The 65,663-nt window shown below is 33.7% G+C and overlaps 8 protein-coding genes and 1 pseudogene across 8 annotated transcripts; 1 reads left to right on the top strand and 8 right to left on the bottom strand.

Moving 5' to 3' along the window:
* Window positions 1-7,526: 7,526 nt before the first annotated feature.
* LOC114749745 (polyamine oxidase 1-like) lies at window positions 7,527-15,572 on the top strand. Its single transcript, XM_028938286.1, has 10 exons — window positions 7,527-7,599; window positions 7,718-7,967; window positions 8,540-8,656; window positions 8,771-8,832; window positions 9,231-9,385; window positions 10,914-11,057; window positions 12,563-12,712; window positions 13,892-14,149; window positions 14,907-14,988; window positions 15,072-15,572. The coding sequence occupies exons 1-10, from the start codon at window positions 7,548-7,550 to the stop codon at window positions 15,278-15,280; spliced, it is 1,479 nt and encodes a 492-aa protein (XP_028794119.1). The 5' UTR covers window positions 7,527-7,547; the 3' UTR covers window positions 15,281-15,572.
* A 290-nt stretch (window positions 15,573-15,862) lies between these two features.
* LOC114749732 (alpha-N-acetylglucosaminidase) lies at window positions 15,863-25,716 on the bottom strand. Its single transcript, XM_028938275.1, has 19 exons — window positions 25,382-25,716; window positions 24,989-25,062; window positions 24,407-24,618; window positions 23,438-23,559; window positions 22,607-22,692; window positions 21,919-22,013; window positions 20,870-20,951; window positions 20,595-20,701; window positions 20,403-20,433; window positions 20,017-20,134; window positions 19,617-19,667; window positions 19,405-19,514; window positions 19,180-19,282; window positions 18,793-18,891; window positions 18,199-18,309; window positions 17,601-17,818; window positions 16,713-16,950; window positions 16,412-16,490; window positions 15,863-16,319 (listed from the first exon to the last, which is right to left on the bottom strand). Exons 1-19 carry the CDS (start codon window positions 25,631-25,633, stop codon window positions 16,081-16,083), a joined length of 2,427 nt encoding a protein of 808 aa, XP_028794108.1. The 5' UTR covers window positions 25,634-25,716; the 3' UTR covers window positions 15,863-16,080.
* Window positions 25,717-28,625: 2,909 nt separating this feature from the next.
* Window positions 28,626-30,974, bottom strand: LOC114749733 (aminoacyl tRNA synthase complex-interacting multifunctional protein 1-like). The gene is made up of 3 exons (XM_028938276.1): window positions 30,545-30,974; window positions 29,979-30,185; window positions 28,626-28,932 (listed from the first exon to the last, which is right to left on the bottom strand). The coding sequence occupies exons 1-3, from the start codon at window positions 30,953-30,955 to the stop codon at window positions 28,789-28,791; spliced, it is 762 nt and encodes a 253-aa protein (XP_028794109.1). The 5' UTR covers window positions 30,956-30,974; the 3' UTR covers window positions 28,626-28,788.
* Window positions 30,975-32,476: 1,502 nt separating this feature from the next.
* Window positions 32,477-33,784, bottom strand: LOC114749744 (receptor-like protein EIX2). Its single transcript, XM_028938285.1, has one exon. The coding sequence runs from the start codon at window positions 33,782-33,784 to the stop codon at window positions 32,477-32,479; it is 1,308 nt and encodes a 435-aa protein (XP_028794118.1).
* A 62-nt stretch (window positions 33,785-33,846) lies between these two features.
* On the bottom strand, window positions 33,847-35,472 carry LOC114749743 (receptor-like protein EIX1). Its single transcript, XM_028938284.1, has one exon. The coding sequence runs from the start codon at window positions 35,470-35,472 to the stop codon at window positions 33,847-33,849; it is 1,626 nt and encodes a 541-aa protein (XP_028794117.1).
* A 904-nt stretch (window positions 35,473-36,376) lies between these two features.
* Window positions 36,377-38,586, bottom strand: LOC114749742 (tyrosine--tRNA ligase, cytoplasmic-like; annotated as a pseudogene).
* Window positions 38,587-41,738: 3,152 nt separating this feature from the next.
* Window positions 41,739-44,444, bottom strand: LOC114749741 (receptor-like protein EIX1). The gene has a single exon (XM_028938283.1). The coding sequence runs from the start codon at window positions 44,442-44,444 to the stop codon at window positions 41,739-41,741; it is 2,706 nt and encodes a 901-aa protein (XP_028794116.1).
* Window positions 44,445-48,359: 3,915 nt separating this feature from the next.
* On the bottom strand, window positions 48,360-51,579 carry LOC114749740 (aminoacyl tRNA synthase complex-interacting multifunctional protein 1-like). Its single transcript, XM_028938282.1, is given in 5 exon segments — window positions 48,360-48,606; window positions 49,487-49,693; window positions 50,357-50,478; window positions 50,481-50,635; window positions 51,515-51,579. Coding segments are annotated over 5 exon segments (693 nt in total). The 3' UTR covers window positions 48,360-48,462.
* A 1,470-nt stretch (window positions 51,580-53,049) lies between these two features.
* On the bottom strand, window positions 53,050-55,385 carry LOC114749739 (receptor-like protein EIX1). Its single transcript, XM_028938281.1, has 2 exons — window positions 53,180-55,385; window positions 53,050-53,084 (listed from the first exon to the last, which is right to left on the bottom strand). The coding sequence occupies exons 1-2, from the start codon at window positions 55,383-55,385 to the stop codon at window positions 53,050-53,052; spliced, it is 2,241 nt and encodes a 746-aa protein (XP_028794114.1).
* Window positions 55,386-65,663: the final 10,278 nt, after the last annotated feature.

The raw sequence follows: 65,663 nt of genomic DNA, 5'->3' as shown, positions 1-65,663 counted from the left end.
TATATAGAATCTGAGAGAAAACTATGCAATTATTTATGAATATAAATTTTTATATTGGAAAAAAATGTAGACCATATGAGGCACACAAAATTTAAGATATGCTAATTATAGCTCATAAAAAATATGATTATAGATTTGATGATATTTATAGAGAATGGTTAGGTTTCTTCAAAAGCAGATCACTTAAATTTTTTTTTTTGGCAATTTGAAAACAGTATTGTCACCTATCCATCACTTTTCCAAGCTTCCCTCCTTTCATTTTCCAAACATCAAATCACTTTCCCAACTTGGATTTGGAATTCTAAGCAATGCATGGAATCATCAGGGGCTAGTGGAACTGATTCTAACAAGAAAATATTGTTTATAACTTAATTTATGATATACTCATCACATGTATAATTATTCATCTTCTTAATTATTAGGCAGATGTCTGAATAGAGTGAGTAAATAAGTGGCTTACTTAGATTACGACAGAAAGATATAAAAAAATCATATAAATAATATTTTAAGATTTTCTATCAAGAAATAATATCAAACAAACTTAAACTGAATGAGAAGTTTAATTAGATGGATAACATAAGGTTGGGTTTTTTTTTTAAAAAAAGGACAACATAAGATTTATAGCATCTCATCGTAAGTTTACATGAGTTGAGTTCTTATACTTAATTAAACTAGAGTAGAAATTAATTCAAATTTATTGTCCCACAATTATGAGATATGAGCCGCATTCTTATCAGCTAGATAATCTTTTATTGGCTATATAACTTTATTTTATATATGTTAGACTAAGTGATATGTGAAGAAAATATTTCAAAATAAGTGATACACAATAAGATTGGATCCACCTGTATCGAATTTATCTGAAACTTAATTGATATATGGCAGATAAAATTAGCATTAAAATACTAATAATAATAAATCATCCTTATAGATGAAGCTATCCAGCCCCAACGATAATAACGAACTTTCAAAATCATATATTGAAACTGATTTCTCTCTTGGCTTCAATATGGAACTCACTAACATTCCTCGACTTGTCAGGGGAAAAAAAAAAACGTGAGCAAGTATCTTATAGGAAATCACAAATTAGGAGTTAATTTGATGTAAAATCTTACTCCTCCGGTTCTTAATATATGATCTAATTGTTAAGTTAATATTAGCTTTAAATATAAGACCTATTTTTCATATTTATCAATTTTTTCTAAATTACCCCTATGGATACTCTCCCAACTATAATCAGAGGAAGGATTTTAAGAAAGATGATTATGATATTTTAAGAAAAACATATCATATTCCTTATAATTAACTAACTTACCTAACTTTTTAAATTTAATCACATTAATTAAAAAGATTTTATATTGAGGACCAGATGAGTATTTTGTATGACAAAGTAGAAAGAATAATATTATGTTATGAGCAGTACTTATTTTCACCTTCCCCTACGCGAAATATCTTATCCTAAGTCGTCCTGTCACCCAAGGGTTTGCAAGTGGATTAGCAACTTGTTAAAAAAAACAACAGATTATTACCACTCCACAGATAAATAATTATACCCTTTTAATTCAGTTGATTTGGTATTATAAAATAAAGGATATCATTATCATCCACATCATCATGATGAAAGGAGGATTATGTCTTTTGTTATCATTCTTATAACATTAATTGTGTTTTATAATTATTACTGGACACAATATACATTTATTTGTATAATCCCTTTGAAATAAAATGATAGAGACCATTTCTATTGTTGAAATTATTGTTATTTTGTTTTTATTCCTTTCTTATATATTTCAAATGGACAGATATACAAAGCGTGTTAAAAAAAAAAAAGTGGAGTTAGAACAGGTATATTATTGCTTACTGATTATTCAACTTCACAATTTTAGAAAATAAAAATAATTCCAATATTTATTACTTGTAAATATTGTTATTTATTATGTATTTATTATATTTATATTGATATTGATTTTTGTATATATCCGGATTCTTTAGCTGGATGGATGAGAGGCAGCAGCTTTCCTGCAAATTATGAGAAGTTCTGGCATTGAGAAAAAGTGTTCCCAACTTCACATCCAACAAAACACACAGCTCTATCTTCTCCTTTTCTCTTTTTTGGGAAACTTTTACAATAAATAAAAAAATAAAAAAAAATTCTAGTGATTTATGTGAGTTTAAAGTAATTCATTTTATTTCAAGCGAAAATTTTATTTTTCCCCTTAATTTCAATCGTTTTCCCCGCTACAGTTATTTTGTTTTATGATGCGACCCCACAATTATTTTATTTCGTTAAGAGTATTCCATATATTTCATCAGAGTTTAGGTATTAAAAGAATTGTCACAATACTCAAGAGCTTTTTTAGTTATTTATTTCGTCTCACTTGGGAAAAAAATTAACAATACAATAATCCTTAAATGAAATTATAAATGCCTTTTTGCCCAAAAAAATTATAAATGCTTTGCATGAGGTCTGCTCTTGTTTTTCTGAGCATATGGTATAGTTGACTTTGATCCCGATTAGTTTTTCTTTTGAGTTTTAAATGCATTTTTATATAAAATAAATCAAAGAATTGGACCTATACGGGGGAAAATGACATTTATCAAAATATTAAATTAAAATAGTCAGGTTTCAAGAAAAAAATTCCCAAAAAAAAAGATTGTAAATATCGATTTAGACAATTACAGATGCAAATTCCAGTTACAAACTGAGTTACATTTATAACTTAAATGTCTTATTTTTAATTGGACCACCTGAATTTACAATTCTTGTGATTGATATTTACAATCCATTTTTTATTACGAACGTAACTATCATTATCCCCTCTTTTAAAACTTAACCGGGTTCTCCATCAGTCCTTAATATAATCTTAAATTCTTAATCATCCCCTAAGAGGACACGAATATGACATGATAATTCACTAATCAGTATCAATAATAATATAATTAATAAAAGATGTGGGCCTAATGAGATAATATCATAATTAATCTATTGAATAATTAACAATAGTTGGGCTAAATGTATAGTTTGTTTCACATGTATAATCACAGAAATAAAACTGGGAATGCTCCTTGGAAAATCTATGCCTCAAAAAGACGCAATAATAGATGCATGGGACCATTGTTATAAATAATAAAAAATTATGGCAGGGGCTATTAGATCAAGGATGACAAGGTTAATTAAAAAAGATACATAAATACATAATTAATTAATATGATAATTAAAGTGCTCAAAAAAATATGATAATTAAGTACTATTTTATTATCTAATTCAATCAGCTTCTAAGAAGAATCCGTGAATATATTAAATACTTAAATTTACTGTTAACTTGATTCATGGGACAATAAATTAACATGATTTAAAATCATTTGTCATTTCAAGGATAGACCAAATCTCTGATTGCCCATAGGTTCATTTCAAATCCTCTCTTTACTATGTAACAACATTATCATCTTGTTTTTCTCAAAGACTTGGATCCAATATTCAGTCACTGCACTGATTTTGTTGGATTATATTCACAAACATCTCAATTAGAAATGAAAGGTGTTCACGAAGATGAGTGAGAGTCATGTTGTGTTCTTAAGGAAAATTACGGTTGCAGATTTGATGTTAAATTTTAATATTTAATTAATGAACTTGAGAATATACAATTATTTTGAAACATTAACTTTTAATGAAATTTTGTAATATAAGATTATTAAAAATTTATAACTTTTTCAAGAGGATGTGAATTTATTTAAAAATCAATGAAAATTATCGTAAAAATATTATGATTTTGTCAATTATGTTAATCTAAATATTGTCATATTAACTTTTAGATGTAACTTTAGCTACCTGATTAGATCATATGTAAGTACTGTCAGACTTACTTGAAAGTAAAATTTGAAAAGATTTTTCACGTTCATATGCAATTGAACTTAAGACCATGTATTTGGGCGACCAAATTTTCTCTTATTTCTATCTTTCTTGAATTTTGTGGACTCTAAACTTTGTTTTTTTAATTTATGATTGTCAATTTGATCATGGCTTCATGCATGTTATGTTACCCTTTAAAATAAAAATTAAGAGATGCTATCTCCGATCATAATTATAAAATTTAGTTTATAGACTACAAATTAGGTCTTATAATTAGGACTAGAGGTAATAAATTATTAGACAAGTCAAATTATAAATTTCAAAAAGTAAGTAAACAAAAATAATTATGAGTAAGATTATTAATATTGTTACTTTGTTTTATGTGTAGCTTCCGTCAAAATATTGATAAGTTTGCATAATTACATTATATTTTCAAAATTCATTTTTTTTATATTGTCCTTTCAGTTCAATTGAGGACACGGTTGAGAAGATAGAAACATTTAAAAGACTTTAACATAACCTGCAAAATAACACATTGCATGGGAAATTGGCTGTACATTGATGATTAGAATTCAAGGTGCAAAACAACACATTGCATGAGAAATTAACTGTACATTGATGATTAGAATTCAAGACATCTAACCACTGGCTGTTTGGCTGACTGGTATGTGTGTGTGAAGAGTGTGCATTACGGGTTCGATCATGCCCCCTTGTAACCAAAAAAAAAAAAAAAAGAATTCAAGGCACCTATATATGAAAATCTATTAAAAAAAAGATGAGATATCAAGCAAATTGAGAGAACTATTAAAAGAAAATAGTTCTCTCGTCATAATAATATTATATATATAATATTTAAAAAAAAGACGTAATGTAGTAATGTTTATAAAATAAAAATAGTATGACTTGCATGTGAAAACATACTTGGTACAATATAAATTTTGATCAAACTTGCTCATATAAATAACATATTTCATGTTTTTGTTCTACAAAGTTCTCTCTAAATTTAATTTTTAAATATTTTTTAAAATTACGCTTTATTAGAAAAACTACAACTTACAATTGGTGATGGGAAAATTGGTCTTGCCTAATCAGAGTCTGTAACATATCTATTCAGTTGGTCACGAGTCATTTAAACAGGAATGGCTTAGTTTTCGGGCTTCCTTCCACAATAAAATTTAAATAATTAAAAATAGACTGCCACTATAAGGGGAAAAATTGCTACTTATATCGATAATTAATTTAATTTTCGTCTATCTATTGCATTATTAGTCAGATTAATTAATTACAGGTGATGTTCTCTCATATTCACAAATCAAATCTTCGTCATCTTATTATTTATTGGAGATGATATAAAAGTGAGTATGAACCTTTTTAGAGATAAAAATTGGTTTGAAGGCATCATAAGGATTACCCAAAATAATTAATATTTTATGAATGGCATAAGACCTAGATATGACCTTCAGAAAATTTCCCTATAATTTCATTTTAATTTGCTAATTAGCGTCATGGTCTCTCCCCACCCCAAAAGGGGAAATATGAGCTTACTTAGTCTCATATATAAATATATATATATAGTAATTAATACTTATTTGTTAAACTTGTCTTTGCAATTAATGCTTAAATGTGATTCTTTGTATTTTTTTTCTTTTCATCACAACCTAATTCAATTAGGATAAAGTTGAAAAAAAATTCAATTTGCAACAGATGCAATGAATTAATTAATATTTCTCCATTTTAATAAATTAGTTAGAATGACTTATATCGTAGATCTCTTTCATTGATTAAGAGGGTATTCATGAACCAATATAATGACATATATTGTCAAGCTACATTGTTTTGTTAGCAAACTTGTATGCAAAAACAACAATTTCGTTGCAGTTGTCTCTGCGTCCTTCATCAAACATCGATCATCCAAAATCAAGGTTTTGAAAAGGACCCAATTCTCTTTCAAATTTAACAAACAAACGAGTTTAATAATTCCGATCCTGTTGATATGTTTCAGTCTCATCAAATTCTTGTGGCCTTTTCAGCTTGCAAATCAAACTTGATTAGCGAGTCCAATTAGATTATTGGAAGCTAATTTTCTTTTTTTTTTATAGTTTAATTTATATACATTCTTTAATGAAAAAACACCAAGTATAGAAAGTCATAACAATATCATCAACTACAATATTAAATACTATTTTTTGTCAATAATATAAGAGCTAAATAACTACTTTGAGGATATTAAAAAATTAGTTAAATTGGTTATTAATTTGTTATAAATGTGTGTTGGTTTTTTCAAACTATCTTTTTCAACAATGTTTATTGAATGATTGGAATTGGTAAGAACCCCTGACAATCACCAATAGAGATGTTTTGAAAAAAAAAATTAAGATCTTATATTTAAAATCAAATACAATTCCTAACTAGCTTTTTTTATAAATAAATAAGCCACACACATATATATATAGAGTCTCCAAGACTAGAGAAAGACGAATTGGTATATCCTCCAATGTTATGCAATGTGTCATATAATATACATGTAATATTGATATTTTACGTATAATTCTAATGGCAATCCGAATTTTTTTTTTTTGAAAAATATGAAGATATACAAAGATGTTAAATGATTAGGTGTGATAGATCTTTTCGATACACAGAGATACTATAAAACTTAAAAGTAAATAAATAAATAAATAATTATTTTTATAAATAAAAAGTACAACAAGATGGAAGATATCATAAAATCTTAAACTGACTAAATAATAATCACTTTTTATATAATTATAACTAACACAAAACAATTTATGCTTTTCGTAAAATTTCTAGACAATAAATCAATGTTCAATTCATAATCTCTAGATTATGCAAAAATTACTTTTTTTTTTTTTAAAAAAGAAGGCCTTAAATCAACCGTTAATGTTGTTGAGTGCGATGGGGACAAAAAAGATGTTTTGATGATCATATAGCAATGTGTCACGTACCATCCTCCCTCCAAATGACAGATACTATATACTTTAATTTATTTATTGATTAGGCTCAAATCCAAGAACTCGTTTAAACATGATAGGTAGCATTCCCACTTTAATATGTTTTTGTGTGTGAACACATACATAAAAATATTACTACTTTTCATTTTAAATATAAAATTTACTTTATAATGTAAATTATATTACAAAGTAACTCTTACATTTAGAACGTGAGATGGTATTATTTTTAAACTAATTGCTTATTTAAGTAATTAGTGATTTATTATAGTAAGAGTAATTAATATAATCACTGACCAAAAAGAAAGAAAATGCCTCGTTGTAAATTTTAGTAATGAAAAGAATTTGATAAATTTTTATATATAAAAAATTGATATTTTGCGAATTATCAATACTAGTCTGATTTAGGTTCTTCTCATTAATAATTTTTTTAAAAATAAAATTTTTAATGAGAAGTTTTCTGTTTTCATAATTTTTTGAAAAATAATTCCTTTCATGAGTTCGGCCCAAAAGAAAGTTGTCTTCCGCCTCCCCACAACACATAAAAAAAAAAAAAAATCCGTAATAACTTTTCCTCTAGGCGGAAAGAAACTATATAAACTCAACTCCCGCTAGGAGTTCTACTTGTCTAGCAACATAATCGCGCTCTCCAAACCCTCTCCCATATATATTTTCAAATCTCTCTCTCTCTCCCCCCTCCCCCGCTCTCCAATCTCTTCCTCACGTCTATGGATTCTTCCTCTCGCCACTCCGTCATAATCGTCGGAGCTGGTGTATCCGGTAAGTACTGCCACCGCAACAGTTCTTTGCTTCCAAATATTCATATTCCGAATACACTTTTTCTGAAGTTCTCATCACGTAATTCTGATTCTTTTCCATTTTTGCTTGAAATATTAAGGTATATCTGCGGCGAAAGTCTTGGCCGAGAATGGCGTAAAGGACCTGCTGATCCTCGAGGCTTCGGACCGTATCGGCGGTAGAATCCGGAAGGAAAATTTCGGAGGTCTGCCGGCGGAGCTTGGGGCCGGGTGGGTAGCTGGAGTTGGAGGCAGAGAGTCTAATCCTGTTTGGGAACTCGCTTGCAAATTAGGCCTCCGAACCTGCTTCTCCGACTATAGCAATGCGCGCTACAACATCTATGATCGCAGGTCTCTCGCAAACATTTCTTATTATTTTCTTTTTTAATGTTTTCAATCGATGGTGGAGGCGGAAGACACCGCCGTCGGGCAGGATTTTGTCTATCATGCGTCGTGGTGATAGACGAACCACCGACACCGGTGATTAGTGTTATTTACACGCATTCCGCGGTGGCGCAATTCGGCACCGTTGTGTCGGATTGTTTGTTATATGCGGCATGAACCTCGATGCCGCCACACTAGCTTCGAGAACTGTTGCCACGAACGGTGGCGAATTTTTCAGCACCAGTTCGGTTGATATCCTATTTGAGTAAATATATATTTATGATTTTTTCGCCAGAAAAATATATTTATTAATACTTAATTAGTACCTTCAGTGTCCTTATAAAAAAAAAAAAAGTACCTTCAGTGTCGATTAAATAGTTCAGCGTAAAAATTATAGATTGATTAAATGTCCAGCCAAAAAATGCAACGAGTTTCAAATTTTGAGAGAGAAAAAGAAGTTACTTATTAACCATATATTTTTCTATTTATGCTTTACTCTGTTGGTGAATTTAATCCGAGTATGCCATAGCGAGTTGCAGTGGGAAGATCATTCCGAGCGGAATCGCTGCTGAATCGTACAAAAGGGCGGTGGACTCGGCAATTCAAAGTTTGAGGAATCAGGAACTTGGTGGCCATGAGACTCCTTCCACTCCTTCGTAAGTTCGTTATTTCCACCCGCGAAATCAACGTGCATCACTGTGGAGTTAGTTATATATACATTAATTTTTTTTCTAAAAAGTTATGTTCGCAACTTTCTCGCTTCTTGTTAGGATACCGAAGACGCCAATAGAGCTGGCCATTGATTTCATCCTCCATGATTTTGAAATGGCAGGTAAGCTCACATCACGCCTTATTGAATTTTTATTTTTCACAGTTTGTTTTTTCACGCAATAAAAGGGAAAAGCGTAGTCATCTCCGCCGGCTCAGCGGATAGTTTTTTTTTTTTAAAAAAAAAAAATATTTGGAATCGTTTCGTGGTTATTCAAATCTTTAAGTAAAAAGTGAGTCCTGATGAATATATTATCTTGATGATTGATTAATTAAATAAAATAAATTAAACAATTTGAGTTAGCATGAATTTTTTTTAGTTTCTTCGTAAAGCTAAACGCGCCTCTCCTCAGAGTAGTTGTGTTTCCTCCTTGTCCCTACCCTGTTTCAGTTCATCTGCATGCTTTGCATTTCTCTCTTCTAGATTTAGAAACTTATAGTTAACTGACCATTTGAATGTAGAAGTGGAGCCTATATCTACATTCGTAGATTTCGGGGAGAGAGAATTCTTAGTTGCTGATGAGAGAGGATTTGAATATTTGCTATACAAATTGGCCGAAGATTTTCTCCACACTTCGCAGGGTAAAATCTTGGACAGTCGTCTCCAACTCAACAAGGTACTGTTCTGGGTGCTCGCCTCTTTCTGCTTGAATTTCACTACGAAAGGAAATAGGACAAATTATGGCCTGGGTTGTTGTGAATGTGGCAAACTTTTGTGTACTAATTAATTACTAAATATTTTTAACTCATATTAATTTAATGAACAAAATTTTTACATACATTACACTAGCACATTCCATAGATATGGTACCATAAAATTGTGTTTATTCAAGAACCACGAGCTTCCCAGCTCACCCGCCGCGTCCAGTACGGAGCTCAGGGCGGCGTTGGATTCTTTATATTTTCCCACGGCAACATATAATGAAGATCTTAGTTTGTTTGCATGCGTTTGCACTGCGATCTCTTTTTGTTAATTTTAGTTAATTGAATTCGAGCGTCCCACCGCCCAATAGTTTACAGAAAATGACTTTTCAAAGATGTTATACTTTTGTTATTATATTTGCGATGTCTCTCTCTCTCTCTCTCTCTCGTGACGTTATGGTGTCAACTCAAACTTTTTCTTCAAGTTTCCCCCCACTATTTCCATTGAAAAATATACTCTGTGATGGACATACTTTGTTATAGTAACTTTTTTATGTGTTTGCGGATGATGGCATGCTTACGGTAATTATATTAATAATTAACAAAAAAGGAAAATGAGTGGGTCTCTTATTATTATTATTATTATTATTATTATTATTATTATCATTATTATTATATTTGCGATGTTTTGTGGCAAGACCTTTCCAGCACAAAAGAAATGAAGAAGGACAATCCTCAGTAATCCAAGTAATGTTAAGCATATTTTGACAAAGAAAAAACATTTCACACGAGGATATTCAAGTATAAGAGCAATTCGGCCATCAAGTATTATTTTTGGAAAAAAAAACTTAATATTTTCATGTTTCATTCAACTTTTTCTTCACATTTATCTTTCCTTCTTGAATGGGGAAGAAGTTCGCATTTTTGGGTCTTCTTTACTTCTTGCTGTCTTCGACGAGAGACATTATATGTCTTCTTCCCAATACTGAAACATTGAGGACCCCACATGCAGGATAATTTGATCGGCAAATAATATCTTGAGCTCTATCTTTTAAGTCTTCATAAATTTGTAGGCCACGAAGTCCCAGTTTAAATTTATGTTCCCCTGAACACTGTTTGAATTGACCCCATAGCAATAACTAAAGTTGTCAACTGTCAAGTCATTTCATCTCTCCAATAACATTAGGAAAGGCAGTGTTGTCAGTGTCCCCTTTTATTATGGTTACTTGATCAAAGATCAGAAGCTCATGGATGTAGGAAAATATAGATAATCGTTGTTACTCTAATGAATTTTTCTTGAATTCCTGAGTCCATATTAGACAGCAGAGATTTTCCAAGCTTCACTGTTCCACATCACATCGGATTTTCTAGGCGTAGTTTTCTCTGCTGTATCTGCATCATCATAATCATCATCACTTCTTTTGAATTCAACATCCGATGAATTGGTACTGAGAATATTTTTTTTAGCACTTTGGAATTGATATTTTATTTGGTTACGTGCAGGTCGTTCGGGAATTACATCATTCGAGGAGTGGCGTTACAGTAGTAGCTGAGGATGGTTGTATTTATGAAGCAGATTACCTGATTCTGTCTGTCAGTATCGGCGTTCTTCAAAGCGACCTCATTGCGTTTAGTCCACCCTTACCCGTATGTCTCCTCTATATTTGCTTGCTTGCCTCTCTTTCTCGTCTTTACGCGGACAAATGGGCATAAATAATAATCCTTATTCTGGAATGCCTGGATCAAAAATATGTTTTATCTGGAAATAATACACGCACGCAAATTTATTCTAATTCAATATACTATATATTTATAAAACTTGAGGTTTTAAATTAGAAACCTTGATGCTTTAGAGAGTAATTGAATTTCTAGCTGTCTCTGCTTTAAAACTTGTGTTAAAATAATAATATTAATATTGTAATGTATCATATAAATCTTGAAATCAATAGCTAAGAATTAAGATATTGATCTCCTAGAAGAGCTGAAGCTTTCCCTATCAATGCCCTCGTAAAGAATCTAGCCACATCTAGCCATTCTATAATAAATGACTAACACATTACCAACAAGGTAGAATTTCTCACAGGGTGTTTGTTTTTGACCGATTCTATTTGGCATGACCTGTGTGGCGGGATCACGAATTTAAATGTCATAGGTTGAGAAAGTCAAAATATAGGGACAACAAGTTCTATATAAAACTTGAGCTTCCTGGTGTTGATGACGCAGGAAAACATATTTTCGATTTGTCTTCATGTGCAGAAACCAGCGGTTCCATGATCAAGTGTGTCTGTACTAAGCATAAATAGTATCATCATTGATGATTTACTGGCAGCCCTTTTGATTGGGTCACCACGTGGACGGAAGAGGTTTCCAATTTGCATCTGGGGTCAGTAATGGCGATAGGTGCATCATACATGAATATACTATAATTTATTTAGCGTCATAAAATTTGTGGGGTTCTGCGATTAGAGTATAATATGAAAACGTTACAGGGTAGCAGAGTGGGACTCCTTGTACTGGACAATACAGGAAACTTCGTCAATCTAAGCTTTGCTGTATATTTCCATATATATGGTTGTCAGATTCAGTATGACGGATTGAAGATCCGTGCACGGTACATGGTGAATAAAGTTAGGAGAGATTTGATAGGGAATTTACTCATTTAAAGATATATATACATATATATATAAGTTAAGTCAGTCATATAGAAAGTATTAAACAAATCTATTTAAAGTAAAATTTTATATGAAAATGAATGTTAAATATGCATCATATCTATTTGTAATTAAATTGATGTATGAGTGAATTTAATTGTCGTTCAAACATTTTAGCAGGATTAGTTTCTCTCAACTTGGTCCGGTAGGATGATGAGCGCAATGGATAAATTTGGTGTCTCTCGAGTTTGCTATCTGTGAATCATACGACAATAAACTTATCATCAGTCTAACGCTTAATGAGGTGTCCTTAAACCAATGAACTAGTTATAAACTATATTTAATGGATGCCGTCATTGAGACCCATTTGCCTGCCTTTTGAGCTAAGGGGATCGTCAAATATTATATTCTACCCTGTGAATAATAATTTTGTGGGGTTTTGTTATGTAGTATCATTCACTATTTCTGTTTTAATATGACTGAATGAATGATATGATGCAGAGGTGGAAATCGGAAGCCATAGAGAAACTGGATCTGATAGTGTACACCAAAATCTTTCTGAAGTTTCCGTATAAGTTTTGGCCAAGTGGACCCGAGAAGGAATTCTTCATCTATGCTCATGATCGGAGAGGTTACTACACATTTTGGCAGGTTCGCTTTTCAACCAACTACATCATGTTTATTATTTGTGTCATATTATGTTTGTTTTCTTCCGTTGAATATAAATTTTGTTTCTCATGTCAAATTGTTAAAAATGCCTGAACCTATTTGCTGCTCTGCTAACGCGAAGAAATTAGAGCCAAATCTTCTGAAAATTCGCCTATTTACTATAACTAAATAGCTTAGGTTGAACTTTAATCATCAGCTGAAAGATTATTTCGGGCTTTTGCCCTTCAATATGCACAATTCTGGCTGTTCTTTATGATCCCTTCCTTTGTGTGCGTGTGCGTAATATAGTGCAGTCCTATTTTAAATATTTATAATGGTGAGCTCAATTCAAGGTGACTAGAATCGTCACATTTTGTGCAATCATTTTTTATTTAGCATAATCTTGATGCTTATTGGATCTAGCTTTGAGTAAATTTCAAACAGAGCTACGCAAGGAGTTTAAAGTTTACACGAAGCTTCTCTTACCATTTTAAAATTCCACTTGGCCCGGATTCAACCTACTAAATCCAAGCTCCAAAGGCAACAATTGACTATAGGTTCTCTTGTCTGGTGCGGAAAAATAGTTTTAATTCTCTTGCTTGATCCCTCGGTTTACTATAGATGATCTAGCTTGGTACCTGTTTCTTTAATGTGAAGTTGTAACTTGACCTTCAAGTCACACCATTAGAACTTACAAGCATACTCTAATGAACTTATTAATATCCGTGTAAGACAGATACATCTTTTCATTTCCGTTAAATGGTTCATTACACTTCTAATGCAACGTTGATACCTTGGAATAATATGTTACTGAGTTTCGTGATGGGAACGACTAACTTTTTCTAGCTATCATTGGTTTCTTGTTTGTACAGAATACTAATAACATACATATTTCAAATTATGAAAATGTCTATTAATTAATAGGAGAAAATTGGCTATGTTTGATGACCCAAAAACTTTGACCTGTTTGGGAATCATCTTATTTCAGTACAGTTTACCTGTTCCATTAATGTGATATTTATGCATTGATTTTGAACTTGAACTTCTACATTGACTGCACAATTTGTATGCGGGATCAGACTACTTTGCTCTTATTTTGGGCATTAAATTGTCTATAAATTTCTTAAATTTACTCAATTAAAACTTTCCAATCTATCAGCTGAATTGTTCCTTTACAAGCAGGACATGGAGAACGCATACCCTGACTCTAATGTCTTGGTAGTGACCCTGACAAATGAGGAATCAAAACGTGTTGAAGCCCAATCTGATAAAGAGACCTTGAAAGAAGCTATGGAGGTCCTCAGGGATATGTTTGGACCTGACATACCTGATGCCACTGATATACTTGTTCCCCGCTGGTGGAATAACAGATTCCAGCGTTGCAGTTACAGCAATTATCCCATTGTCTCTAATAATAATCAACTTAATCACAATATTAAGGTTTGTTTCTCTTCTAAATTTTCACATACTTCTTTAGTGTTTGTAGTAATATTGCTGCTGGGCACATTCTGTCAAAATTTTCGTGCGATGCCGTCATGCTTGTCGTATATTCTGCTAAAAGTGCATGTAAAGACAGACTTAAGATGATCAGCTTACCGGTGGCCATTGGTCTGTGCCTCTGTTAGAGAAGTCAAAAATATTTTCCAGCATTGTTTTCACACCCATAACACCATCCTCGGGAAAAGGAAATTTTTTATTCTTTGATTTTGCCTCACCTATCAATTTAGTCTCTGAAATTTATACTTTATCAATCGGGTCTCTAAAGTTTCATAATCATACACAATTAGTCCTTCTGAACCATAATGACTGATTAAATGCGTATGGTTATCAAATTTTAGGGACTTGATTGATAAAATTTACATTTTAGGATCAAATAAAAAATTGAGGCACATTTGATGGATCAAAAGTTTTATTATTCTCACTATTCCTATTATAGGCATTCTAAATTTTCCTCCCGTCCTAAATATAAAACCCATTTTGTAATACAAATTGTACTACAAAATGGGTCTTATATTTAAGACCAGAGAAATAAATATTTAAAAAGAATACAGTTGTCTGTGTATTCATTTGATTATTTCAGTCTAATTCTGAAACCAAAAAAGAAAACTAGGAGAATCTCATTTAAGTTGCAAAATGAAACAGTGCTTAGTTTTTTGCACTTCCATTTGGTCTTATTTTGTCTCTCGACATGGTTCAGGCTCCAGTGGATCGCATTTACTTTACTGGAGAGCACACAAGTGAAAAATTTAACGGTTATGTCCATGGTGCTTACCTTGCAGGTACTTATTTCATTGTTTTCTATTTCAAGTTTTGCATTAATAATTGCACGATCTCACTTTTAGAATGTTTGTAACTTGAACAGGTATTGACACCAGTAAAGCATTACTAGAAGATATGAGGAAGGAGATTATGGAAAGAAAAAGTGAGAGCCAAACCCTATTTCTAGAACCCTTTATAGCATGTACAGAGAAACTAACTAATTTATCACAGCCAGACACGGTTTCTAGTCCCCACAAATGCGATATTCCTACTCAAAAATACCTTAGTCGCAAGGTTGAGGCCATATTATGATCATGGACCTGTTTATAAAGTCTAGTAATGTAGATGATGATGATGATGATGAGCTAAGCATGAAATCATCATGGCCCGGAGAGTCTTGGACGAAACATGATGACTAAGGAGATTTATTATTGCATGGTAGGTCTTAATCACAAGGAAATTCAGAGATTCGACTTTGATTTTGAAAAAGATAGGTAAATTAAGTCAAATAGGATGAGATATTGAATTACGTCTAGGACAAGTCTCATTAAAGGAAAAGAACCGTTTTTTTTTGCCCTTTTCGCCAGAAAAAGCATTGTCTGATCTGACTGCATGTTTATTTATAGTCGGCTTAATTTGATTCATTTTTGGTCCACACAACAATTATATAAATATATGCTATTGAGCGTGATGGCATGCCCGAAAAAAAATGCCTCGCTTATGCTCACTATAGACCAAGTCCCTGCTAGATGCAGGCTGGCACCAGGTTCACTCTGTTATTTCATGTCATAACTCATAAATTTGTTATACCATTTTTGAGTGTTGGAACTCGTAAGCTCATGCTCAAGGAAATTTTAAAGGAGGCAGGCATCAGACTCACTTGTCATATTTCCATTAATCCAAAGATTCACTCCTTGGAGTCGTTGGAGATTGAATGCCATATAACTTCATCCAATAGACATAGGCAAAATAATTACATAAATCAGCAAAACACAAGAAACAGAGTCCGAAAATATGCAGGCTTCGGTATTATTTTGAGTACGAACAACAATCTGAAAGCGCAAATGGTACGCCGAATTGATAACTCGTAATTCTGTGATTTAGCGTTTAAATTATTGCCCACAATATTTTTCATACAATGCCTTGGAGATGGCAAGAGCATCTCCTCTGGCCTCTACAGGGTAAAGCTCGTTACCTTCTTGCCATGCGTTTGACTGTAAAATCCATTCTTTTCGCCATTCCTGCAACTTGAACTTCTCATTCTGTTTCAAGCTTCTTGACAAATGACCGAAATAGGTTGAAGCTCGAGGGAGATAATAGCCTTCGAGGAGTCCGCTCCAAAACTTGTTAGCTAATAATGGAACAATAGGAAGACAGAAAATCAGCCAAATCTATAAGAATAAGGGGGGTATTAAAATTATACAGCATTATGATGCTTTTTACCATAGTCGTGAAGCTTGCTCTGAGTAGTTTGATTAGTGTCAAACCACATTGTCACTTGCGTCCTGGCATTCCATTCATACTGGAGGAGACAAGGAAAATAAGTTCGAAACATTCATTAGTTCTAATCATTAAATAAGATTATTTTAATTAATTGACTGGGGCTCAATTAAGGGAAAAATAAGGGGAAAAAACAATTCAAATCGCAAGTGCAAGCAAAAATAAAAAATTACTGCTTGTTCTCACTATAAACTAATAGTCCACAGTCCATCAAAAAGGGAGGAAAATACACAGTATTACTCACCTGTTTCAACTCACTTGGATTCAGTGCCAGTTTTTTGGCACTCTCAAGCCAAGTTCCAAGTAGGAAGTTATCATCAGAGGCAAGCAGTAGGTCAATATCCTTTATCAAACCAAGGAACTTATTGCTGTAATAGCTCAAAGCATCGATATCCTTTTTCTGAAATGATGTAATTGCCTTAATGTATACTTGATTTGCCAATTTCGACAGTACTTGTCGTGTTAAGTCGACCAAGTCATACCTGTCAAGAGGACACGAATGATTTCACCAAACAGTTTCATGATGGTTTTCTTTTTTAAGACATCAACCAGTCTTCCCGTTATCATCATCACATGTTAATCTTATATGCTTTTTTTTTTAAATAGGAACATATGATTCTTTTAACTTTTCTTGCATACTAAAACCAGAACATCATCGTTCTCTCCATCCAGGGAGATTGACGTGCTTAAATTATTCAGATTACTTGTGCGAGGATATTTATTCTCCTCCTTTTGTTGCCAAAAACATTGCTCGTGTTGGAATAGATCAGTTGAAAGTGCGTATTTTGGTATATTTCCACTTTTCTCTAATAAATTTCTTCATATTCAAGCAAAATTTAGAGTCCAATCCTTTTATCCCCAAATCAGGGCCATGAAGGATTCATTACTGATTATATGATTTAAAATTTAAAAGCCCAAAGCCTGATGATTATCATGCAATGTGAAGAACAAATCATGAATTATGTTTGCTCTGCAAGCTACTGCTAGTAAAGAGGGAAGGAGGGGGTGTTTATCTGGGAACTAAGAAGGGATTTATTCCTGTTTAGGAATAACAATCTTTAAACGTGAACATACTTTACGAGATTTAAAGAGTAATAATTAACTCATGAAATTTCGCACATGACAAGCTTACCTATATGTAAGGCTTCCAGCATAATCCTTCCCAGCACCAAGGAATAGTTTTAAAGCTTTGGTTACCTCTTCAGTAGGATACCACAAATGAGCCTGTGGCATATCAGACTTTGTCACCTGGGACAAGAATCTTCTATTTCCAAGGGGCAAGAAATCAATCTTCTGGAGATTTGAAGGATCCCAGTCAGGAAGCATTACAATAAAATCATGGTTATGGTCCTGTGACAAATTAAAAAGCAGTGTAAAGTGAAAGTCAAGCCCTGATGACACGTCTCAACTCAGATGCGTGTTTGTCTGTGTGTGGTTATACATCTTGGCAGAAAACTTATTCTAACTTACTAGTTACGCAATGTCCAAGACCACTTTCAAACATCCACAATTCATTCTCCAAAAAAAAAGAACCCAGCATCTCTGCCTAGAACCCCACCCTCTTACTTGAACTTGTGATGTAAAAGTGTTCTGGGTTTGTTTTTTGAACTCCAGATAAAACTGAAGAATGTGTCAAGCGTCATAAATAAGAGTCTCAATGACATGAAAGCAAATTGATCAACTAGTATGATATACGATGCATTTTAAGGGGAGCAATATTTAAGACATACAGCAATTCCATCCGTACAGTTGTATATGGTATGATAAAGAATCTCCCAAGCTGCCTCAACTTGATTATTTGCTTTACCATATCGTCTCTTGGAATAGCCCTTGAGCCAATCCTGCAAATGCATTAGGGTTCAACCCCACCCACAAACTTTTCAGTGAAAACTACACCTGTAAATAAACACTATGGTCCTCTTGAGCATGTTTGCAAGTTACATGATAAAACATGAACCTTATTTCGACCTCTTGTAATCTGTGGGAAGATAAATATCAAATCATATGAGCAATTGTAATCAATCGTATTGCCATTCCATACTACCTAGACTCCGAATTATTACTGAGCTTTAAATTCAAATTTTTTATTCTACATACTTTTACCATAACACAAAGGATTTTATTTATTTATCTATTTAGTCTAGGAGGGGACTCAATTCATGTCCTTGGAGCTAGTTCACATGTTTGTACTAATTTTAAGTTTCCTGTACATGTTGCAAAAATCTATTTCACATAGTAGGATAAAACGTTAGAAGAATATCAAACGGAAAATACAAATCTCATTGCATGTAGTTGAAGTAAAGTGAGTTTAAGAACAACATTACCAGAATTTGAACTTTATCTTCACGGAATGCCATCTCTGACATCAGCTCATAGACAACAGGGTTCTGCTCTATTCCTTCCATGCACGTACCAACTCCCAACTACACAAAGATTAGTTAAGCAAGTAAACTACTTAGAATGTACATGATATTATAAAGATAATAACCAAATATTTTTCAACTCTAAATTTGAATATCTTTTAGTCAAATGAAATGTCATAGAAGATAGGCTACAGAGTACGTCCATAAAACGACAATGAATATATAATTTCAGATCTAGATTACTTATCTTATTTAGCTGCTAACGAAAAAAAAGGGGGGGGGGGTTCAAACTATTGCTGAAACCAAAATCAACATTTCCGCATGAAATATTAGGAATGCTGGCTTTACCATGGTTGAGTTTTCGCTGACACGAGCATCAATAGGTCCTGAAGATATTGAATCCAAAAGGCCATACATTTCAATATTACCACCAAAATTATGTAACATACACCTGAAACAGTGTAAGATTAAGGAAGCATAATTGTCATTGATTAGTGAACCACGTAAATCTTGAAAGAAAATCATAAAACATGTTACTTGGGTAGCAACATTAGCTAGTGGAGACATGATTACCAGATATAAGGAGTACCGTAAAACTGAAATGAACTTTTCCATATTGGTTTGACATCAGCAAATAGATCAAGAACGATCATCTTCCCAAATGGAACAGAATGTAAAAGTGCCTGCAAGTATTATCCTACTAATCAACAAACGACTTCATGAAATGAAGAAGCATTAGCACGGGCTGTGACATGATAAACCAGAAGAGCTTATGAATTCCATACTTCCATCTGAGGAGGCTTCCAAAATGATGAATCCGAGTAGAAAAGCCAACCCTGCAAATTTAACGGAACTTCTTAGCCACAAATCACTTTGTATAGTACAAATGGCACCTAAATTTTAATTGAAAAAAGGAATAATGGTCCCATTTCATCCGTTACTCTTTGCCATGAACTTTGACAAAGGAAACTTGGTTCTCCCTAGTTGTAGGTTGTGTTTGATAAAAAAAAAAAAATTGAAAATTGCTAGCTAAATACAATTCAGTACTAAATCAGTGATGGAAACATCATGGACTGTGAAGAAGGATTTGTCAAAGGCAGTCAAAACATCTGTCTACCTAACTTCGGAAACTAAGATGCTTATTATGATAGGAAAAGGTGAGATCCTGAGTTATTTGATGCATACTTGCATTAACCACACAGCATCCTTATCAGCTTTGGACATTGCCTCATATACAGCAGCTCCAAGATCTGAGATATATGCTGGATTACTGGTTGGTGGAGAGTTCTCGTTAAACGTATCACTGCAGCCAATGATACAAATTTATGTCAGCAAACCTCTGTAAGAAAGCATGGATCTCAAAATTTTAACAAGTGTCTACCTTACTCCAATAAAGTTCAGCTACAAGCGAATATGCAATTTATGACTATTTTACCTTGTCTACCGTTAAACCAAAAACTCTAATCATAAAAGAAAAGAATTTTTAAACCAGCAATGACGGATTACCAAGTTGAAATGGAATCATGTAAGAAAAAAGGAAAGGAATACAATCTGTAGAGAAGAGAATCTACCAGTTGTAGATGTCCGTTACATCCCCATATTCTGTAAAAATTACCACAAAAAGAAATGTGAAGTTGACAGATAGTGGAGAGAAAAACAAAAATAACATTTAAGTGACGGACGAAATGAGTGCCCAAAGTGTAACATTTTTAATTACAAAGACATGCACCAAATAGAGAAAAGAACTATGACATCAGACACACCTTTGATTTGTTGCCTGATAAAAGCTTCGCCAATTTCAACAAAAAGAGGATCAGAGGGATCTAGAAGGTATGTACAACACCAGCGAGGGTCACCATCAACGGTGTTCCTTAAACATGAGAAATGACAAACTTTTTAACTTCAGATGATAAATTCATATATGTATTTGACATAATCTACTTATCAGGAATTCTTTATCTAGTTCAAACAAAGTGATATAATGCATTCTGAATAACAGAAGCACCGATGTATGAAATTCCCAAATAACAAACATTACCAGTCACCAAGTCTGGTTATTTTTGCAGAGGGAAATATCTTCGTCAAAGCTGCTGGAACATTACCAGAGAATGATGGCAACACTAAAAAAGATGAGCTCAACATTATTACTCGAGCATTGAATGTTGAAAATGCGGTAAAGGAAGTTGAGATTGTAAATCTTATTTCCTTGTTTAACTCTAGATGCACCAATAAAACATACAAGAAGTATATAGGAGTATAGAAGAAGATTATCTAAAGAACATGGTGAAATTTAACCAGGAAAGTTGCACATGGGTAAACTGTTGGTTCTCTTATCCAGTTTGAAAATCCATTTCCCCAATTTCCCATAACTAGTTACAAATGGAGACTAGGGCAGCAAGGTGATGTGTAATTGTAAATAAATTCAAATATTTTAAAGATTGCAAACGGTTACTAGCCGTTAGGAGCGTTAGTTAGTAGGCATTAGTTGTCAGGCACTTCATGCTTCAACCTAGGCCTATAAATAGATATGAAAGGGTACCCAATAGTATGATATTGATTTTCAAGAATACACAGTGCACTATTCAGTAATGCTCTCTGTTTTCTCTCTGTCTTCTCTAACTCTCTCTGCCTACTTCCTATCTTCCCCTGTCTCGCTCCCTCTCTGAATCTCTCTTCTATCTCTCTTTTTCTATTTCTATTCTATCACAAGGGGTGCCTAGTTTCATATTGAGTGGTATGAGCTTCTATATAAATGCTTAAGCGGGTTGGTTCTCTCACCTTAATAGCAAGCTTTTGATAAAGGGTTACTCATCCTACTTGGATACCTACTAGTTACCCATTTGCATTTTATTCATCGCAATAAGCCCAATTTAGATACATGTATAAGGCCACTGCATGTGGTCAACTTACATGGGTTAATTCTTCCATTTCAATAGCTACCTTTTGAGGAAGATTCTATGCTCGACTAGGGTACCCATGAGTCATCACTTGCTTTTTATTCAACAAAATATGGAGGAGTTGTATTTTAGATATACGTATCGCTTAAATAACATAAAATGAAGACATTTTATGTAAATGCGAGAATACCTGGAGTCATGCCCAAATCCAGCATTCGAGAGATTATCTGTTTCTGCAAGGCCAATTGGTGATCTAGCCAATTTTGTGATAAAGGCCCACCCCACCTGTAATATGATAATAGCATATGAAGCCAACACACATGTTATATATTGCTAGCCATTTTTTTTAAAATTAAAATAAAACTACTATCATGTCAATCAAGTATAGATAGAAGAGAAAACTTTATTTCTAGATAATTGATTGCTTTTTCAAATAGAATAATACTGGTTTATGGATAGAGTGATAGCTAAAATTGCAAGTTTGCCTGATCTCTATACATAAAAATCACGAAGTAAAATTTAGGAGGAAAATCATCAGAAATGTACTTCAGGAAAGAGGTTGCAAGGAAAGAAATGCTAATCCTGATAGATCCAGGATAATACCGTTTCTAGCAAACATTGAAATGGGACCGTAAATGGACTGAAGAACGCAGGAGCAAGCTTACATTGTAGTAACTCTTTAACATTTTGCTTTTTTCCAGTGAACATTATAATTTTTGAATACTGTATGTCAATATATTACATGTTGTACAAGAATTATTTCCACTTTTATGCAATGAGAAAGACATGCTTGACTACTCAATTCACTAGACCTTGCTCCGGCCTGTATATACGAATAAAAGAAAGGCAGGCAAATCTTTCATATCACCTTCACCTACCCATGTAAATTGCCCATGCGAGCCCAGGCAAGAAAAGCAGGTCCACCAAAAAAGTTATTTAAATCTCCAGAACTAACATTAAAATCCTACAGTTAGAAAATTCCAATCAATTTGCAGCCAGCAGAGAAAACCTATATCAGTATACATGTGACTTATAGGTATAAATGACATCAAGTAGAATAAAATCTCTGAAAAATTAGAACAGAGGACAAACCTGCAGTTTTTTCTTTTTTTTTTTTAACAAAGGGAGAAATTAGACTGAGAAATCAATTCTTTAGAGGGCTAGCCATACTAGTAGTTAATCAGTCTCTTTTGTAAAATATGAAAGGAAGAACAGGTTAACCCTTCTAATTCTCTCAAATATTAATATACATAAGTAGTATATCAGGTAAAGATTCTCAAATTACTCATTACTATCATATGCGAATGTATCATTTCAGACACCAATATGCTTACCTATATCGGTGCTATATAGAGTACATATTTCTCATATGGTCAAAGATGTAACAGAAAGCAATGCGTTTGAAAACATGAAAGCAGAGCAGCAGACACCCTTAGTAAAAGCATGCACTACACATAGCATAATATAATCAATAACAACTTGACTTTAGAGCTTTGAAGATCTAACAATCAATAATGAGTAAGCATGCTGAAATATTACTTTTAAGCACAGTTTTATAGTAAAAGACCTGGATTTTGAGATAGCTATCTGCAACTTAGTATCTCTGGTTTATTTGGAGCACTTCAACAAAGTTGATGTCCTAAACTAAAAATATTCTTTTCATAGCAAATTTTATCCATAGATGAATAAACATGCAGATGGCATTTCACCTTAAAAGTTTTTTGCCAGATTGCTTCCTGCCCAGTAAATGCTAAGGGTAGGTTAACTCCTTGAAGTGCCATCCAGTCTATCTCTTTCTCCCACCTCTCCCAGTCCCACCAAACATAGGAATCTGTAAAGATCTAAAAGGTTTCATATTTTTATATATTTTATAGTACAAGGAACTATTTTTTATAATTATCTTCCTATCCATTTTGCTAAATCTCGAGATGATCATGTATTTATTTCTTATAAAAGAAAGTTTAGGGTCATGATTCGGTGATTCTGCAGCTTCCTATCTGCCATTGGGGATGGAGATAAAAATGTGCTGGATTTTTGTATAACAATATCAAGTATGTTACTTCACCTTTAACATCAAGCACAAGAACTGCTAAATTCATATTTTCCCACCTAGAGATGTTAGAAATTCAACTCTCCAATAATGGCTACCAAGATACATCAGGTGAAATTCCTGACATTTGTTGCAAGATAGAAATATGTAAACAAGGTTCACTTGTGAAAGCTCATGTATAAATAGCATAAAGTTTTAGTGATTGTGGGTATTAGCAATTTAACAATAATAATCTATAGCTATCGCATATGAAATTTTATCAAGAGAAAGATTAAGCATGTGAACTGATTGCAGGTCTTCATCAATCAAATGAGAAAGAAGGATATCACTTTTTTATCAATAAAGGAAAATTTTATCAAGAGAAAGATAAGCATGTGAAATTCTTCTAAAACCAGCATATAATGAAACAAAGTAAGGAGGGAAACAAAGTTTCTAGGAGCATCACAATTTTCTGTTAAACCAGCATATCTTGATGCAGCAAGACCAAATTTAACTTCTTATGAAGAGTAGTTCTACTTTTTTCTCCAACTATTTTTACAAGTAAAAGGTTATCAGTAATAGCCAAAAGAGTAAGACCAGGAAAAAACAATATTTTCAAATGAAATGGAAACAAAGATTCAGGACTCACAGCTAGATGTCACAACATTCTGGTAATAGTTCCATGGAACCGGGCGTTTAACCATCAGACCCTCATCTTTCAAAGGGGGCAGTGACCCAGGCTTAGGGATTGAAGCTGTCTGAATGCCACCAGTCTTGTCCCATGAAACATGAGCACCACACCAATATTTAAGATACCAATGAAGGCCAGATGCAATTTCAACTGCAGTGGTTCCTCTAATCCTAGAAATTAAGAAGTGAACACACAAATGTCAGATAGGCAGCGTGTGCCACCAGACTTCTCCTCAAACATCAAACATCTCTCTCATATATTGCTTGTCTTGGTCCCAATTAACTGAGAATAATGATCATGCACAAGAAGATCAAAATGATAGTGCACATGGTGAAGAAAATCAATTATTCATATTGATCTGAAGTTTAGAAAATTAATATCCAGCTGTACTGCAAATCCTGAAGTCTTCTCCTTAGTGGAGTTCACCAGCTTAACATGCCCCTTAGACATTGTCAAGAATCAAGTCTAAATCCATGAACAGAAAGAAAAAGAACATGAAATATTCACCATAGTCTTCAGTGAGAATTATATCTAACATACGTAATCTCAGGCCCATTCTGGCTAGAGTGGTCGTGATTGTTTATCAGAAAGCAACTCTCCCCTCCACAAGCATCCTGAATATTTGAGAGAGCATGTTTTATGTTCTGTCAAGAAAATGCCACATGCAAAGAATAGTTTGGTGATACATGATAATATTAGTCAGCAATGGTAGGCAGATTCAATGCAGGTTCCAATAAATTCAGCACGTTCAATAACTATCACAGAGTACCCACACTGATCATTGAATTAGACTACGCAACTTAGTGCACTATAAATCATGAAAAATATCTGCAGAGTACAAAGGAATAAAAAGTTGTTTACTTTGCTTCATTTTCAACTCCCAAAATAAAATCAAAAGATTCACCAAGTTAAAACGAAAATAAGAGCAAACACCTTAGAGACTATTTCGAACTCAAAACTGGATAAATGGGAAGGAAACAATCTTCTCAGAAGATCCCTAGCTGCGGCCTCTTGCACTGATGCAGGGACCCGTTTGGAGTCCAACCGCTGGAGCACAGCTTCTATAGCTTCGTGCTTAGAGAAAGCCACGGGTAGAAGCGTTGGGATCAAAATCAGAAACAGAAACCCAAATCTGAACATACTTCCACAGTGGATCGAATTCTGCATTATCGAACACAAGAACATGAATTTTCATCGGCCAGGGGGTCACTCTTGTTTGACTTCGAACTTCATCTCTTCTCTCTCAACTTTCACAATTAATCAATTAATTATAATTAATTAAATACTCATCTTTTAATATCGGTCATTCGGTCCCCAACCGCCACTTCGTGGACTATTCTGGTCGTTTCGACCCTGAACGCGTAGCAAGACGCCTAAAACGGCACTGGCATTAAATCTCATATTTGTTGAAAAAGGCAAAAATCGCTTTAGTTTTGAAAGGAAAAATCTAATTACTTCTGATCCTAATTAAAACACTTTATTTATAAGTTATAAATAAAATCTTATAATTAAGACTGGAGATAATATCAAATTAAAAAAACACAGCACCCTGATTTGGAACCACTAAAATACAAGAAAATTCAATTAACCCCCCAGATATGATTTTATTTTGGAAAAATGACAAAAAAAAAGTTGAAAATGTGTAAATGTCAAATAAGGAATGTCTACAAACATTTATTGTTATCTGCAAATTCAGTGTTGTCAATACCAAATAAAATATTGTTACCTGATTTAAAATTTAGTAATTTTTAACTTCTTTTTTAATCATTCTCTTTTTTACTTTTAATAAAGACTACAAAATTCTGAAGTTATATTGCAGTACAAATAACCAGAGTAAAATTATGTTTAGATGGTAAACGTAGAAAATAACCTTTGTTCATTTTTCAGTACACATTTATATTTTAACAATTGATAATAACAAAATTTACAAGTGTACATATAAAATTTTATAACTCTCAATTCACTTTATAATAATCAATAGAAAAATTTACAAGTGCAAGTGTTGATAGACAAATTTATAAATAAAACTTAGAATTTTTTTAAAAAAAACCATATAAATTAAATTTCAAAGTTGATATAAAATATGGATTACTTTTTTATGACACAAAAGATTATCGATTTTAATATTAAAATATGTATTAACAAAATTAGACATAGCTTATACTATCTCCGGTCCTTAATATAAAAGTTAGTTGACTAATTTAAGGAAATTAAAAAAATTAGTTAAGTTAGTTATTTGTAATAAATAAGTATTATCTTTCCTAAAATATCCTTGCTAATTAAGTGTATTGACTAGTACTACTATTATTACAAGGACTACCTTAAAAAATATATATATGAGAGGCAAAATAAATCGATATCTTATATCTAGGATCAAAATAAAAGTTAACAAGTTTTTATATTATATAAGACAGGTAGTACTTGACTTTCACACTTTGAGGCAACTGGTACAAAAGTAATTTTTATGACTCCTTTCATTGAACATGCTTAATTCAAAATCCCAAAGTTAATATAAATTTTAAAGGAGTTAATTTTTTGTTTTTTTAAGGATTTTAATAAAAGAAACATACATTAAACTGAAAACAAGTATATTTAACTCACTAAAATAATAAAATAATATTAAATCATAGCTTTATTTATGTCAATTGATTGTATCTTCCTACTAAAAGTCTGTTTGAAACATTGTTGGATACTGGGTACTAGTGATTTATTTTTGTACGAAGCATTGAGAATAAGAGATAAAGATTAAAATTGAAATTAAAAAAATTATTAAAAAAATATTTAGTATAAGTAATTATTTGTTACATTGAATTAGATAGACTCATATTAGCAGAATTGAAGAACACGGTCTCCCCTATAGTATTTCTCAATCTCACTTATAAGAGTTTGTCAAATCCCAAGTAACAAGTAATTTTTTATACTAAACACTTTTTTAATAAATTTTCTCAATCTCAATCTCAATCCTTGCCTCTTATTTTCAATACTTCATATCAAATAAACCTAAAAGTAATATTTTTCAACAAAAATTTGAATCTTACTTAATCATATTACAAGGAACCAGCCTTTTTGGTTATATACTTATGTTGTTGGTGTAAAAGTTATTCTTATCAACGAGAGTTAGGCATAACGGAAAGAACTAATCCTTCACAACGCGACGAACCAAGATTCGAATTCTCACTGAGAGAAGTGTTCACATTTAGTACCTGACAGTATCTCGAATATGATTACTTCTAATAAAAAGATACTTATGCTTTAGCCCAAAAAAACAAAGTTCTTCTTTGCTCTTCCATCATAATATACACGAGACCCATATTGTAATTACCTTTGGGGCAGGCCCTAGACCCATGATCAAGTCACTATTCAGAGACGTTTTAATAAAAATGAAATTCGAAGTGTCTTGGATTTTCTTTTCCCAAGCAGCTTGGCTACCAACATTTCAATATGCAAAATACACGTATCTAAAATGTCCTTTATTACAGCCTAACCACTGTAAAAATCAACACAAGATCTCTCTCTGAGGATAGAGCTCTCTCCAACACAAACCACATTCTATTAATGACCTTCTTTGGTATGAATCATTAAGCTCATATAAGACGAGTCTTGACAAAACAGCAGGTTAGAATAAAATAAAACCCAATAAAACATAAAACAAACAGATAAGACATACAGATAATGATTTCTGGCATTAGGTTGATCATATAAGACTAGCCTTAAGAAACCAGATATCTTTATTTTTATAATCTCGGTTCTTGTCTGTAATTTCATAAATCCGTGGTCCTTCAGTGTTTCCATGATCTTTATAAGTCATTCTCCCGTATAAAACCCAATCAACCATAAAACAAACGGAACATGAAAAGCATATTCTCTGTAGGATCCTAGCCAAACCATACTGCCAATGGTTTCTGAGAGTAAGGTTGATCATGGAATGGCATAATAAGCTAGCTTTGATTTGTTTTGGGGGGGCCGGTGTTTCTATCCCTGATTGATTGCCTCATTGCCACATTATTCTCTTTCTCCGATGGTGCCATCTGTCCCTCGTTGTTGCTACTCTCTTGATACGCAAGTCATGGACGTATCAAACTGCTTCCTCACTTGTTCAAAATTCACAAGTGAAAGAAATCCAGTATGTTTTCAAATCTCTATAATTTACGAGCAAGTATACAGTTAGTTCGCCCTATTTGCCAAAGAATGCTAAAGTTCCTTATTAACCATGCAACATATCCATAGTACAGTACATACAATTTGAACTTTCACACATCAAGCAAAATTGCAATGTGAGAAATAAATGCATATCAATAAGCATTGCTTGACCAAATAAAAAAATGATGCTCCCAACAGAATCAGGAAATGTTTGCATTCTGCAATGATTGGCATGCCACTGCACCAGCAGATGTCCGCATTACATGCTCCCCAAGCATTGCTATACAAGAAGCATCTGTCTTAAGATGAGGCTGTACGGATTCCCAGGTCTTCTTTTTTTGAATCTGCAGGTAATCACAGTAGAATAGTAAATATGGCATCGAAACATGGGATTGAGATCACTGATTAATTACCTAGATATAACAGAGAAACAATGTACTATGTAGGAGATTTTATCACTTTTTCATTTCCTTCAGCTGAACTAGACATATTGTTGTCTATTGTACAAAATTTGATAAATGAATTGCGTTGCTTATAGCTTATACATAGTGTAGTTGCTATGAACTTTTTCTAATACGTTGAGAGCTTGTTGGAGTAGGAGAGATAAAAGTCAGATAACAGGTCACTCCAACAATATACTGTCATTTTCTTTGGAATTACTATGCTTATGCTAGTCAATTCCAAAATTCATTTAACGGAATTGGTCTCACTCATTTCTTTCTATGCCCTGTTGTTATTCAGGTTTCTAGATCTTCATTCCTGAACTCTAGAATGTGATTGAATTCTTCGTTGCAACATCAAAACCAATTCCAAATAGTTATAGATCTCATTTCACCAACACAACCCAGAAAGAGAGGCTCATCGAACAATAAAATTCAGTGATTCAATTGAAAAATCGCTCCACATTTAAGATGGCAAAGTATCATGTATAACAACAATTAGGAAGTACACATGAATATGTGAAAGAAAAGTCAACAGGTAATATCAGGATCTGAGAGGATAAAAAGAAAAGCAATCAGTGTCTGAGCTTAAAATTTTAACCATTATAAACACAAGCATAGTTTTTTCAACGATTGAGATAATTTTCAGAGCCCTACCGGGTTTAACAGAACGATAGTTTCCTTCATAACTAGCTGTAATTAAAGTTTCGGAGCTACTAGTGCCTTTCCTATTATGCAAAAGTGACAACTATTCTCATGTCTCAACAAAATTTTTCCATAACTGACAAGAACAAACTTATCCCGATATTTTTAGCAGTAAAAAAATCATTGTCCTAACTGACAAGAACAAACTTATCCCGATATTTTCAGCAGTAAAAAAATCATTGTCCTAAATTATAGAACTTATCCTCATTGGAAAAAGCTATCAGGTAATAAAGTAGAGCTATTACCTGATTGGGAGTCGCAGGAGCAGGTTGATTTTCCTTTTCATCTTCTGACCCAAACCATATTCTTTCCCCAGGGGTTGCTTCCTCAGGAGGAAAAAGAAGTTCAACATTCTCATGCTTGGCATCAGAAGCAGCCATGAGCATGCCGGAAGACTTGACACCACGCATGTTCCTTGGCTTCAAATTGGAAAGGACAATTACTTTTTTGCCCTGCATTTATGAATTATTTATTACGTTGAACAATGTCAGACTTCAAGTTCAATTCTGAAAAATTATCTTCGATTTGAAAACAGTTACTCCAGTCCAACAGAAAAAATCCGTCTAATCGATCAACTTATGCAATATTTGCAGAACATAAACCGTCTTGCTAACAGAATTCTCATTTCAAGGAGCAACAAAGGACAGGCCTTGAAAGTAAAGTATGGAAAATTACTGTTCTTCTCTAAACGCCCTTACCAAGTCCAAGAACACAAATTGACATGGAAGACCACCGCAAGATGCGTCTTGCAGTTTTTTCTGGTAAAGGCTCAGCAATCAAACCTTATAACAAGCTGACATCGAAAAATTACCTCAAGACGGTCAAGAGGAATGTATTTGACAAGGCCACTGCAGATGATTCTGGGCTCTGGCTCACCAATATCCACCTCTTCCACATAAAGAGAGTCAGCCTCCTCGTGTTTCCACGCCCTTAGAATTCTCCCAACCCTTATGTCAAGCAAGCCGGCGGCGTCCTTAACATTTATTTCATTGTTACCAGAAGCATCACCGGAAGTAGTTGCGACGGATTCCGCCACTGCTTCATCAGTAGAAGCGGTGCAAAAAGAAGAGAAGGGAGATGAGATTCTTCTTCTTTCTCGGGATGGTGATGAGGAGATGGAGAAAATGGGGAATTTGGATTGAGTAATGGGAGAAGAACGAGTTACCAAGGAAGAAAAGGAGCCATGAGCCCTAGCTCTCCACAAGGAAGAAAGCGAAACCATAGTAGTGCTGCCCTTTATAGCATTGGCAGCGATGGTGCTCGTCGCCATTGCCACCGCAGTCTAATCTTCTTCGATCTTTTACGGCTTTCTGGCTCTGCGTAATGATATGGGCCTGCCAGGATAAAAATTAATAATTAAAAAAACCCTCGTAGCAGAATAATAATAACAACAATAATAATAATAAACTAACAAAATATATTGCGAGCAGGTAAAAAAGAAAAACAAAATATATTGCGATATAAACACTCAAGAAAATAAGTATTTATTTTTAAGATTAAAATCAACTCAATAATTAAATCTTATATTAAAAGTAAGAGGAATACTAAATTTTGTATTCAATTTATGTTTTGGCATGATACTAAAATAATCTCTATTTTCTTAGGGGAAAAAGGGATTTGGCCCGCAAAAAACTATTTTTTCAATTTGATTTTAAATCTGAATGGCTAGTTATCCTAACATTATTTCCTGATCTTCAATTTGATTTGGATTTTCTCTCAAGATTTCAAAAAGATAATAAAGCTGCTTGATAGTTATCACCTCCAATTCTTAATATAAGAATAAGTACATGGTTGAATTTGTTCTTAAATATAAGACCTTAGTTTATTTTATTTTTTTTAATTTATCCAAACTAACCATATTGATTGTATATGTTAAGTGAGCTTGCCTTAAAGATAGTTCCAGTCCAAATGATTTAAAATGGTATTCTTTCAACCCAAAAAAAAAAAAATATTCATAAGAAAACCAATACATATTTTTAACAAATAACTAATTTAAATACTTTTTTTAATATCTTTAAATAGTTAATCTCACCTCAAGAGCATAAAAGAAATCTCTAATTCATTGGTTTGAAAAAGAGAATTTTCAGATTTGTGTTTGAAGAGAAGAATCAGATGACTGCCACATGATATCTATTTTGACCAGTTTTGAAACTTTTCCCTTTTACATGGAACCCTCTTATCTTACTTCCAAACGGGAGAATGTATCGCCTATTTTAACGCTGCATTTTGGCACTAACAATGATTGGTCTGATACATAAAAGGTTTATAATTCCACATATTGGCGTTTTAGATGACAGAACCTACGATTAACTTCTTAAAAAGTTTTAAATTTTAAGTGCTGAAATCAAAATTCATACAAACTATAATGACACAATTTTGTATTATTTTATTCCACGGCATACTATTTATTTTTATAATACATACAATCTGCACTTACCACTTAGATTATGTATAAATGAAAAGGGTTTTCAAAACCAAAAATTACTTATTTTTAAAACATTAAAACATCAGCATTATTATTAAAATCGTTAACATTTTATTTTATATTAGAATAGTACCTATGATTTTAAAAATTCAAGTATCGTCAAGACCATATGATCTTAGGCATAATGAGGCTTTTCCCATAACCATATGTCTTTCACCTTCAATAGTTTTAAGTATTACAAAGGTCACAACATTGTCTAAATGACGAACACCTGAATATTACATAAGAAGCGTAAAATATAAAATACAAGTACCACAGTTATTGTCTATGATGAGGCTTGATATTGCGGCCTTGGCTGATTTTTCTTTTATGCAAAAACACAAGAAATCTAATAATAACTACATCCCAAAAATCAAAGTAAGCATCACTCCAAGACCTATTCATTGATACTATGAAATAAGGTACCAAAAGCCCAGCTGCGAATCCCACACCAAGACTCAAGTAAAACCCCTGATCAATCAACCCATCATCATCACCATCAATTGTTTCCTTAGTACTTGCTCCATTATCAGAACCACCGGCAAGGTCATCATTATTACGTAGGCATTTCACGGGAAGGGGACAACCATAAAGACTAGGATTTCCAGCAAATGAAGATGCCTCAAAAGTTGTTGTTTGACCAGTGTAAGGAATGGGACCTGAAAGGTTGTTGTAAGACAAATTCAAGTAGCTCAAAAATGACAAGGAAGACAGGTTTTGAGGAATGGAGCCAGCAAGTTGATTGCTGGACAGATCAAGGGATGATAATTGATGCATATTTGATATGCTGTCAGGAATGCTGCCAGTAATGTGATTTCTTGACAAGTTCAAGTACATTAGACCAGATAGTTTTGTCATTTCATGGGGGATTCCTCCAGACAATTTGTTTCCAGAAAGGTCTATATTGGTGACAAGAGAAAGAGTCTTGGTGTACATCAATGATTGGCCTTTTGTATTCACAACCAACCTATCTTGATAGTCCTCAACCTGATAGGACACGAACTTATTGTACACATCTTGATATATCATATATTCTGAATTTTTGTCGTTTCTTTTCTCTTCAGTAATTGCTTTAAGATCACCAAAACTGGTTGGAATGCTACCACTCAAGTCATTCTCCCCAAGATCCAGGACTTGCAATGAACTTAGTTTTGAGAGCTCATGAGGTATTTCCCCAAAGAATGCATTGGACCTCAAGTTAAGAATTGCAAGATTTGAAAATCCATCTCCAATCCAAGAAGGAATTCCACCGGAAAGTTCATTGTTTCCAAGATCCAAGGTTTGCAAATATGATAAATTCATGAATGATGATGGCAACTTCCCCGAGAGTTGGTTGTCACTTAGGTGCAATAACGTCAGCTGTTGCAATTGACCTAAGGAATTTGGAATAACTCCTGACAACTTGTTCTCGCTAAGATCTAGTGCTTGTAAGATGGAACAATTTGCAAGGCTGGAAGGGATCCTTCCGATGAAGTTGTTGCTTGAAAGATCAATGGTCAATAGAGAATCACACATATCTCCAATGGACTCTGGTATTTGTCCAGAAATTTCATCATGAGAAAGAGATACGAAAGACAAGTTAGTCATGCTCGTCCAAAACCAATTTGGCATAGAATCATAAATGCTCGCATTTGAGAGGTCTAAATGTTTTATCTCTTTTTGTGATTGGAGCCAAGATGGAATGAAGGCCCCACAATGCATGAACTCATCATAAGTATTTCAACTTGGAAGGGGGGCATCCAATTAGAGCTGATGTTCACAATGAATGAATTGAAGGATAGGTCCAAGAATATCAGATTGGTCAGCTTTGAAAAATGAATTTCAGATATTATGCCTTCCAATTGATTAGAAGAAACATCCAACCCTGATAGGGTTGAAAGTTGTCCTAAACTTTCTGGAAGAGTCCCATTGAATTTATTCTTTCCAAGTTGTAAGATATTAAGATTTTTCATTGATCCGAAAGAAGTTGGAATAGGTCCTTCAAACAAATTATGGCTAAGATCAATTCCAATCATATTTTCTAGTTGACCTAACCAATATGGAATTTTACCGCCGAGTTGATTGTCCCTCAAAACCAAATATTGCAAATTATGTAGAGGTTTCTTAAAAGGGCAAGTTTGTGTTCCTTCAAGAATTTCAGGTAGATTTCCTGTCATATTATTCCTCGATGAAGAAAAACGATTCAAATTGCAAAGTTCTCTAATAGAACTTGGAATACTACCCTCAATAGCATTAGAATCAAGATAAAGTCTAGTGAGAGAAGTCATGTTTCCCAAAGATGAGGGGAGTTTTCCATGCACTTTGTTGTCTTTTAAATTAATAATTTGTATCTTTTCCCATCTTTTTCTAAAGAGTTGGGAGCAACTTGCTGTAAGATCATAAGTCCGACTTAAATCCAACCATAATAAATTTGGCATGTCACCTAGATCAAGTGGTATTCTTCCATACAGGCCACTTTCACTCATATCAATATGTTGCAGGCTACTTGTATTCACAAGCCAATTAGGTACCTTTGAATGGAAGTTATTAAAGCTAAGATCCATGACAGCAAGTGAACAAAAATTTAGAGACACAAGAGGTCGAATATAACTAGGTAAGTTACAACCAGATAGATGCAATTCAACTATAGAAGGCAGCTGATTCAATACATCAAACCAATCTTTCAACAACGAAAGGTCAACCCCATTCATCGCCAGATATTCTAAAGAGATAAGACCATTTATCCATTGAAAATTGTCAACATGTAATTCAAGAAACCCAAGATCAAGAACTTGCAAGTGAGACAGGTTTCCTAAATGTCGAGGAATGGTGCTAGTAAACCCGGCATGTGACAAATTCAAATATTGCAAATTCTCCAAAGATCCAAAAAATTCAGGTATTGGTACTCCATTGAATGTGTTAAAACTCAAGTCTAAATGCCTTAGTAACTTAAGATTCATCAGAGATGATCTTATTTCACCACTCAGGCTCCGGAATACATACCCTTCATGTGAAGAATTAGAATTGGGACCCCAGTATGGGTTGTGGAGATCAACTGCAACAACTGTCCCTGTGTTGTTGTCACACTGTATTCCATGCCATTCACAACAGTTGCTACTCCTCCATGAAGATAACACATTGCCATGATCTTGAAGCCCAGTTTTGAAGTCCATTAGAGCTTCTCGATCAGAGGCCAAGCAATTAATCAAGTGGCCACCATTACTGCTCCCAACAGAAACTAAGATTAACAAGCAGACAAGGTGTAATAATAACTCAATCACTGGTAGTTTTGCCATTGATATATATCTCTCTCTCTAGCAAACTTTGGTTGTAGGCAAAAGCTGTACATCTCAGCAGCATGTACACACACACATATATGTGTGTATATTTCTCCGTTTCCGCGTAAGGGGGTAAATCTGTCTTTCATTCTTTGTTAAGTGGTCTTTGTTAAGTGGTCCCCAACTGAACTTTCATTAAGACATGGGTACGAGAAAATGCAGTAACGTAATAAAATCAACTACCACATAGCTACAACGTCATGACATTAGTCTTATAATTGAGCTTTCATTCCGTGTGCCCCCACTTTCACGCGTAAAGTATATGTTTTTTCTTTCTTTTCTATTTTTTCTCGAAGAAAGTTCAAAACGGAGCATTCATATGGAGAAGAAAATGAGCGGGCGTCATTGAAAAATGTTAAAGAACAATGTAGTTGGACGAGTTAGTTGATTGGAACAATTTGCCTCATCAAATTGAATAGAGATCTTCGACAATTAACAAATAATACTTCTAGTTAATTTGATTTTAAATATAAAACCTCAATTCATGCTATCTCTTATTTTTATGTATTTTTTTTTAAGATAGTTCTCCTAATAATAGTAGTTCTAGCCAATACATTTAATTATTAAGCATATTTTAGGAAAGACAATAACTATATATTACAAATAACTAATTTAATTTATTTTTTTAATGTATTTAAATTATTCATAGTACTATTTAATACAGCTTTAATATGGTCCACCCTGGACAGTCACCTTACCAAGCAAGTCAATGAACCCTCATCTTCTTGAAATGGAAATTTAACACGCGTTATGGGACTATTGTGTTTACCGCGAGTGAATTCTGTCACACCTCTGACTTTTTTAGTGATATTAAAACCCAAACAGAGAAAAGCTTCGATTTCAAGCAGTCGGAATTTACGTTCTATTCGGCATCTGAGAAATGGAATTCGTCTTTTTGCACAGGCCATTGATTCTGCAATTTACACAATCGAATTTTCTTCAGTTCACCAGCTTGGAAATTATTTTTAAGGGACGCCCAATCGGCGCTTATAACCAGCCCAAATCAGCAATTCAAAATTAACTTTCACATTAAGCAATAAATAAATCGATCGTCATGTTGCTTATCCTCGATTCATTGTATATATTGCAGAAAATGCATAAAACATGCGCATTTTTGTAGCCGTTTTCTCAGTAGTGGTTGAAGCAGAGCTGCAAGCCATAGATAAAGCTTCCGCCATGGATCTAAGGAAGAAGACGAAGCTTGATGGAGGACATCGTTGGAGCTCGCAATCCAACAATATTCATTTTGTTTGTAGAGGAAGAAGCACCCAGATCGATCGGGACAAAGCTTGGAAGAAGACAACCGTTTTTCTATCAATTTGGACCGTTTTTCTATCAATTTGGACCCAAGTCCAAGTCCCATTTTCAGGTTGTTTTAGTGAGGCTACTGTGGGTTGAGTTCCAGTTCCAGATTGCCCCTCCTTCAAGCAAACGACAGCGTTTTGGAAGAGATCGGGAGAAGCAGGTCAATCTTGCTTCTTGAGACGTTACTGGAAGTATTACCATGCGATGTTAAAAGAAGGGGGAAAAAAGAAAAAAGAAAAATAACTAACTACCAATAAGTGAAAACTATTCTTATGTCTCAACAAAATTTGCCCATAACTGACAAGAATAAACTTATCCCGATATTTTTAGCAGTAAAAAAATCATTGTCCTAACTGACAAGAACAAACTTATCCCGATATTTTCAGCAGTAAAAAAAATCATTGTCCTAAATTATAGAACTTATCCGCATCGGAATAAAATGTCACGTAATAAAAGTAGAGCTATTACCGGATTAGGAGTCGCAGGAGCAGGTTGGTTTTCCTTTTCATCTTCTGATCCAAACCATATTCTTTCCCCAGGGGCTGCTTTCTCAGGAGGAAAAAGAAGTTCAACATTCTCATGCTTGGCATCAGAAGCAGCCATGAGCATGCCGGAAGACTTGACACCACGCATGTTCCTTGGCTTCAAATTGGAAAGCACAATTACGTTTTTGCCCTGCATATATGAATTATTTATCACGTTGAACAATGTCAGACTTCAAGTTCAATTCCCATTTTCGATTTAAAAACAGTCACTCCAGTCCAGCAGAAAGAATCTGTCTAAGCCATCAACTCATGCATTATTTGCAGAACATAAACCGTCTTGCTAACAGGATTCTCATTTCAAGGAGCAACAAAGGACAGGCCTTGAAAGTAAAGTACGGAAAATAACTGTTCTTCTCTAAACGCCCTTGCTAAGTCCAAGAAGACAAATTGACATGGAAGACCAGTGCAAGATGCATCTTGCAGTTTTTTCTTTATAATTATTATTAAAACTTCAAAATCACTGTGCAAGATATATCTTGCTAACTGTTCTTTAATTATTGTGTGTGCGCGAGCGCGTGTGTGTTCCGATCCATGTGGTGTAAGAATGTCAAACAGAGAATCCCATTTTTCTAAGGTAGAGAAATTAGGAAGACAGCTGCCAAAGACATTGAGTACGAATCAAATTATCAATTTTAAACAACAATTTTCTCATTTATCAAAATATGAATGCTACTAGTAAAGGCTACTAGTAAACAACAATTTTCAAAGCTACTAGTAAAGGCTCAGCAATCAAGCCTTATAACAAGCTGACATCGAAAAATTACCTCAAGATGGTCAAGAGGAATGTATTTGACAAGGCCACTGCAAATGACTCTGGGCTCTGGCTCACCAATATCCACATCTTCCACATAAAGAGAGTCAGCCTCCTCGTGTTTCCACCCCCGAGAATTCTCCCAACCCTTGTGTCAAGCAAGCCGGCGGCATCCTTAACATTTATTCCATTTTTACAAGAAGCATCACCGGAAGTGTTTGCGACGGATTCCGCCACTGCTTCATCAGTAGAAGCGGTGCAAAAAGAAGAGAAGGGAGATGAGATTCTTCTTCTTTATCGGGATGGTGATGAGGAGATGGAGAAAATGGGGAATTTGGATTGAGCAGTGAGAGAGGAGGGAGTTACTAAAGAAGAAGAAAAGCCATGAGCCCTAGCTCTCCACAAGGGAGAAAGCGATAGCAAAGTAGTGCTGCCCTTTGTAGCATTTGCAGCGACGGTGCTCGTCGCCATTGCCACCGTAGTCTAATCTTCTTAGATCTTTTAAGGCTTTCCGGCTCTGCGGAATGATATGGGCCTGCAAGGATAAAAATTAGAAATTAAAAATAACAATAATAATAATAAACCAACAAAATATATTGCGGTATAAATGCCCAAAAAAATGAATGCTTATTTTTAAGATCAAAATTAACTTAATAATTAGGTCTTATATTAAGAGTGGGATAAGTACTAAATTTTGTATTCAATTTATGTTTTGGTATGATATTAAAATAATCTCTATTTTCTTAGGAAAAAAAGGGATTTGGCCCTCAAAAAATTATTTTTTGAATTTTATTTTAAATGTGAATGGCAAGTTATCAACACTATTTCCTGATCTTCAATTTATTTGGATTTTCTCTTAAAATTTCAAAGAGATAATAAAGCTTCTTGATAGTTACCACTTTCAATCCTTAATATAAGAATAAGTAGATGATTGAATTTGTTCTTAAGTATAAGACTTTAATCTATTTTTTTTACCCAAACTAACCATATTGATTGTATAAGTTAAGTGAGTTTGCATTAAGCTGTGTTTGGCTCGATGGAGGGGAGGGGAGGGGAGGGATTTTAATCAAGGAAAGGGAAGGGGAGGGTAGCTACAAAGGGGAGGGGAGGGAGGAGGAAGGGAGGGGAGGGATTTTAATAATCTCCTGTTTGGATTGATTGGAGGGGAGGGGAGGGAGCAATTTTAATAATACCTTATTTTGTTCTAATAAAAAATTGACTATTTTAACCTCATAAAATTTAAATGAATTTTCTCACTTTTTATTTTGTTAAGATATAACTATATATATAATATAATTCACCAATTTTGATTTACAAGACATAGTCACACACTTATAGAATATCAAGATAAAAAGTCACGAGTGATAGATTTCAATCAGAAAAAAGACCTTGAAGGTGAAAGAAAATACCAACAACCTCTTGGAATTAGAAGAAGAGAAAAAAAAAGTTCTAATTTTGGAGACAATTATCTTAATAACCTCTTGTTAGATGCCCAAAAAAACTCTCTTATGTAGAAATATTTACGACTGATTAGAGGTTAACAAATCAAAAAGGTATATAAGGAATTAAAATATTATCTCTCATCTCCCCTCCAAAAAACTCCACTTTTGGAGGGGAGGCTAGAAGAGAAGAGGAGGGGAGAAGAATCCCTCCCTTCTTTAAAAAACATCTTAACCAAACGAGGGGAGGGGAGGGGCTCCCCTCCCCTCCTAAAAAATTACACCAGCCAAACAAGGGGAGGGGAGCAACTCTCCTCCCCTCCTCTCCAAAAATCCCGTACCAAACATAGCGTAAGGTAGTTCCAGTCCAAATGATTTAAAATGGTATTTCTCTAGTCCTAAATAAGAGACTCATTTTATAGTATAATTTACACTATAAAATATTTAGGACCGAAGGAGTATTTATAAGGAAACCAACACATATCTTTCATAAATAAGTAATTTAACTACTTCATTAATCTACCTAAATTAGATAAATCTGATCCTTAATATAAGACCTACTTAATTAATTTGAATATATTAAAAAAACTATTTAAATTAGTTATTTGTTAAAAATATGTATTAGTTTTCATAAAGTACCTCCTTAAATAATTTGGATTAAACTACCCCTGCATGCATACTACCTTAACATATACAATCAGTTAGTTTGGATAAATAAAAAAAAGACAAAATTAATTAAGATCTTATATTTTAGACTAAATTTTACCCATCACTAATTTTCGACCGGTATTACATAAGATGCACTGAAGTTGGGGAAAAACCTCCCATATTTGTAACAAGACCTGATCTTGCTACCATATTTGGCTCTTCTTGTATGGTGCTTACATCAATATAAAAAGGATAAAATAAAATTTCATTTTTTAAAAATAAATTACTTTCTATGCCCAATGTAGAACACCTTTTCTACGTAAGTTATTCACTACAACTGATTTAGAAGGCGCATCAGAGATATACAATTATTCAATTTTCCGTTCATTCTTGTATTTGTCGTTCTCTTCAAAGGCCCAACAGTGCCTTCATCTTGGTCTTGGTGTTTGAAGAAACCCACAAATTCTATAGTATGTAGTACTCCTCCGGTCTTTAATATAGGACTCAATTATTGAATTGGTTTTGATCCTAAATATAAGACTCATTTCTCATATTTATCAATTTTCTCTAAATTACCCCTATGGATACTTCTTCAATCATAATTAAGTAGAAGAGGAAGAGGGGTATTAAGAAAGATAATTATGATATTTTAGGAAAAATATGTCACATTTCTTATAAGTAACTAACTTACCTAACTTCCTTAATCTAATCAAATTAGTTAAATGGGACTTATATTAAGGACCGGAGGAGTATAAACATTTTTAAAAAATAAACTTCAATGAAAAAAATATAGAGAGAGACTTTCATGAACCATGTGCAGGTACCTTTCGGGATCTATAACTTTCAGCTATCACAAAACAAGCAACATCTTTTTTTATTCTACATCAAACACTGCTGGATTAACATAAAGGTAAAAAAGAACAAAACACCCAGAAATGAAGTCCATAAGACAAACAATAAACAAAACAACAGAAACAAAATAGAAGAACCAACGCATCCATTAAACTTAGCAACATTTCAGAAGCTCCTAGCACTTGTCTAGTTCCAATAGAGAGGAAAAAGAAGGCGATGGCACAGAAATCCACCCAATCAAGCTCACTTCCTTGCAAACACTCCCTGCAGTAAAGTCAGTAACCAAATAAATTCTTGCTACCAATAATGGAAAGAGACGTACTATAGCCAGAAGCATAAAGAGTCAGGATTTAGTAGTATATTATACGCAGACAGAAGGAGAATGAAAATACCTCTAAAACTATCATCTGTGACGAGGCTTGATTTTGCGGCCATGGTTGATTCTTGTTCTACGCAACAAAACAAGAAATTTTACAATGACCACTTCCAAAAAATCAAAGTAAGCATCACTCCAGGATCTCTTCATTGCTAATATGAGAAAAGGTACCAAAAGCCCGGTAGCAAATCCCAATCCAACACTCAAGTAAAACCACTTATCAATGAGCCCATCAGAATCATCTGCTTCATCATTGCATGCTTCCCTGTTAGAACCATTGACATGACCATCAACAAGAGGTAGGCACCTTATAGGAAGGGGACAACCATAGAGATTAGGGTTCCCAACAAATGAAGATGCTTCGAAAGTTGTTGTGTGACCTGTGTAAGGGATGGACCTGAAAGGTTGTTGAAGGACAAATTCAAGTAGCCCAAAGATGATAAGGAAGACAAGTTTTGAGGAATAGACCCAGTGAGTTGATTACTTGAGAGATCAAGGGATGATAGCTGAATCATATTTGATATGCTTTCTGGAATGCTGCCGATTAGGTGATTTCTTGATAGGTTCAAATAGACTAGAAGGGATAGTTTTGTCAATTCATGGGGAATTCTTCCAGACAAGTTGTTTCCAGAAAGGTCTATATTGGTGACAAGATAAAGAGTGGTGGTGTAGTTCAATGACTGCCCTTTTGCATTCACAACCAACCTTTCTTGATATTTCCCTTCATCATTATTTGACCCTGATGGTATTCTGTGATATTCGTCCCGTTGTACATCTGCCTCCATTAAACCTCTTTTCCTTGGGGTCAATGCTTTAAGATCACCAAAGCTGGCTGGAATGTTACCACTCAAATCATTCTCCCCAAGATCCAGGACTTGCAATGAACTTAGTTTTGAGAGCTCATGAGGTATTTCTCCAAAGAATGCATTGGATCTTAAGTCAAGAATTGCAAGATTGCCAAATCTGTCTCCAATCCAAGAAGGAATTCCACCAAAAAGTTCATTGTTACCAAGGTCCAAGGTCCGCAAAGAGGATAAGTTCATGAACGATGGTGGTAAATTTCCCGAGAGCCGGTTGTCACTTAGGTGCAATAATCTGAGCCGTTGCAATTGACCTAAGGAATTTGGAATAGCCCCAGACAAATTGTTGTTGCTAAGGTCTAGTTGATACAACACAGAACAATTTCCAAGGCTTGAAGGGATCCTCCCAATGAAGTTGTTGCTTGAAAGATCAATGGTGAAAAGAGAACCACAAATCTCCCCTATTGACTCTGGTATTTGTCCAGAAAATTGATTTTGGGAAAGAGATAAAAAAATAAAGGTAGTCATTCTCATCCAAAACCAATTTGGTATAGAATCTGAAATGCTAGCATTTGAAAGGTTCAAAGTGGTTATCCCTTTTTGTGACCGGAGCCAAGATGGAAATGAAGGTCCCAAAATGCATGACCTCATTATAAGGTCTTCAACTTGGAATGGAGGCATCCAATTAGAGCTGATGTTCACAATGAATAAATTGGAGGATAAGTCTAAGTATCTCAGATTGATCAACTTTGAAAAATGAATTTGAGATATTATGCCTCCCAATTGATTAGAAGAAATATCAAATTCTGATAGGGAAGAAAGTTGTCCTAAACTTTCTGGGAGAGTCCCATCAAGTTTATTGTTTTGAAGGTACAAGATAACAAGATTTCGCAACGATCCGAAAGAAATAGGGATATGTCCTTGAAACAAATTATCACCAAGGTCAAGCCTAACTATATTTTCTAGTTGACCTATCCAATATGGGATTTTACCGCTCAATTTATTGGTGCCCAAAACAAAATATTGCAAATCATGTAGAGGTTTCTTAAAAGGGCAAGTTTGTGTTCTTTCAAGAATTTCAGGTAGATTTCCTGTCATCTTATTCCCCGATAAAGAAAAGCTATTCAAGTTGCAAAGTTTTCCAGTAGAGCTGGGAATACCACCCTCAATAGCATTAGAATCAAGATAAAGTCTAGTGAGAGAAGTCATGTCTCCCAAAGACATGGGAAGTTTTCCATACAAATTATTGATTGACAAATCAATAACTTGTATCTTTTCCCATCTTTTTTGAAAGAGTTGGGAACAGTTTGCTGTAAGATCATAATTCCAACTTAAATCCAACAACAATAAATTTGGCATTTCTCCTAGACCAAGCGGTATTCTTCCATGCAGGTTACTTTTTGTCATATCAATATGTTGCAAGCTACTTATATTTACAAGCCCATCGGGTATCTTTGAATAGAAGTTGTTAAAGCTAAGATCCATGACAACAAGTGAAGAAAAATTCAAAGAAGGCACTGATGGAATATAACCAGACAAGTAACAACCAGATAGATGCAATTCAACGATAGAAGGAAGTTGATTTAATGCACCAGCCCAGTCTTTCACCAACGAAAGGTTAACCTGATCCATAACAAGGTGTTCCAAAGAGACGAGGCCAGTTATCCATTGGAAATTATCAGCATAAAATTCATTCGATGAGTCGGCTCTCTTTTCAAGATCAAGAACTTTCAAGTGAGATAAGTTTCCCAAATGTGCAGGAATGAGGCCACTAAAACCAGCATTTGACAAGTTCAGATATTGCAAATTCTCCAATGAACCAAAGAATTCAGGTATTGAAATGCCATCAAAGTTGTTAAAACTCAAGTCTAAAAGCCTTAGTGACTTGAGCCCCATCAAAGATGGTCTTATCTCACCACTCAAGTTCCAGAACGCATACCTGTCATCAAACACATACGGATGGTGGAGATCAACTGCAACAACTGCTTTTGTACTATTGTCGCACTCTATTCCATGCCATTCACAACAGTTATTGCCCCTCCATGAAGATAGCACATTATTTGGATCATGAAGCCCAGTTTTGAAGTCCATGAGAGCTTCACGATCAGGGGCCAGGCAAGTAACCAAGTGGTCATCACTACTCCCAACAGAAACTGAGATTATTAAGAGGCAAAGCGAGAGTAAGAACAACTCAATTACTGGTAGTTTTCCCATTGAAGTATCTTTATCTCTAGCAAGCTACGGTTGCAGACCAAAGCTACACATCTCAGTAGCATATATATAGCAGAACCTTTGTTTACGTGGAACATCGATAAAATTCCTTCTTGTTCCGTGTTAAACGGTCGCCAACTGAACATTATTGGGATGAGAAAAAAACAAAATCGTATAAAATCAACTATATAGCCATGGTCCACAGCTGAAAATGATAGTCAACACCCACCTTGAGAAGCACGTTAAGAGTTATTGGGGAGCTAGTTTTTTGTTCGAAGGAAATTACCCATCACCTTCTTCTGCATTTTCCCATTTGGTGCGCGTAAAGATCATGTTTAAAAATGATTCCCCCCCCCCTGAATTATTGCGTTAAATGATTGGAGATCTCACAAAAGTACAATAAAGACCGCATATATTTCTGCTCGGAAAAGAAAGTTATAATGTTCTGCTTCCTTCCCACATTATAGAGGATCAGTGTTGAGTTTTGACAGGCATTCACAAAAGGTTTGGTTTTTTCCTTTCTTTAACGAAGGACTTCACCAGACACTTCAAAAAAATATAAGATAAATATTTTCTAAAAGAATTACGAGCCAAGTCACTTGGTTTGGAGTTGGAGTTCCACAAGAAAAATTTATATTCACATGTTCAAAATATGTAAAGTGTAATATCATTTAGTAAAAGTTGCTACATACGCTGTAAGCCTAAACCAATACTATATTTGTGCAGCACACATGCTAAGACATAGGTCCACGCATATATAACACCCTCGTGTTGTAAACATCCACATGGTGATCGGTAAAAGATTTTTTTTTTTTTTTTTTTTTTAGTGCATACTCATGGTTTTCACTAACTAGAAGTCCCCATGCCACATTACCTGTAAAAGCAGGGGCTCTCATTTTCAGCCTACTCCTCCTAGAAACTTAAAGAGGATAAATCTGTCTTTCATTCTTTGTTAAGTGGTCCTGAACTGAACTTTCATTAAGACATCGATATGAGAAAATGCAGTAACGTAATAAAATCAACTACCACATAGCTATAACGTCATGACATTAGTCTTATAATTGAGCTTTCATTACATGTGGCCCCACTTTCACGCGTAAAGTATATGTCCCCCCCCCCCGGGGGAAGAAAGTTCAAAACGGAGCATTCATATACAGAAGATAACACATTGCCATGACCTTGAAGCCCAGTTTTGAAGTCCTTTAGAGCTTCTCAATCAGAGGCAAGCAATAATCAAGTGGCCACCATTACTGCTCCCAACAGAAACTAAGATTAACAAGCAGACAAGGTGTAATAATAACTCAATCACTGGTAATTTTGCCATTGATGTATATCTCTCTCTCTCTAGCAAACTTTGGTTGTAGGCAAAAGCTGTACATCTCAGCAGCATTTACATATACATATATACTTATATTTCTTCGTTTCCGCGTAAGAGGATAAATCTGTCTTTCATTCTTTGTTAAGTGGTCCTTGTTAAGTGGTCCTGAACTGAACTTTCATTAAGACATCGATATGAGAAAATGCAGTAACGTAATAAAATCAACTACCACATAGCTACAACGTCATGACATTAGTCTTATAATTGAGCTTTCATTCCATGTGCCCCCACTTTCACGCGTAAAGTATATGTTTTTTCCTTCTTTTTTTTCCGGAAGAAAGTTCAAAACGGAGCATTCATATACAGAAGAAAATGAGCAGGCGTCATTGAAAAATGTTAAAGAACAACGTTGTTGGACGAGTTAGTTATTGGGACAATTTGCATCATCAAATTGAATAGAGATCTTTGACACTTAACAAATACTCCTCTGGTCTTAATATAAGACCCATTTAACTAATTTGATTAGATTAATGAAATTAGGTAAGTTAGTTAATTATAAGAAATATAACATGTTTTTCCTAAAACACCATAATCATCTTTCTTAATACCCCATCTCTCTCTTCTACTTGATTATGGTTGAGATAGTATCATAGGGATAATTTAGAGAAAAATGATAAATATGATAAATGGGTTTTATATTTAGGACCAAAACCAACTCAACAATTGGATCCTATATTAAGGACCGGAGGAGTACTATTTACTACAGCTTTAATATGGTCGACACTCGACCGTCACCTTACCAAGCAAGTCAATGAACTCTCATCTTCTTGAAATGGAAGTTTAACCAGCGTTATGGGACTATCATATTTATCGATCAGCACTTATAACGAGCCGAAATCAGCAATTCAAAATTAACTTTCACATTAAGCAACAAATAAATCGATCATCATGTTTCTTATTTTTGATTCATTGCATAAATTGCAGAAAACGCATAAAACATGCGCATTTTTGTAGCCGTTTTTCCAGTAGTGGTTGAAGCAGAGCTGCAAACCATAGATAAAAGCTTCCGCCATGGATCTAAGGAAGAAGACTAAGCTTGATGGAGGACATCATTGGAGCTCGCAATCCAGGAAGATTCATTTTTCTTTGCAGGGGAAGAAGCATCCACATCGATCGGGATAAAGCTTGGAAGAAGACTACCGTTTTACTATCGATGTGGACCCAACTCCAAGTCCCATTTTCAGATTGTTTTCGTGAGGCTACTCTGGGTTGAGGTCCAGCTCCAGACTAGCAAGCGACAGCGTTTTGGAAGAGATCAGGAGATCAATCTTGCTTGTTTCTCGAGTCGTTCCCGTAAAAATTGTCCCTTATTTTCAATGCTTCAGGTCAAATGGGACCCAAACGTAACATTTTTCAACAAGGCTTTGAATCTTACTCCACCATATTATAAGGAATCTGCATTTTTTGTTGTACTTCCGTTGTTGATATAGAAATTAGGAAGAATTATAATAAGATCTTAAAGAAAAAAATAATTATTAAAAAATCTCAACAACAACTTAAATAGTTCCAAAATAGAAAATAACAATTTTTAAAACTTACTTTTGTAATTATTTTTTTCTTAAGATCTCAACGTAATTCTCCCTAAAAATTATTGTTTGCTGTTCCATCACAATAAACACGAGACTCATTATGTAATTAGTTTCGGCGCAGGCACTAAACCCATGATCAAGTCACTGTTCAAACATGTGTTTAATAAAGATGCTAGCGCATTTTGAATGACTTGAAGTTCCAAGCGTCTTAGATTTTCTTTTCCCAAGCAGCTCGACTACCGACATCTCAATATGCAAAATACACGTATCTAAAATGTCCTTTATTACAGCCTACCCACTGTGAAAATCAAAACAAGATCTCTCTCTGAGGATAGAGCTCGCTCCCACATTCTTTTGATGACCTTCTTGGTACGAATCATCACGCTCATATAAGACTAGTCTTGACAAAACTGCAGGTTAGAATAAAATAAAACCCAATAAAACATAAAACAAACAGATAATGATTTCTGGCAGTAAGGTTGATCACATAAGACTAGAAATGAGAAACCAGACATCTTTATTTTTGTAATCTTGGTTCTTGTCCGTAATTTCATAAATCCGTGGTTCTCCAGTGTTTCCATGATCTCTATAGGTCATTCTCCCGTATAAAACCTAATCAACCATAAAACAAACGCAACATGAAAAACATATTCTCTGTAGGATCCTAGCCAAACCATATTGCCGATGGTTTCTGACAGTAAGGTTGATCATGGAATGGCATAATAAGCTAGCTTTTATGGGGGGTTTTCTATCTCTGATTGATTGCCTCATTGCAACATTATTCTTTTTCTCCGATGGTGCCATCTGTCCCTCCCTGTTGTTGCTTTCTTGATACGCAAGTCATGGAAGTATCAACCTGCTTCCTCAGTTCAAATTTCACAAGTGAAAGAAATCCAGTATGTTTTGAAATCTCTCTATAATTTACGAGCAAGTATACAGTTAGTTTGCCCTATTTGCCAAAGAATGCTAAAGTTCCTTATTAACCATGCAACGTATCCATATTATAGTACATACAATTTGAACTTTCACACATCCAGCAAAATTGCAATGTGAGAAATACATGCATATCAATAAGCATTGCTTGACCAAATAAAAAATGATGTTCCCAACAGAATCAGGAAATGTTTGCATTCTGCAATGATTGGCATGCCACTGCACCTGCAGATGTCCGCATTACATGCTCCCCAACCATTGCTATGCAAGAAGCATCTGTCTTAAGATGAGGCTGTACGGATTCCCACGTCTTCTTTTTTTGAATCTGCAGGTAGTCACAGAAGAATAGTAAATATGGCATCGAAACATGGGATTGAGATCACTGATAAATTACCTAGATATAACAGAGAAACAGTATACTATGTAGGAAATTTAATCACTTTTTCATTTCCTTCAGCTGAACTAGACATATTTTTGTCTACTGTGAAAAATTTGATAAATGAATTGCGTTGCTTATAGCTTATACATAGCATAGTTTGCTATGAACTTTTTGCAATACGTTGAGAGCTTGTTGGAGTAGGAGAGATACAAGTCAGATAATAGGTCCCTCCAAGACTATACTGTCATTTTCTTTGGAATTACTATGCTTATGCTAGTCAATTCCAGAATTCATTTAACGGAATTGGTCTCACTCATTTCTTTCAATGCCCTGTTGTTATTCAGGTTCCTAGATCTTCATTCCTAAACTCTAGAATGTGATTCATTCTTCGTTGCAACATCAAAACCAATTCCAAATAGTTATGGATCTCATTTCATCAACACAGCCCAGAAAGAGAGGCTCATCGAACAATAAAATTCAGTGATTCAATTGAAAAATCGCCCCATATTTAAGATGGCAAAGTATCATGTATAACAAAAATCAGGAAGTACAGATGAATATGTGAAAGAAAAGTCAACAGGTAATATCAGGATCTGAGAGGATGAAAAGAAAAGCAATCAGTGTCTGAGCTTAAAATTTGGGAGCTGCTAGTGCCTTTTCTATTATGCAAAAGTGACAACTATTCTTATGTCTCAACAAAATTTGCCCATAACTGACAAGAATAAACTTATCCCGATATTTTTAGCAGTAAAAAAATCATTGTCCTAAATTATAGAACTTATCCGCATTGGAAAAAGCTGTCACGTAATAAAAGTAGAGCTATTACCTGATTAGGAGTCGCAGGAGCAGGTTGGTTTTCCTTTTCATCTTCTGATCCAAACCATATTCTTTCCCCAGGGGCTGCTTTCTCAGGAGGAAAAAGAAGTTCAACATTCTCATGCTTGGCATCAGAAGCAGCCATGAGCATGCCGGAAGACTTGACACCACGCATGTTCCTTGGCTTCAAATTGGAAAGCACGATTACTTTTTTGCCCTGCATATATGAATTATTTATCACGTTGAACAATGTCAGACTTCAAGTTCAATTCCCAAACATCATTTTCGATTTAAAAACAGTTACTCCAGTCCAGCAGAAAGAATCTGTCTAAGCCATCAACTCATGCATTATTTGCAGAACATAAACCGTCTTGCTAACAGGATTCTCATTTTGGTTATTAATAAAATGGCCTCTGTTTTGTTAAAAAAAAAACAGGATTCTCATTTCAAGGAGCAACAAAGGACAGGCTTTGAAAGTAAAGTACGGAAAATAACTGTTCTTCTCTAAACGCCCTTACTAAGTCCAAGAAGACAAATTGACATGGAAGACCAGTGCAAGATGCATCTTGCAGTTTTTTCTTTATAATTATTATTAAAACTTCAAAATCACTGTGCAAGATATATCTTGCTCACTGTTCTTTAATTATTGTGTGTGTGCGAGCGCGTGTGTGTTCCGATCCATGTGGTGTAAGAATGTCAAACAGAGATCCCATTTTTCTAAGGTAGAGAAATTAGGAAGACAGCTGCCAAAGACATTGAGTACGAATCAAATTATCAATTTTAAACAACAATTTTCTCATTTATCAAAATATGAATGCTACTAGCTACTAGTAAAGGCTCAGCAATCAAGCCTTATAACAAGCTGACATCGAAAAATTACCTCAAGATGGTCAAGAGGAATGTATTTGACAAGGCCACTGCCAATGACTCTGGGCTCTGGCTCACCAATATCCACCTCTTCCACATAAAGAGAGTCAGCCTCCTTGTGTTTCCACCCCCGAGAATTCTCCCAACCATTGTGTCAAGCAAGCCGGCGGCGTCCTTAACATTTATTCCATTGTTACAAGAAGCATCACCGGAAGTGGTTGCGACGGATTCCGCCACTGCTTCATCAGTAGAAGCGGTGCAAAAAGAAGAGAAGGGAGATGAGATTCTTCTTCTTTATCGGGATGGTGATGAGGAGATGGAGAAAATGGGGAATTTGGATTGAGCAATGAGAGAGGAGGGAGTTACTAAAGAAGAAAAAAAGCCATGAGCCCTAGCTCTCCACAAGGAAGAAAGCGATAGCATAGTAGTGCTGCCCTTTGTAGCACTAGGAAAAAAAGGGATTTGGCCCTCAAAAAATTATTTTTTGAACTTTATTTTAAATGTGAATGGCAAGTTATTATCAACACTATTTCCTGATCTTCAATTTATTTGTATTTTCTCTTAAAATTTCAAAGAGATAATAAAGCTTCTTGATAGTTACCACTTTCAATCCTTAATATAAGAATAAGTAGATGATTGGATTTGTTCTTAAGTATAAGACTTTAATCTATTTTTTTATCCAAACTAACCAAATTGATTGTATAAGTTAAGTGAGTTTGCATTAAAGGTAGTTCCAGTCCAAATGATTTAAAATGGTATTTCTCTAGTCCTAAATATGAGACTCATTTTATAACATAATTTACACTATAAAATAGGTTTATATTTAGGACCGAAGGAGTATTTATAAGGAAACCAACACATATCTTTCATAAATAAGTAATTTAACTACTTCATTAATCTACCTAAATTAGATAAATCTGATCCTTAATATAAGACCTACTTAATTAATTTGAATATATTAAAAAAAGTATTTAAATTAGTTATTTGTTAAAAATATGTATTAGTTTTCATAAAGTACCTCCTTAAATAATTTGGATTAAAACTACCCCTGCATGCATACTACCTTAACATATATAATCAGTTAGTTTGGATAAATAAAAAAGACAAAATTAATTAAGATCTTATATTTTAGACTAAATTTTACCCATCACTAATTTTCGACCGGTATTACATAAGATGCGCTAAAGTTGGGGAAAAACCTCCCATATTTGTAACAAGACCTGATCTTGCTACCATATTTGGCTCTTCTTGTATGGTGCTTACATCAGTATAAAAAGGATAAAATAAAATTTCATTTTTTAAAAATAAATTACTTTCTATGCCCAATGTAGAACACCTTTTCTACGTAAGTTATTCACTACAACTGATTTAGAAGGCGCATCAGAGATATACAGTTATTCAATTTTCCGTTCATTCTTGTATTTGTCGTTCTCTTCACTGACCCAACAGTGCCTTCATCTTGGTCTTGGTGTTTGAAGAAACCCACAAATTCTATAGTATGTAGTATAAACATTTTTAAAAAATAAACTTCAATGAAAAAAATATAGAGAGAGACTTTCATGAACCATGTGCAGGTACCTTCCGGGATCAATAACTTTCAGCTATCACAAAACAAGCAACAATTTTTTTTAATTTTACATCAAACACTGCTGGATTAACATAAAGGTAAAAAAGAACAAAACACCCAGAAATGAAGTCCATAAGACAAACAATAAACAAAACAACAGAAACAAAGAAACAAAATAGAAGAAGCAACGCATCCATTAAACTTAGCAACATTTCAGAAGCTCCTAGCACTTGTCTAGTTCCAATAGAGAGGAAAAAGAAGGTGATGGCACAGAAATCCACCCAATCAAGCTCACTTCCTTGCAAACACTCCCTGCAGTAAAGTCAGTAACCAAATAAATTCTTGCTACCAATAATGGAAAGAGACATACTATAGCCAGAAGCATAAAGAGTCAGGATTATACGCAGACAGAAGGAGAATGAAAATACCTCTAAAACTATCATCTGTGACGAGGCTTGATATTGCGGCCATGATTGATTCTTGTTCTACGCAACAAAACAAGAAATTTTACAATGACCACTTCCAAAAAATCAAAGTAAGCATCACTCCAAGATCTCTTCATTGCTAATATGAGAAAAGGTACCAAAAGCCCGGTAGCAAATCCCAATCCAACACTCAAGTAAAACCACTTATCAATGAGCCCATCAGAATCATCTGCTTCATCGTTGCATGCTTCCCTGTTAGAACCATTGACATGACCATCAACAAGAGGTAGGCACCTTATAGGAAGGGGACAACCATAGAGATTAGGGTTCCCAACAAATGAAGATGCTTCGAAAGTTGTTGTGTGACCTGTGTAAGGGATGGGACCTGAAAGGTTGTTGAAGGACAAATTCAAGTAGCCCAAAAATGATAAGGAAGACAAGTTTTGAGGAATAGACCCAGTGAGTTGATTACTTGAGAGATCAAGGGATGATAGCTGAATCATATTTGATATGCTTTCTGGAATGCTGCCGATTAGGTGATTTCCTGATAGGTTCAAATAGGTTAGAAGGGATAGTTTTGTCAATTCATGGGGAATTCTTCCAGACAAGTTGTTTCTAGAAAGGTCTATGCTAGTGACTAGATGAAGAGTGGTGGTGTAGGTCAATGATTGGCCTTTTGCATTCACAACCAACCTCTCTTGATATTTCCCTCCATCATGATTTGACCCTCTTAACACAGCTAATGGTATCTGGCTTGTATCGATCCATTGTACATCTGCCTCCATTAAACCTCTTTTTCTTGGGGTCAATGCTTTAAGATCACCAAAGCTGGCTGGAATTTTACCGCTCAAGTCATTCTCCCCAAGATCTAGGACTTGCAATGAACTTAGTTTTGAGAGCTCATGAGGTATTTCTCCAAAGAATGCATTGGATCTTAAGTCAAGAATTGCAAGATTGCCAAATCCGTCTCCAATCCAAGAAGGAATTCCACCAAAAAGTTCATTGTTACCAAGGTCCAAGGTCCGCAAAGAGGATAAGTTCATGAACGATGGTGGTAAATTTCCCGAGAGCCGGTTGTCACGTAGGTGCAATGATCTGAGCTGTTGCAATTGACCTAAGGAATTTGGAATAGCCCCAGACAAGTTGTTACTGCTAAGGTCTAGTTCATCCAATATAGAACAATTTGCAAGGCTTGAAGGGATCCTTCCCATGAAGTTGTTGCTTGAAAGATCAATGGTGAGAAGAGAATCACACTTCTCCCATATAGACTTTGGTATTTGTCCAGAAAATTGATTTTGGGAAAGAGATAAGAAATTAAAGTTAGTCATTCTCATCCAAAACCAATTTGGTATAGAATCTGAAATGCTAGCATTTGAAAGGTTCAAAGTTTTTATCTCTTTCTGTGACTGGAGCCAAGATGGAAACGAAGGTCCCAAGATGCATGAACTCATTATAAGAATTTCAACTTGGAATGGAGGCATCCAATTGGAGCTGAAGTTCACAATGAATAAATTGGAGGATAAGTCTAGGACATTCAGATTGATCAGCTTTGAAAAATGAATTTGAGATATTATGCCTCCTAATTGATTAGAAGAAATATCAAGTTCTGATAGGGAAGAAAGTTGTCCTAAACTTTCTGGAAGCGTCCCATCAAGTTTATTCTTTTGAAGGTTCAAGCTAATAAGATTTCGCAACGATCCGAAAGAAGTAGGGATATGTCCTTGAAACAAATTATCACTAAGGTCAAGACTAACCATATTTTCTAGTTGACCTATCCAATATGGGATTTTACCACCCAATTTATTGCTGCCCAAATAAAAATATTGCAAATTATGTAAAGGTTTCTTAATAGGGCAAGCTTGTGTTCCTTCAAGAATTTCAGATAGAGAAAATCTATTCAAGTTGCAAAGTTTTCCAATAGAGCTGGGAATACCACCCTCAATAGCATTAGAATCAAGATAAAGTTGAGCGAGAGAAGTTATGTTTCCCAAAGACGGGGGGAGTTTTCCATGCACCTTGTTTTCTCCAAAATCAATAACTTGTACCTTTTCCCATCTTTTTTGGAAGAGTTGGGAACAGTTCGCTGTAAGATTATCATTGTAACTTAAATCCAACGACACTAAATTTGGCATTTCTCCTAGACCAAGCGGTATTCTTCCATGCAGGTTACTTACTGTCATATCAATATGTTGCAAGCTACTTATATTTACAAGCCAATCGGGTATCTTTGAATAGAAGTTGTTTAAGCTAAGATCCATGACAACAAGTGAAGAAAAATTCAAAGAAGGCACTGATGGAAAATAACCAGACAAGTAACAACCAGATAGATGCAATTCAACGATAGAAGGAAGTTGATTTAATGCACCAGCCCAGTCTTTCACCAACGAAAGTTTAACCCGATTCATAACAAGATGTTCTAAAGAGACGAGGCCAGTTATCCATTGGAAATTATCAGCACACAATTCATTCGATGAGTCGACACTCTTGTCAAGATCAAGAACTTTCAAGTGAGATAAGTTTCCCAAATGTGCAGGAATGAGGCCACTAAAACCAGCATTTGACAAGTTCAGATATTGCAAATTCTCCAATGAACCAAAGAATTCAGGTATTGATATGCCATCAAAGGTGTTAAAACTCAAGTCTAAAAGCCTTAATGACTTGAGCTTCATCAAAGATGGTCTTATCTCGCCGCTCAAGTTCCAGAACGCGTACCTGTCATCAGATGAAAATTCAAACCCGTACGGATTGTGGAGATCAACGGCAACAACTGCTTTTGTACTGTTGTCGCACCCTATTCCATGCCATTCACAACAGTTACTGCCCCTCCATGAAGATAGCACATTATTGGGATCATGAAGCCCAGTTTTGAAGTCCATGAGAGCTTCATGATCAGGGGCCAGGCAAGAAACCAAGTGGCCATCACTGCTCCCCACAAAAACTGAGATTATTAAGAGGCAAAGCGAGAGTAAGAACAACTCAATTACTGGTAGTTTTCCCATTGAAGTAACTTTATCTCTGGCAAGCTGTGGTTGTAGATCAAAGCTACACATCTCAGTAGCATATATATAGCAGAACCTTTGTTTACGTGGAACATCGATAAAATTCCTTCTTGTTCCGTGTTAAACGGTCGCCAACTGAACATTATTGGGATGAGAAAAAAACAGTATCGTATAAAATCAACTATATAGCCATGGTCCACAGCTGAAAATGATAGTCAACACCCACCTTGAGAAGCACGTTAAGAGTTATTGGGGAACTAGTTTTTTGTTCGAAGGAAATTACCCATCACCTTCTTCTGCATTTTCCCATTTGGTGCGCGTAAAGATCATGTTTAAAAATGATTCCCCCCCCCCTGAATTATTGCGTTAAATGATTGGAGATCTCACAAAAGTACAATAAAGACCGCATGTATTTCTGCTCGGAAAAGAAAGTTATAATGTTCTGCTTCCTTCCCACATTATAGAGGATCAGTTTTGAGTTTTGACAGGCATTCACAAAGAGTTTGGTTTTTCCCTTCTTTAATGAAGAACTTCACCAGACACTTCAAAAAATATAAGATAAATATTTTCTAAGAGAATTACGAGCCAAGCACTTGATTTCGAGTTGGAGTTCCACAAGAAAAATTTATATTCACATGTTCAAAATATGTCAAGTGTACTATCATTCAGTAAAAGTTGCTACATATGCTGTAAGCCTAAACCAATACTATATTTGTGCAGCACACATGCTAAGACATAGGTCCACGCATATATAACACCCTCGTGTTGTAAACATCCACATGGTGATCGGTAAAAGATTTTTTTTTTTTTTTTTTGGAGTGCATACTCATGGTTTTCATTAACTAGAAGTCGCCATGCCACATTACCTGTAAAAGCAGGGGCTCTCATTTTCAGCCTACTCCTCCTAGAAACTTAAAGAGGATAAATCTGTCTTTCATTCTTTGTTAAGTGGTCCTGAACTGAACTTTCATTAAGACATCGATATGAGAAAATGCAGTAACGTAATAAAATCAACTACCACATAGCTATAACGTCATGACATTAGTCTTATAATTGAGCTTTCATTACATGTGGCCCCACTTTCACGCGTAAAGTATATGTCCCCCCCCCCCGGGGGAAGAAAGTTCAAAACGGAGCATTCATATACAGAAGATAACACATTGCCATGACCTTGAAGCCCAGTTTTGAAGTCCTTTAGAGCTTCTCGATCAGAGGCAAGCAATAATCAAGTGGCCACCATTACTGCTCCCAACAGAAACTAAGATTAACAAGCAGACAAGGTGTAATAATAACTCAATCACTGGTAATTTTGCCATTGATGTATATCTCTCGCTCTCTAGCAAACTTTGGTTGTAGGCAAAAGCTGTACACATTTACATATACATACATACTTATATTTCTTCGTTTCCGCGTAAGAGGATAAATCTGTCTTTCATTCTTTGTTAAGTGGTCCTTTTTAATCAAGAAAAACAAGATGTGGAAAAGGAAGGAGTAGGAAAGAAAATTGATTGATTTTTTTAAAAAATAAATTGAGAAAAATAAAGAAAATAACAATAATTAAAAGAAAGCAAAAGGATCGAAAACTTTACCAGAATAATGTACTTCCTAATAATTTTGATGAGTGGCTATCTTGGTTCAAAAGGTGAGGAGTTTGTATGGAAACAATTACTAAGTCAAAAAGAAAAAAAAAACCCTAGATAACACTTAAGTTATGATTAATTAATTAATAATTATACCTAGAAAGCTAGCATATAATCATTTTTCAATTAATCATTTAAAAACCACTTAATTTTTAAATTCAAATAAACAATTATATATTGTCCCCTTAAAAGCAGTAATCTATCGAAAACCTTAAAATATGAACTGTTTGTGCAAAGCAAAATGGAAATTTATATAAAAAAAAAACACTTATAGAATAATGAGAAAATTGAAAATATATTCATTAAAAATTTCAAAACATAATTGTTCAACTGAAACATAAATTTAATAAATTATCAAAATTTTAAACATACATTCAATAAAATTTATTGATTAGAAAAGATTGTTTAGTTAGATTGTTGTTTGGGTGGTTAAGAAATATCAAAGCAAATGATACTTGGAAAAACAATCAATGCTTTAAACAAAGAGCCTTAGTTATGTACTACCTCTAGTTTTTAATATAAGAGCTTGTTTAACTTTCATTTAAATCTTAAATATAAGACTTTAATTCACTTTATTTTTTATATTTATTTATTTTTTCTTAAGACAGTCCTTACAATAATAATAATTCTAACTAATACACTTAATTGGGAACAATATTTTAGAAAAGAAAATACTTATTTATTATAAAAAAAACTAATTTAATTAATTTTCTCAATGTATTCAAATTAATTAAGTAGCTCTTATATTAAAGACATGAAGTAGTATTAAGAATTATGGGAAGGTTTTTTGATAAAGAATTAAGAACCAAACGAATTATTATTTATATTTCACCCTAACCTAGTCACAAATCTTCCAATGCTAGTCTTCTTCTTTCATTAAGAAAAGGATTTTCCGAAGAAATTTAGTGAAACCAAATGTTACGGGTCAATCAATGATCTTAAGCTTTATACTTATGAAAAAGCCAATGCAGAAATATAAGGAAAGGGGCGAAGACAAAGCCGAAGATGACCATGATGGATTTTTTTTTTTGGTGATAATTTTTTTTTGTTATAACAACCATGGCGGAAATTTTACGGAAACAGTTATATGTAATCGGTCACTAATTTGAATAGATTAAAAAAATTAGTTAAGTTAATTATTTGTAATAAATAGGTGTTGTCTTTTTCAAAATATCCTTACTAATTAAATGTATTGGCTAAACTACTATTATCACAAGAGTTATTTTAAAAAATAAATAAATATGAGAGACAAAATAGATTGTAGTCTTATATTTAGAATCAAAATAAAAGCCAAATTAATTTTTATGTTATGGACGGGAGGTACTAGTAGCATAAACATTTTTACAAAAATAAAGTAAAGTACGAAACAAGAATTGCTAACAAAAATTGCAAATAAGCTAACACGTGATATCATCTATGTGTAGATAAATGGTCTTTACTTCTTTTTTTTTTTTTTAAAGCCACGTTTCCATGTTTCTCAATTAGTTTTCTTGTATTAAAATATATATTGTCACTTATCAACTCATTCTTTGCAAAACTCATGCTCTTGCTGTTAATCGGAATATTCCTCAAGTAATTGCTATTGTAAACTAGCAGTTTTTGCATCATAACTGCACATGCGTGATAGTTGCTGAAGTTGCACAGTTCAATAAGAGAGAGCTTCTCGGTTATCTACTTTGCTTTCTTTATGAAGTTTATGCATAACAACATTATATTGTGATTATATATATTAGCAAAACATGTTATAATAGTAGATATAACATCTAGGAGCAATCTGTATTTAGAAAAAGGAAAAAGAAAGAAATCCAGGAGCAACAATACTCTGAATGTTTGAAAATAAGGATCTTATAGACGTGTCACAAAAAAAAAACATTTAATATTACATATAAAGAGATTTTTTATAATCTAATGTCCTAAATATATATATATAAATTTTAACCAACTGTTACATTGCTATTCAACTTTTTATACTATACAAAGAAGTGCTAAGTGTACTAATTCCGTGTTAAACGGTCGCCAACTGAACATTATTGGGATGAGAAAAAACAGTATCGTATAAAATCAACTATGAAGCCATGGTCCAGAGCTGACAATGATAGTCAACACCCATCTTGAGAAGCACGGTAAGAGTTATTGGGGAGCTGGTTTTTTCTTCGAAGGAAATTACCCATCACCTTCTGCTGCATTTTCCCATTTAGTGCGCATAAAGGTCATGTTTAAAAATGATTTTCCCCCCTGAATTATTGCTTTAACTGGTTGGAGATCTCACAAAAGTACAATAAAGACCGCATGTATTTCTGCTCGGAAAAGAAAGTTCTAATGTTCTGCTTCCTTCCCACATTATAGAGGATCAGTTTTGAGTTTTGACAGGCATTCACAAAGAGTTTGGTTTTTCCGTTCTTTAATGAAGAACTTCACCAGACACTTCAAAAAATATAAGGTAAATATTTTCTAAAAGAATTACGAGCCAAGTCACTTGATTTGGAGTTGGAGTTCCACAAGAAAAATTTATATTCACATGTTCAAAATATGTCAAGTGTAATATCATTTAGTAAAAGCTGCTACATACGCTGTAAGCCTAAACCAATATTATATTTGTGCAGCACACATGCTAAGACATAGGCCCACGCATATATAACACCCTCGTGTTGTAAACATCCAAATGGTGATAGGTAAAAGATTTTTTTTTTTTTTTCATACTCATGGTTTTCATTAACTAGAAGTCCCCATGCCACATTACCTGTAAAAGCAGGGGCTCTCATTTTCAGCCTACTCCTCCTAGAAACTTAAAGAGGATAAATCTGTCTTTCATTCTTTGTTAAGTGGTCCTTGTTAAGTGGTCCTGAACTGAACTTTCATTAAGACATGGATATGAGAAAATGCAGTAACGTAATAAAATCAACTACCACATAGCTATAACGTCATGACATTAGTCTTATAATTGAGCTTTCATATAAGGAAAGGGGTGAACAAAAAGCCGAAGATGACCATGATGGATTTTTTTTGGTGATAATTTTTTTGTTATACATATTAAAAATAAGAATAAATCAGGGTTTTATATTTAGAATTAAAATAAAAATAAAACTATTTTTTCATATTAAGAACTGAAGGTAGTATATAACTTCAAATCTTCGTTTTCGAGAGAAAAAAATAATCGACTCCGCCAATATCGATCAAAACTTGAACCCTTGTATAGATGTGCCGCATGCAATTTGATTTTCTTACGGTGTCGGTTCTTCCTGCGGTTTCTTTTTGCAAGGACCCATTAATTATTTTACATAAATTAAACAATTCAGTTAAATTTAATTCAGATTATCAAAACTTTAAAAATAGTATACAAAAAAAATTAAAATACATTCAATAACATTTAATTTATTGATTAGAAAAGATTTTTAGTTAATTAGCTGGAAAGTTGATATAGGTAAGCAGGACGAGCATCCTAATTTAAATATCATGTTGATAAAATTTCTTTCACCATAAAAACAGCTTATCGTCATCAATCTTCAACAATCACTTAGCAGGAGATTTTAGTTCTTCCTTATGATTTCATTTAGTACCATTTAAACTAATTTCTTTTAATCTATTCTCTGATTTTTTAGGAGGTAGTCTTTTTTTCTACTTGTTTAGCACATTGTAAATCTTGTTTTCTTTTAACGCATCATTTTGCCTTTTCTTAAAAAAAAGAAAAAACTAAAAAGTTGCTTGGGTTGTTAAGAAATATCAAAGCAAATGATAAGAAATAAACTCTAATCATAAATATAAAAACTAATTAGAAATTATATTTGATCCTCAACATAAAATATCAATTTATTTTATCTCGTAAATTTACAATTTATTCTTCATGTTATTTTTATTGAATACGCATATTAAGAAGTTTTCATCTAATGATAGTCATAGTTAAAAAAACGTAATTTAAGAAAATCAAATCATATTTGATATAAATAATTAATTTAACTAATTTATTTAATCTATTTGAAATTAGTTGAGTAATTCTCATAGGATCAAAGGTACCATTATTTATATTTTACCCCATCTAGTTGTAGTCTTCTGATGCTAGTCGTCTCTCACTAAAACAAAGGATTTTGCGAAGAAATTTAGTGAAACAAAATGTGATGGGTCAATCAATGGTCTTGCGGTTTATACTTTTGAAAAAGCCGATGAAGAAATATAGGGAAAGGGGTGAAAGTATAAAACACGGTTTAGTACTGTTCTTCAACTTTATGCTTTTGAAAAAGCCGGCGAAGAAATATAGGGAAAGGGGTGAAAGTGTAAAACACGGTTTAGTACTGTTCTTCAACTTTGTACTATAGAAAAAGCCGACGAAGAAATACGGGGAAAGGGGAGAAAGTGTAAAACACGGTTTAGTACTGTTCTTAAGTTTTGTGCTTTTGAAAAAGCCGAAGACGGCCACGACGAAAATTTTCTTTTCTTTTGTTTTTTTCTTTTTCATAACAACCATGATGGAAATTTTATGCAAAAGTTATTTTTTTATGGGGATCACATATATTAAATAATTAACAAGGGCTCGCTCTTTTATTCAAAATGAAAAGGGCTAGCATTTATTAGGCCGATCGTTTAGTCTTTTTTAATATTTTTATTTTTATTTTTAAATAAAAATATATAACCTGTAATTTAAATCATAAAATCATGACCTCTAAACAATTTTAAAATACTGATCATACTCACACTATAAATTAAATAATTATTTAAATAAATTATATAGATTTTATCAACATTTAATTAACATCAATACAATGTTCAAAACTGGGTAATGATAAGAAGGCAGCGAGGCCAAGAATAAAGATGGAAGAGAAGACTAGAGACCAAAAACTCTCTACTACTCTCAGGAATACACACATGCGTGTGTGTGTATTAGAGGGTTGATAATGTAATGTTAGCACGCGACTAGCCGAGGCAAGGAGAGTAAATTGCGTGATTATAAAATTTAATCGAAACTTAGAAATCAAAATATCAAATTCTTAAGTGGTAAGGAAATACAACATCCGATCCTTAATATAATGACTAGTTGATTAATTTGAGTAGATTAAAAAAACTAGTTAAGTTAGTTATTTATAATAAATATATGATGTTTTTTCTAAAATATTCTTACTAATCAAGTGTATTAGTTAGAACTACTATTATTACAACAAGTATTACTTGAAAAAAATAAATAAATATGATAGATAAAGTGGATTGAGGTCTTATATTTAAAATTAAAATAAAAGTCAGATGACTTCTCATATCAAAGCCAGAGGTAGTATATACTCCTCTGGTCCTTAATATAAGACCCAATTATTGAGTTGGTTTTGGTCCTAAATATAAGACCCATTTCTCATATTTATCAATTTTCTCCAAATTACCCCTATGGATACTCCATCAACCATAATCAAGTAGAAGAAGGAGAGGGGGATTAAGAAAGATGATTTTGGTGTTTTAGAAAAAATGTGTCACATTTCTTATAATTAACTAACTTACCTAACTTCCTTAATATAATCAAATTAGTTAAATGGGTCTTATATTAAGGACCGGAAGAGTAGTTAAGAAGTGCATCACCTAAATGAATGCTAAGTTTGGAAAAACTGCGCTCAACTAGTTTATTTTCGTTCACCCTATTTCACATGATGTATGTCTGACTATCCTGTTATGTAAGTTCTCAAATTAATTAACTAAATGAACTTTATACGGTATAGAGGTTAATTTAGATCATTTCTCTCTATGAGATGCTTTGTTAAAATTTTAAAAACCTTTTTAATCAAGAAAAACATGATGTGGAGAAGGAAGGAGTAGGAAAGAAAATTGATTGATTTTTTTAAAAAATAAATTGAGAAAAATAAAGAAAATAACAATAATTAAAAGAAAGCAAAAGGATCGAAAACTTTATCAGAATAATGCACTTCCTGATGATTTTGATGAGTGGCTATCTTGGTTCAAAAGGATGAGGAGTTTGTGTGGAAACAATTACTAAGTCAAAAGGAAAAAAAACCCTAGATAACACTTAAGTTATGATTAATTAATTAATAATTATACCTTGAAAGCTAGCATATAATCATCTTTCCATTAATCATTTAAAAACCATTTAACTTGTAAATTCAAATAAACAATTATATATTGTCCCCTTAAAAGCAGTAATCTATCGAAAATCTTAAAATATGAATTGTTTGTGCAAATCAAAATAGAAATTTATAAAAAAAAAAACACTTATAGAATCATGAGAAAATTGAAAATATATTCATTAAAAATTTCAAAACATAATTGTTCAACTGAAACATAAATTTAATAAATTATCAAAATTTTAAACATACATTCAATAAAATTTATTGATTAGAAAAGATTGTTTAGTTAGATTGTTGTTTGGGTGGTTAAGAAATATCAAAGCAAATGATACTTGGAAAAACAATCAATGCTTCAAACAAAGAGCCTTAGTTATGTACTACCTCCAGTTTTTAATATAAGAGTTTGTTGAACTTTCATTTAAATCTTAAATATAAGACTTTAATTCACTTTATTTTTTATATATATTTTTTAAAACAGTCCTTATAATAATAATAATTCTAATTAATACACTTAATTGGAAAAGATATTTTAGAAAAGACAATACTTATTTATTATAAAAAACTAATTCAAATTAATTAAGTAGCTCTTATATTAAAGACATGAAGTAGTATTAAGAATTATGGGAAGGTTTTTTGATAAAGAATTAAGAACCAAACGAATTATTATTTATATTTCACCCTAACCTAGTCATAAATCTTCCAATGCTCGTCTTCTTCTTTCATTAACAAAAGAATTTTCCGAAGAAATTTAGTGAAACCAAATGTTACGGGCCAATCAATGATCTTAAGCTTTATACTTTTGAAAAAGCCAATGCGGAAATATAAGGAAAGGGGCGAAGAAAAAGCCGAAGAACCATGATGGATTTTTTTTTGGTGATAATTTTTTTTGTTATAACAACCATGACGGAAATTTTACGGAAGCAGTTATATGTAATCCGTCAATTATTTGTAATAAATAAATGTTGTCTTTTTCAAAATATCCTTACTAATTAAGCGTATTAGCTACAACTACCATTATCACAAAAGCTACCTTAAAAAATAGATAAATATGATAGACAAAGTGGATTGTAGTCTTATATTTAGAATCAAAATAAAAACTAAATTAATTTTTATGTTATGGACGGGAGGTACTAGGAGCATAAACATTTTTACAAAAATAAAGTAAAGTACGAAACAAGAATTGCTAACAAGAATTGCTAATAAGCTGACACGTGACATCATCTATGTATAAATAAATGGTCTTTACTTCTTCTTCTTTCTTTTTTTTTCTAAAGCCACGTTTCCATGTTTCTCAATTAGTTTTCTTGTATTAAAATATATATTGTCACTTATCAACTCATTCTTTGCAAAACTCATGCTCTTGCTGTTAATCGGAATGTTCCTCAAGTAATTGCTATTGTAAACTAGCAGTTTTTGCATCATAACTGCACATGCGTGATAGTTGCTAAAGTTGCACGGTTCAATAAGAGGGAGCTTCTCGGTTATCTACTTTGCTATCTTTATGAAGTTTATGCATAACAACATTATATTGTGATTATATATATTAGCAAAACATGTTATAATAGTAGATATAACATCTAGGAGCAATCTGTATTTAGAAAAAGGAAAAAGAAAGAAATCCAGGAGCAACAATACTCTGAATGTTTGAAAATAAGGATCTTATAGACGTGTCACAAAAAAAAAAACATTTAATATTACATATAAAGAGGTTTTTTATAATCTAATGTCCTAAATATATATATATATATATATAAATTTTAACTAACTGTTACATTGTGATTCAACTTTTTACACTATACAAAGAAGTGCTAAGTGTACTAGTTCCGTGTTAAACGGTCGCCAACTGAACATTATTGGGATGAGAAAAAACAGTATCGTATAAAATCAACTATGTAGCCATGGTCCATAGCTGACAATGATAGTCAACGCCCATCTTGAGAAGCACGTTTAAGAGTTATTGGGGAGCTGGTTTTTTCTTCGAAGGAAATTACCCATCACCTTCTGCTGCATTTTCCCATTTAGTGCGCATAAAGGTCATGTTTAAAAATAATTTTTCCCCTCTGAATTATTGCTTTAAATGGTTGGAGATCTCACAAAAGTACAATAAAGACCGCATGTATTTCTGCTCGGAAAAGAAAGTTATAATGTTCTGCTTCCTTCCCACATTATAGAGGATCAGTTTTGAGTTTTGACAGGCATTCACAAAGAGTTTGGTTTTTCCCTTCTTTAATGAAGAACTTCACTAGACACTTCAAAAAATATAAGATAAATATTTTCTAAGAGAATTACGAGCCAAGCACGTGATTTCGAGTTGGAGTTCCACAAGAAAAATTTATATTCACATGTTCAAAATATGTCAAGTGTAATATCATTTAGTAAAAGTTGCTACATATGCTGTAAGCCTAAACCAATACTATATTTGTGCAGCACACATGCTAAGACATAGGCCCACGCATAATAACACCCTCGTGTTGTAAACATCCACATGGTGATCGGTAAAAAGTTTTTTTTTTTTTTTTTTTTTGTTTTGAGTGCACGCTCATGGTTTTCATTAACTAGAAGTCCCCATGCCACATTACCTGTAAAAGCAGTGGATCTTATTTTCAGTCTACTCCTCCTAGAAATATATATATATA

Source organism: Neltuma alba, unplaced genomic scaffold, assembly GCF_004799145.2.
Source record: "Neltuma alba isolate B1F8T4 unplaced genomic scaffold, ASM479914v2 tig00006149_pilon, whole genome shotgun sequence".
Taxonomy (NCBI): Eukaryota; Viridiplantae; Streptophyta; class Magnoliopsida; order Fabales; family Fabaceae; genus Neltuma; species Neltuma alba.
The sequence above is the reverse complement of the archived record's forward strand: the minus strand, read 5'-3'. Positions and strand labels throughout refer to the sequence as shown.

Excerpts from the sequence above, each read along its gene's own strand:
- LOC114749741 (XM_028938283.1), bottom strand. The coding sequence starts at position 44,444 with ATGGGAAAACTACCAGTAATTGAGTTGTTCTTACTCTCGCTTTGCCTC.
- LOC114749733 (XM_028938276.1), bottom strand. The coding sequence starts at position 30,955 with ATGGTTTCGCTTTCTTCCTTGTGGAGAGCTAGGGCTCATGGCTCCTTT. Across the intron at positions 30,186-30,544 it reads TTCCTCTTGACCGTCTTGAG|GGCAAAAAAGTAATTGTCCT; the intron begins GTAATTTTTCGA and ends TCATAAATGCAG. Across the intron at positions 28,933-29,978 it reads CTCCTGCGACTCCCAATCAG|ATTCAAAAAAAGAAGACCTG; the intron begins GTAATAGCTCTA and ends GATTACCTGCAG.
- LOC114749745 (XM_028938286.1), top strand. The coding sequence starts at position 7,548 with ATGGATTCTTCCTCTCGCCACTCCGTCATAATCGTCGGAGCTGGTGTA. Across the intron at positions 7,600-7,717 it reads CGTCGGAGCTGGTGTATCCG|GTATATCTGCGGCGAAAGTC; the intron begins GTAAGTACTGCC and ends TGAAATATTAAG. Across the intron at positions 9,386-10,913 it reads GTCGTCTCCAACTCAACAAG|GTCGTTCGGGAATTACATCA; the intron begins GTACTGTTCTGG and ends GGTTACGTGCAG.
- LOC114749739 (XM_028938281.1), bottom strand. The coding sequence starts at position 55,385 with ATGTGTAGCTTTGATCTACAACCACAGCTTGCCAGAGATAAAGTTACT. Across the intron at positions 53,085-53,179 it reads TGGGGAGAATGACTTGAGCG|ATACCATTAGCTGTGTTAAG; the intron begins GTAAAATTCCAG and ends GATACAAGCCAG.
- LOC114749744 (XM_028938285.1), bottom strand. The coding sequence starts at position 33,784 with ATGACTAACTTGTCTTTCGTATCTCTTTCTCATGATGAAATTTCTGGA.
- LOC114749743 (XM_028938284.1), bottom strand. The coding sequence starts at position 35,472 with ATGGCAAAACTACCAGTGATTGAGTTATTATTACACCTTGTCTGCTTG.
- LOC114749732 (XM_028938275.1), bottom strand. The coding sequence starts at position 25,633 with ATGTTCTTGTGTTCGATAATGCAGAATTCGATCCACTGTGGAAGTATG. Across the intron at positions 20,952-21,918 it reads GGATTTGGGCATGACTCCAG|TGTTGCCATCATTCTCTGGT; the intron begins GTATTCTCGCAT and ends CATCTTTTTTAG. Across the intron at positions 19,515-19,616 it reads GGAAGCCTCCTCAGATGGAA|GCACTTTTACATTCTGTTCC; the intron begins GTATGGAATTCA and ends TAATACTTGCAG.